At 38.4% G+C, this 67627-nt stretch overlaps 3 protein-coding genes across 6 annotated transcripts; 1 reads left to right on the top strand and 2 right to left on the bottom strand.

The window, feature by feature from the left end:
- Positions 1-7786: 7786 nt before the first annotated feature.
- Positions 7787-26207, bottom strand: LOC115412693 (protein mono-ADP-ribosyltransferase PARP14-like). 2 transcript variants are annotated; one of them, XM_030125311.1, is made up of 18 exons: positions 26008-26041; positions 25805-25905; positions 24313-24349; positions 21498-21528; positions 18564-18845; positions 18167-18388; positions 15587-17829; positions 15133-15363; positions 14176-14397; positions 13944-14007; positions 13434-13580; positions 12305-12367; positions 11974-12150; positions 10966-11193; positions 10178-10792; positions 9889-10019; positions 9529-9706; positions 7787-8793 (listed from the first exon to the last, which is right to left on the bottom strand). In XM_030125311.1, the coding sequence occupies exons 2-18, from the start codon at positions 25819-25821 to the stop codon at positions 8510-8512; spliced, it is 5172 nt and encodes a 1723-aa protein (XP_029981171.1). In that variant the 5' UTR covers positions 25822-25905; positions 26008-26041; the 3' UTR covers positions 7787-8509. The 2 variants fall into 2 exon arrangements, with proteins under 2 accessions (XP_029981171.1, XP_029981170.1); XM_030125310.1 differs by lacking the exon at positions 24313-24349 and having other exon boundaries at positions 26008-26207.
- A 7-nt stretch (positions 26208-26214) lies between these two features.
- Positions 26215-36297, top strand: parp9 (poly(ADP-ribose) polymerase family member 9). 2 transcript variants are annotated; one of them, XM_030125312.1, is made up of 9 exons: positions 26215-26368; positions 30670-31556; positions 31675-31890; positions 33033-33248; positions 33357-33417; positions 33527-33595; positions 34222-34700; positions 35243-35402; positions 35484-36297. In XM_030125312.1, the coding sequence occupies exons 2-9, from the start codon at positions 30675-30677 to the stop codon at positions 35759-35761; spliced, it is 2361 nt and encodes a 786-aa protein (XP_029981172.1). In that variant the 5' UTR covers positions 26215-26368; positions 30670-30674; the 3' UTR covers positions 35762-36297. The 2 variants fall into 2 exon arrangements, with proteins under 2 accessions (XP_029981172.1, XP_029981174.1); XM_030125314.1 differs by having other exon boundaries at positions 26263-26364.
- Positions 36298-41345: 5048 nt separating this feature from the next.
- On the bottom strand, positions 41346-49815 carry LOC115412542 (fas apoptotic inhibitory molecule 1-like). 2 transcript variants are annotated; one of them, XM_030125103.1, is made up of 5 exons: positions 49676-49815; positions 48983-49113; positions 48667-48895; positions 45949-45998; positions 41346-45816 (listed from the first exon to the last, which is right to left on the bottom strand). In XM_030125103.1, exons 2-5 carry the CDS (start codon positions 49097-49099, stop codon positions 45667-45669), a joined length of 546 nt encoding a protein of 181 aa, XP_029980963.1. In that variant the 5' UTR covers positions 49100-49113; positions 49676-49815; the 3' UTR covers positions 41346-45666. The 2 variants fall into 2 exon arrangements, with proteins under 2 accessions (XP_029980963.1, XP_029980964.1); XM_030125104.1 differs by having other exon boundaries at positions 48983-49127; positions 49676-49814.
- Positions 49816-67627: the final 17812 nt, after the last annotated feature.

The following is a 67627-nucleotide window of genomic DNA, read 5'->3' as shown; positions in this document are numbered from 1 at the left end:
CTCCAAGTCAGTGTGGGATTATACTAAAACTCCATTTTTATAACAGGTTACTTGCCTACAATTGTTGATGGGAACAGCTCGGAATCAAGGGCCTACAGGATTATGTCCTTGGTCTTGACCAGTGAAGTGACCACTGGTCTGAACTGGGTTGGAAAGAAACTGAAATAGGAGAAGAAAAAGAAGAGGGCCTTCAAAGATACATGCCTTTGCAAATGCATTTCTGGTAAGTAATTTTTATTTAATAAATAACATGATTTCAGCTACCACTCTGCCTTATATTTCTCTGCAACAAAAGAAGTTATGGCCCCAAAACTTACGGAGATGACCAGAAGACAGCACGTTGGTAGGCCTAGACTGAGGATTCAAGGGGGTGACCTGAAGTGGAAACCTTACAGCAAAACGTCATTCAAAGTTCCACTGACTTTCACTCAAATCAAATATAGGAGTTTCAAACTATACTAACTGCCACTGTCAAACTGTCAAAAGAAGAGGTCTGAAACTGGCCAACATACTTTTGTCATTTGGCCTAGTGAATTTAGATTTTGCTTTATATGAGATACCTATAGCTTTGGTGCTCACCACAAACGACACCATAAGTACTCTGCCTTCAGCCGAGCAAGTGTGACAAACGTGGGGTACACTTCCCTTTTTGTTTACATTGATAAATTTTGAGAAACACATGCATCCCTTGCTCTTGACATTTTATAGGCTGGACAAATGGTTAAAGCTACGTTAAGACAGTATTGATTTACTCTTAATATGAAGGTCTGCTTACCATTTAACGTTTCCAGATGCAGTCACTCAGGCTGCATCGATGATCACTGATGACAGTGAAGTGCAGCAACTTTAGTCCGACTGCAGTTACATGTACAATTCGACTTTCAATCGCATTATCAGTGTCACCTTGCAAAATGATGTGCATGGATGGTTCTAGGGTAATTTGCTTCAATTATGGAAAGTTGAGTTGTTTGAAAAGCTAAGTGGCAGCCCACAAGTCATGTTTATGTTGTGATTTTGTGTTTTGGTCTGATCCTCCACCCATCACCTATCTCCCAATCACAAAGTCAATACCGTTTCAGCATCCAGGTTGCCAGTTCCCACTGAGCTGCAGCTAGGAACATTTCTGATCACAAATGTCTGACGTTACTAAACCTAAAAGGCCTCTTATTATTCCCAAATACATCATGACAAAGTGAGAAACAAAACAAGGAATTGCATAGGAGATGCTTTTGAAACATGGAGACGGCTGAGAGTGGAAAAGAATTTGAAGACCAACGCCAACTCTCCCATGGTCTCTCGCGGCCCGGGCCCACAGTCTCACCACCCGATAAGAGCCACTGAGAGCCAGGGCTGGGCTGTGATCTTTTCACCTGGTCCCGAGCCGCAGTCTCTTCACCCAGGCTGTGATCTCTTCTCCTAGGGCCAGGTTGTGGTTTCTTCACCTGGGGCGGGAGAGGAGACCGTAGGCCCAGGAGAAGAGACCGTGGTCCGGGAGAACAGACCGTGGCCCGGGTGAAAGGACTGCGGCCTGGGACCAGGTGAAGAGACTGGGCCCGGTATAAGTACCGGTGTAAGACTTGTCGCTTGCCATGGTAGCTCCTTGTAGCAGACGCTCACGCTGGATCTGGCAACACCTAGTCTGGGGGGTAGTGATATGATGTTCACGAACGAATCGAATCTTTTGAACAGCTGTTTGAAATGAACGATGGGAACCGAGTCTTTGTAAAGAGCCATTCATTTTTTTTGTTTTTTAACTCTTTAAGTGCCAGACAGTTAAGGGGCTAATAAGCCTTAAAAGTGCCACAGAATTTGGCCGTTTTTCAGTATTTAGCGTCGTTTTCATAATATTTGAAGAATCCTGCAGGAAACCGCTCGGTAACATCCGACCGATTGCTGATTAGATCCAAAACGCACCGGACGCAGCTGATTCATTATTGATCGTAATTTGCATAATTTATAATAATAATAATAATAATAATAATAATAATAATAATAATAATAATAATAATAATAATCTTTATTTATATAGCACTTTTCATACATTAAAAACTGTAGCACAAAGTGCTTTACATATCAGTTTAAAAATCAGTACCGCCCCCCACCCACACCCACCCACTCACCCGCACACACACACACACACATATACATGCAAACCCACAAGCTCACACATACTTAAGAAGACTGACTGAGCACGGGTAGACCAGAACAAAAATGTACAAGTAAAAGTAAAACATCAATTTAGGAGGCGCTGTCTCAGGGAGCCATCCGCACCAGGATGCAGCCGCCGACCCCGGCGACCAGGCACCAGCAACACAGCCCCGCATCCCAACTAGTGGGAGAGGGCCAACTGGGACCCCCACCCACCAGAAAGGAGCGGACCCCAGTGAGAGAAGGCGCCACAGCCCCCGGAGTCCACAGCCGCCCCCCGGCATGGAGGGCTCCCTCTGATGAAACACCGGAGAATAAGAAACATTAAAAAGATATAAAAATATTATTCGGTCGCGTGACCTCAAATTCCCGTCTGCTTGGTCTCAAAAGGGGGACACAGAAAGAACGTCATCGAAATGTGAGAAAGAAATGGGGGTGGATGGTTTGTTTGTACACAAATATGGCGTGTTCTCCAAAGCCGATCTGATCGGCCCGTGGCACTTTACAGGTTGTTTTCGTAAAGCCGATTTAATCAGCCCATGGCACTGAAAGTGTTAAGGAGGGAGTGTCCGATTGCCTGTCAATTTAGCGTCATTGGGGAGGCATTGGGCAGGAGGAGAATGTTTGAGCAGAAAAAAAAGAGTGCTTGAGCACTGCACATGTCTCATGGCAAGAAGTTAGCAAAAAACAACAGTTTGAAGCGTGAGGTGACCATACTGGAAGAGGTGGAGCTGGAGGACTGGTCGAAACCGGAGAAAAGTTTGAGAGTGAGTGACCACCTGTGAGTAATGAGCCAAAGAAAAAGGAGTAATATTTGGATGCACTTTTCAGAAAGAAAAGATGGGCATGCAACTTGCAATATTTGCAAAAAAAAAAAAAACATCTTTCAAGTCTGGGTCAACAAATAATTTGCACCGCCATTTGAAAACTCAGCACCCGACTGTACTGGTGGAACATACTGTTCTTGTTCTGAGAACTGTACTACAGTTCAGGTATTTAAGTAACTGCACTGCACTTAATCACTGTTGTGTTTTGTGCAATTTTTTCTGTATGTTTACACACATTTATTGTTCTTGTTTTGAGGAGAATAAAATGTTATTTCATAAGAAAATGTTTTATTTTCATCATTTTTAGGCTACAGACTAATCCACATAATGTACCGTGATGTTTTTTGGTCAAATTCCAGCATTTGCCTAATATCACCTCTCATGTCATGTATTCAGCCCACACATTTGAAGTAACTATTCTTTTTTACGGTAAGATTATATTTACTGCTGCGCCAATTAAACACCTTTAAAATGTAATGTCAATCATCACATGTAGCCTATTTAGTCATTAAAACATTGGTGTTTCAAAAGAATGCAAAAAACATAAAAGAGCCAGTCTTTTGAACGGCTCTTTTCAGTGAACGGCTACTGATTGAACGGCTCCCTTCAAAGAGCCAAAAGTCCCATCACTACTGGGGGGAGGCAGTGGGGATACCATGCTCTACAGCAGGGGTGTCAAACTCAGATCCTCAAGGGCCGGTATCCTGCATGTTTTAGATGTTTCCCTCTTCCAACACACCTGATTCAAATGATGAGCCTATCATCCAACTCTGCAGAAGCCTGATAACGACTGTCAGGTGTGCTGGAAGAGGGAAACATCTAAAACATGCAGGATACCGGCCCTCGAGGACCGGAGTTTGACACCTGTGCTCTACAGTATTTTGAATGTGGTTGCAGTACCAGTTTTGGCCACTGTCACCAACCAAGCAGTCAAAGCACAAAACACAGGTTTAAAGTTCTGGAAAAAGGGATTTATTTCTCAGAAAAAATATCTTTAAAAAACAGATAACTGAAATCAGAGTTATAGGCCCTTAAAAGAGGTCAACAAACTGTAACGCTACTGGAGAAAAAATGCTGATAAAACTAGACATCAACTCCACTAACAGACCTGCCAGGCTGAGATGCTGGGGCAAGATATATACTAATAGAACAAACCACAGTTAACACACAGGGGAAAAGTAAATAGACATAAACTAAAACTAACACAAAGAAACCCTAATCCCCCCCACCATATGCAAGCTCTTGGTCTGGTCCATGGGAGGGACTTCACCATAAAACTCTGCTCCGCCCTCAGCTCCATCATTTGTCTGCAAGCAGGAAATGACACACAGCAGCTAGGTAACTCAAAGAAAAGAAAAATTAATAGCAAAATGACAAACAATGTAAACTAAATGTGCATGCTCCATCTAGTGACACTGTATTATCAAAGTGCTAATAAAACAATTTTAATCAAAAAAACAATGAGTGTTGTATGTATGTATACCAAGTGACTGCAGTTCAACATAACTCAACATGTGGTGGTGGTGTTTGTGAGTGTGGCTACTGCAACCTTTTATGTGGCTGTAGGCACAGCCATCACAGCCACAATCCTACATACAACTCCTTAAACTGTCTGAATGTTATCCAAAATGCGATCCACCCAACACACAACAGAGGGTACACCTTAGACCTGGTAATAACCCATGGCTTCTGCAAATGTTTCCTCAGTTTTGGATTGCATCTACTATAGTTGTAATCAATATCAGATCCCACTTCTTCGTCTTTCACATTAACTAGACATAAATGTGGCCTGCTGTTAATTATTTTCTTCATGGTGCAGTTTGGAGATTTTGTGGTTGTCATTCACAGGGAACTATCCTCTTTGGATGCACCAATACTATAAAAAACATAAATCTACAAGAATTGTGTAACTTAACGTTTATGTCACAGCTATTAAATTGTATAACATCAACTATATTATGGAAAACTTTCATCAGCAAAACATTTCATGATTTAAAAATATTGTTTGTGCTGTCATTAAGTCTCCAATTACTTGCTTCAGATTCTGACTAAAACATACATGGTTACTTCAAAACAGAAACATTATTTACTACCACTGACATGTTTCCCGCTCAAATTCAAACAGAAATGTACTCCATTTCTCTGAGTACAGTCATGACTGATGTTCTTCAGCAGAAATGAGTTCACCTCTGTACTTCAAGACAAAAGCACTACCTTCAGTGGGCTGGGTAGCAAACAGTCCACGTCCTGTAAGGACATGGGGTGAATTTAATAAACATTAAAACAAAACAAACCTTGAGTTCTCTTGTTAAGTATTACCAAAGGTAAATAAAGTGTAGTGTAAACCTATTAAGATAACTTTTTTTTATTATTATTAAACTTATAGTCAATTTTCCAAATAGATAATGATCTCAATCATCCTGAACACCTCTTAATACTTACTATCATAACCTCTCACAAAAACGTCCAAACTGCTCCACACCGTTGTTACCATTAATAAATCTTTCTATAAATCCAGGTTTGTCCTTAGAAGAAAGAATGTATGATGTTGCCTAATCAATAGGTCAGATCTTGTCTTCCTTTTTATCATCATAGCTCTCTCTTTGTACACTCATCTACACACACACACACACACACACACACACACACACACACACACACACACACACACTCTTTCTCTCTCTCTCTCTCTCTCTCTCTCACACACACACACACACACACACACACACACACACACACACACACACACACACTCTTTCTCTCTCTCTCTCTCACACACACACACACACACACACACACACACACACACACACACACACACTCATGAGAAGCTTTGTTTCAGTTCCATGCAGCTAAACTCTGGAACAGTCTTCCTGATGATGTGAGACAAGCCTCTACTCTGGCGATGTTTAAGTCCAGGCTGAAAATGGCTCTGTTCAACTGTGCATAGAACAACTGAAAGGGTTCTATCTGCTCTCTTCTCTTTTACTTTTTCTTAGTTGGTCATTATTTATGTTTTATTGATTATGTTTTAATTGTAATTGTGTTTTTAACCTGTGTCTTTTTCATTTTTTTTTTTTTAAAGCACTGTGAATTGCCCTGTGTATGAATTGTGCTATACAAATAAATTTCCCTTCCCTTGCCTTGTCATTTGGAGCCTCATTGAACTATTTAATTAACACTGGTGATTCAATTATCATATTATCTCTGAGCTTCAAAGCACTATGTGGGTAGCTCTTATATATAGAGACACTATTTAAGTAAATATTGTTACTGTTATTACAGATTGTTTCAGATGAAGCCCTTAGTTGAAGTCTCTGGTGTATCATGGTCTGGCATGTGGGAAATTACTTAGGGAACTATTACCTAGTGTGTTTTCATGATCTAAAGTGTCATCCTACAGGGCAAACAGCCTGTATACTGTCATGTTCACATCATTTTCACTTCAGACCAGTAGCAGATGGTCTTATTTAAATTATGTGGAGAAGAGGAGCTGTTTACACACAATTATTTTAGCAAAAATGTCTCTGGAAATAAGATAAAATTCTTAACATTCACTTTTTTTCTCTCTGTATTTAGATCTTTCCTGTGGATATCTTCATGCTCTGGTGATGAACAATGGAGTGTAGCTCTTGAAACTTTTGCCCCACTGGTGACATGAGGCTGAGTTCTTACTGAAGAATTTTCCAATCACCCCAGAGCGCACAGCAGCATGACCATACCAGTGGTGTACAATCTATGAATTATATATGTTGTATTTTCTTCCTCTGTATTTTTTTTTTTTTTTTGCATTTTATGTTAAAGTGTAAGGGTTTGTCTCCTTTCTGTACCTACCTGGCCCACGTTCATAGACTTACTCAGAAAAATTTAAATTTTTGATTCCAAGAAGGATCTATCTTATGATGCCATATATTGATATTCTACAACTATTTAAACCTCCAGATGTTGTTACAGAAGCAGCTGAACTAACCCCCATTTGCCATCACCTTGCACCAGCAATATTTCTTAAAAATCACATCAACGCTCTTATGCAATGTTAGTAACTTATAGCCTATATCATTCATGCATATACTGCTTAAATAGTGCCTTTAATACATATCCAGTTCCATATAATGACCAGACATGACCTTTGACCTGAACTCATTTGAATATCATGTTGGAAAATACAGCAAAATTATTAGGTTTGACTGTTAAAGTTGAAAATAACATTGTTGCCCACCTTGTAGATTCTATTGCCTGAAATATGTTAAACACACTATATTTATTCATAAAATTTATCAAGTTTTAGAATCTATGAGGAGGGAAAGATGTTCAATTTTAGAGCAAACTCAGAAGGTTTAAAAAAAAAAAGATACATTACATGCAGAAGTGAATGTAACATCCCAACTAATCACCTAAACATGTCTTAAATGAATCTGAAAATATAATTTTGTTGATTAATATTTTTATTTAATTATTGATTAATACTTTTATACTTTTTATTACCATACATGGTCTTATTTCTTAGTATTATAGACATTATCAGGCTAAAAGGGATCAATTTTGGAGATGCTTGATATTGCTGTTTTGTCTCATGCATCACTGTACATGGTCCAAAATGATTTTCTAGACATAATTATGTATTTTACTGAGCCAGACACACCTATTTTTAAAATAAATCCAAGGTGGGCAAAACAGATAGGATACCAGAACATGTCCTTTGTCCAGAGCACCACTGGCTCCACCACTACAGCATAACATGAAAAAAAAAGCTCAACACAACATAAAATGTATCATCTTTAAATTCCAATAAATCACAACACATCACTACATCAGTGTATTTGTATTTTATTTGTGAATAGAACAGTTTTGTGTTCTTTCTAAAATCAACAGTGTCTGTCAGGCCAATGTCCACACCAATGCACAAAAACTACTTGCACTCCAGTGCTTTTTACTTTCTTCTAGTTTCATTTTTACAGTGTTTTTGTAAAACGCAAACACTACAAAAAAGGAATTTAAAAATTGGAATGAAGCCTTATATCCAGGAAAACAAATGTTTGTAAGAGTAAAAACAATTTTATCAAGCATGTTTTGCATTGAAGAAGCAATTTTATTTAAAGAAAACGTCTTAAGATAATCCAGTTAATATTAAACTGGAATTAACTGAAAAGTAAAAAACAGTGGTTTGCATAAAATCCCAGCAGAGGAAAATTGTACTTAAAAAATGACACCACAATATTGATCTAAAATAAGTGTGAACATTTATTTTTACTACTTTTAAGACCCATTATGGTCTGTCAGTGGCTGGACTTTTATTCTATGCTTTATGCTAAGCAATTTGGTCAAATATAAGAATATTTGGCTTATGTCCAATAGCTCTTTTTGCAATGTATTATGTGTTATTACTGTTAAAAGGGTACACATAGGACTGGAACATCTAAAGTAGATAACAAAAACATTCATTGAATAAAAAAACAGAACATATTAAAATCAGCTCTATAAACAATTATAAGCAAAGGCAGTGTTAGACATTTGTTTCTCAGTACATTGTTGTTTCACTTGAATGTAATGAGATATTCAGGATAAGCATAATTATCATGGAATATGATAAACATTGCAGGTTTGACAATGTTGTCCACAACGCTGTCATACTTATCAATGGAGCCAGGACTCTTGACGGGAGGTTCAATGAGATCTGGTTTCCCAGTGGTGAATTCCCCCACAAGTACACGACATAAGTACATGTGCTTTTCTCCTTGTGGATTCGGCCTGGAGTAAGTGTTGCTCGCAGAGTAGCTAGCATTGACAGCAAAGTATGTGCCTTTGCCATAAGCAGTAGCTGAAAATTAAACAGCAATATAAGTTAGTAGGTCACTCTGTAAGATATTTTTAAGGGATTGAGCAATTAAAATGTGGGCAGCTTAATAGAAACACTTTTAAGAAATAACTGACAACCAGACAATTATAAAATGAAGTTGCATATGTTTCATGCATGTTTGCGTGGCTAAGTCAAATTTACATTGGAGTGTGTGTTGCATTTGTTAGCTGATCATTTGTTGATGTTAGCTAATGGCATTTCTGAACCGTTAGCTAGTTTTGTACAGTTGCTGCAGTAGTAAATGTGAAACTGTAGAACGCAGTGCTTGCAAAAGAATTTTCACAGGAAAACAGACCTTAAACATCTACATCATAGTGTACAGCCTGTGGGTTTATGGATGTAGGCAACCCAGATCATGTGTCAGATGTCTGGACTTAAGTAATGTTAATTAATCACCACTCCTACTAAAAACTCCAACATAAAACCTAAACAGGATTAACTTTCTACTATGGAAAGTTAATTCTGTTTCTAAATCAATTTGTTCTTCAGTTGTTTATTAAAAGTGGTTCTTCTGAACAGTGGTTAGCTTAGAACAGAGACTATTACAAACTTTACATAAGATCATGTGCATACATGTGAGCATGCATGGATGTTATACATTAAATAAACAGACATTTTATCGGAACAGCCAAAGGTTTAAAAACATAATGTGAATGTGTCTGATTAATACTAGCCTATATTTTGAAGTGAACTCACCATTCTTTCCTGCGTAACTCCTGTTGAATCCATGATTAGTGATGATGGCGAGGGTGTCATCAGATGTCCCATGGAAGAGGCGCTTCTCATTGTTTGCTTGTTTACCGTTTTTTTGATCCATATGTTGTTTGTTGATGTGATAGCTCTGCCATAATCGCAGGTTCTGAATCCTTTCAATCTAAGAGAAGGGAAAAGCCATAATTTTCTGATGCTACTACTTTAACTGCTTTCCACATGGAACACACAAGAGATTAATTTCATTTAATTCTGCAGAGTTTTCATGTTCTTGAAGTCTTGGAAGAACAGAGGCTAAGTGACAACTGGAGTGAGGAGACAAATGTGAAGAGGAAAATATAATACCTTAGTAATTGTTTGCTTGCATGTGGCTTGGAACAGATTCTGGATATCAGTGTACTCAGGTGTTCCGACCGCAATGGGGAAGGATTTGGTGGAGGAACTGGGTGGCATGACTTCCCACGTTTCTGGTATGACTTTATACAACAGAATATTGCACACAAAAATTTTTATTTTTGGCATCAATGATTGGTATTATTCCTGAAGCAATGAGTTATTGAATCTGTGATAGAAACAACACCATAGCAACACAGATAATATATATCTCCCACTTGTCATGGGATATGTGGAATACCTTTTAGTTTGTCAATTCTCTTTATCTGTAGGGTCTGGCCTTTCTTGTCAGTAGCAGGTCCACTTGGCATGGTGACTGTGTAATCGTGACCTTGGACTGTGACTTTTACAGAAGGTTGATTCTTTTCCAGTGCTTGCTCAAGTTCATAATTAGTCTTCAAATCAAAACTCTGAAATTGGAGACCCTGCTGTTGGTACTGCCACTCTGCCACTGTGCTTGCTATCTCCATTTTTTTATTCATGTCTTCTTCATCTCTCACACTCCTCAACATCTCATGGATCTTGTTGCTGGCTTCAACCACATCTTTGCTGAGACCCTCTATAATGAGTGAGACTTGGCCATTCTTGCTTTCAATTCGTACGCTCACCCCCATTTTCTTCTGGATGTCTTCTATGAGTTTTTGGTTTGCATCAGAAAACCTGAGAATGGCGTCGTCTTTAATGACTGTGCTGCTGAGCTCCTTGGATATCCAGTCACTGATGCGTTGTTTAGTCAAGTCTACCTTATTCTGAGAGCCACCACAGATATGGAAGCAAGCAGGGTCCACTTTCACACCCTCAATGACAAAATCTCCTTGTTTCTGTGGCTTTACAGAGCTTCCACTACTAAACCAAGCTGAAACAACCAATTTAAAATGTCACAAGATGACAACATGTCACATTAAAAATGAGGGACAAGACAATGTTACCATGAAGCAAACCATCAATATCATTAGAACATCTTCACATTCAAAAATATGGTTGAATCTATAAATATAAATATATATGCAACATCTTCACTGTACTTACATTTAAACACGGAGCCAATGGTATGCAGGATGCTTCCTTTGTCCTTTGTCTCATTGGCCTGAGTGCTCTGTCTTTCATGCATGCTGTTGTAAAAGTCTTTAAGCATTGGTGGTTGAAAAATAACAATCCTGATAGTCTTCAGGATACTGGAAGGGTTTTGACTCAATACATCAATCACTCCATCCAACATGGCATCTGCCACAAGCTTTGCCCTTGTATTGCCTTGACCTAAAATAGCATGAATTTCATCAGTTTGGTCAAAGTGAATCACACCAAAGCTGTCGACTGTAAAGAGTGTAAAATTTACAATACCCGCCCACCACCACCAAGAATCTCAAAAAATGTAACTAGTATTATTTATTATTATTTAAGTTATTACTTATATTTTAGCCAGCTAGCACTAATTATATGTTTGTACATTTTGTGAAGTTGACATTACTGGTACCTAACACAACTACATGGGTTAACATTCATCAAATAGTGGAAATCACTTTGCCTGTATGTCTTCTGTATCATCAGTAAGTTAACAGTAGCACTAGTTTGACCACTTCCATTCTTTACTCTTCACTAGCTCCGCCCTACTGTCCAAACTGGCCATGCTTTCAAAAAAACAAAATGACAATAACCTATTCCCAGATTAAAGACTTAAAACTGGCAATCAACAAACCAATGGGTGACATCACAGTAACTACATCCACCTTCTGTACACAGTGTACAGAAGCCATTATTTCTATGATCATCGCACATTCACTGGAGTTCATGGGGGATCATTTATTTTAAAATTATATTTGAAATGATTTGACTTCTGATATGTATATTTATAATGTATCAAAAACAAGTATAAACACATATCTATGAATACACATGTTCAGCTGTGGCTACGATAAATGCCAATCTTAACTTACTACAATTTACTACAAGTGTTGCTTTAAAAAAAAATGCTGTGGCGACCCCGGAGGAGAAAAGCTGAAAGGAAAAGAAGACTACAAGTGTTGCTTTTAAGCTCACCTGTGCCAATGGCAGGAAATGAGACAGATGTGTGTGAGTTCTGCATACACATCTGCAGAACCTCTTTCACAGCATTGGTGATTTTGGCTGGCTCTGTCTGTCCAACCAGGTGGAGGATCTTCTTACACTTGAGGTTGCCTGACTGGGTCATTATCATGCCGGAGTTGGGCTGAGCACCTAAAGGTTTAGACGAATAGGTGTACTTTAGAATCATGTGTGTCCTTATGTTACACACTTCTCTAAAAAAGGTTGTGCTATAAGTTGGACTGATTTGATTATTAACTTTGTATCCACATTAATTATTAAAAACTGTTTTTTTTTTTTTTTTTACCAAGATCTTTGCACTCTAGTTCAACAGCCTGACCAGCTCCTTCCAGAATAGCCTTGGATACTCCTTAAAAAGGGAAAGAATGAAGAAATATCAGCATTAAAATCACTTCAAAATTTATATTAAAGCTATACCGTATGATGTGGCACTTTTACACTTTCCTTTTGTCATCTTAAAATGCTCCTGATAAGTGTGTGTCAAACTAAAATGTAAAAGAAATCCACCAGGTATTGAAACTCAAAAATGTTTAATTCTCATATATTTCTAATAACAGTCTGACCAATCATTTTAGTCGGTCCGAATAAAATAATTGGCCGAACCTGACTGAGCCTCCTGTCAATCATCCATTACGGCCGTCCAGCATCCGATCCATTATCTCCGTCTCACATCCGATATGTGTCCCTCTGAATCTGACACTTCACTGGCGCTGCTTCTCCTGTCACTGACCACAGTCTACTGTCTAGGATGTGTTTGGATAGAACTGACATGCACATGTGGAAGGGCAAAACGGATTTATGAACAGAAACAACAACTGAGGGGCACAAACGGGAGTCTGATGAATGAAGGATGGAGATAAAAGTCCGGAAGTCAGCTGTACTGGACTGAACAGGTCTGCATAAAGCTCAGCTTTTTTGACGGTGGGACTCATACAGGTACATGTACATGGTGTCACACAATGTAAGATGATGTAGGATGATAATTGTATGGACTATGAAACCTCAAATGTCCACGGAAAATTCGCGGAGGCCGCGCGTTCACAGTGCGCACCCATCCCCTGGGCATTGCAGTGAAGACACTGACCCAGTACTGCACAGACCAGGTCTACTGATGGAACAGGGGCCGGGGGCCCGCGGCAGGTGGATGATGCATCTGATTACTGAGGGAGGGGTCCGCGGACACGCCAAACGAACCGGACCTCCACCTCTGCTTCCTCCTCCATTTGCATCGCGCATCAGGTGAGAGAAGGAGAGAGGAGGAGGAGCCTCAGAGCTCAGGCAGAGGGAAGGGGGCGGGGCTTTGGAGGGAGGCGGGTTGTTCAAGTTCAAACTTTTACTAAGTTCTGTGAGAAATGCCACATCAGTAGGTATAGCTTTAAGATGATTATAATTACTTTGTTTTGGGTGTTCCTTACCCGACTTCAGAGTGAAGTCATTATTGGAGGAGTTGATGATAACATCAGTGGTCTCTTTGGTTATGTCTCCAGTAGTGATTTGTACAGCAACGTTTCCCATTTTGGTCTCATGCATTCCTGAACTTGATACTATTTTAGAAAAGGGACCTTGAACCAAAAACAATGAAAAACAATGTTTAAATAAATACATATAAAGAAATGACATATAAAGAAAGTCTACAATGCATAGCAATACAAAAACAAAGTAGAGGACTATTTTAACTGCTGCCTACTGATATTTGTCATGCCAGTTGTTAGACCTAATCACATTGGGAATGTATTCCAAACAGGACTGTCAAAGTCATGTTTCATGTTCATGTTTTAAATGATGATTGTTCTACAAATAATTATGGTTATTTTTAATTGTTTATTATAACGATTTGTCTTTTTCTGTTCATTTGATTCCACTAGTATAGTATATAAGCCTATTAAAAGCATTGTAATTGCACATTAAATTTCCTGTTAACTTACCTGCTGTGGGACCTGCTGGTTGACCTGCATTTGGAAACTTCTTATTAAATTCATCAGTAAAAGCCTGGGGACAATATTCAGAGTATTGCAGAGTATTACAAAATGTATATTGTAAATGAATTGTTGATCTTAACTGTTTGTACTAATTTTGTAATAAATTGATTGTTCGAAAATTGTTGTTTCACTTTGCACTTTGAGAATGAAAATACTAGAGCTTGGTTTGCATCCTTACCTGAATTGTGTGTGTGTCTCCTGAGTAAAGAATGATAACAACCTCTTTCAGGTGCTTTGGTTGTTTCTTACTGCTAAATGTTAACATTTCATCCAGCATCATAGATGCTACAAGGTCTTTTGGGAAACCTAGGTTTCCAGTGCCAATGGCAGGGAAGGAAATGGACCTCTGACCAGACTCCTCCGCCTTGCTCAGGCAATCTTTGAAAATACCACTCAGCACCTGTGGAATGTAACATGAATGTATTTAATATCTAGTTTTAACTTACCAAAAGTAGGCATTCAGCTCAGGTAACTAAGAACTATTACATCTATAATTTCAAACAGCACAGACTATACACTACCTGAGAACAATACTATTTACTATTTATTTATTTTAGTCTATTCTAGGTCTGCTCCCATCCTACCTTCTGACCTACATCAGTCGGAGAACCACAGACACTTATATTCTTTGTTCTCAGGATCTTTTCTTTTTCTCTGTTCCTAAAGTTAGAACTGAATAGGGGAAAAAGGCTTTCAGATTTGCGGCTCCATTCACCTGGAACAAACTACAAAAGACCTGAAACTTAAAGATCTGGATACTGTCGAGAGGATGTTGTATGACTTGGAGAGGGAGACATCTGGCTGCAGATGTTTTGTCTGACGCACTTTATCTTCATCTCGTGGGCACTTTTAGCAAAGTTGACTTTGGAAGGTTTGACTTGATTTTGTGTTTTTTTATGTATTGAAAACTTGTTTTCATTTTTATTTACGAAAGTTTGTGTCCGTAACTATTTAATGTACAGCTGCCTGTCTTGGCCAGGACAATCTTGGAAAAGAGATTTTTAATCTCAATGAGGTTTTCCTGGTTTAATAAAGGTAAATAATAAATAGATAAATGTTACTAGTGTTTTATTTCTTTGGATCTGACAGGTTCAGATAAATAGAATTGGTGTAAAATTCATGATTAAACACATACCTTTTCAGATGTGCCTTGTCCATTATTCCAATGAGGGGTGATTACATGGAAAACATGTTTGCTTTTCAGTTTGCAGCCCTCAGTATCAATGATGTCACCAATGCTTCCACTGGCTTTCACTGCCTTTACCAGCTGCTGCAGTTTGGGTCCAGCAGCAGCCAAGATGGCCTGTGAAACTGCTCCTTTGTTCAGTGCAAGATCTTCAAACACAGTATTTACGATCACGTCCGTCTAAGAATGTGCAACAGTATGTTATCAGCCACATGTGCTTCAAGTTACAAGAGACTGTTCACGTAAAGGAATACCCAAGAATTACTCAGAATAGAATTTTACAAATTCAACAACATGCTCTAATGACCAGCGTCAGTATTTGATACAACCTATTCTATTCCTTCTTTAGGTTAATTCTCTCATTGCTAAAAAAATAAAATAAAATATCACTTTTAGAAATTACCATAGCGCTTTCGATATTTCCTTTCACCACAGTGATGTCCAGGCCTTCTTTAGTCCGTACTTGACCCAAGCAGTTTCTGTCGGTTGTAGCCTGTTTGACTAGTGGGGACTTGGCTGCAACATGGGTAGGAAGTTGAGGATGACTGACACCATGATTTCCGAACACACTTCTAACAGCATTCTCCATAGCCTGTACAACACTATCTTCATTGTTCACGAAATGGATCCTCTTCAGGCAGCTGTCGTCGTAAGTGTCTTCACAATGGTCTTTTACTGCTTTCACCATGGTGGAAGCACACAAAGCGAGGGGGAACCCCAGGTTTTTTCTGATCACAGGCAGAGCCACTGAGATGCAGCCGTGTTCTTCAGCAAGAGATAAGCTTGACTTAACGACCCTTCTCAACTGTGTCTGTGCCTTTAAGGACTTGTCTGAGTAAAGCTCAGGTCTTGCTGCAAGGATAATTTTTTTGCAACAAAGTCGTCCTCCTGCACAAGTCATGGCACAGTCCCCAGGCTTGAACTTTCCTTTTGCATGAATAAGTTTGTCAAATTCTTCCTGTAGCTGTGGCCCACCTGCATTCAGAAGTGCTGCTGAAAGATGTCCATTGTGTTTCAAGTCCTCATTGGCTGGACAGACAACTGCTTCCACTGGATAACGGCAAAGATCTGCCTTGCAAACAACTATTTCCACACCATCAGGTGTCTGAAGCTGGTACACAGGTTTTGGAAACTGTATGGGGGTGGAGGCATCCTGTCCATCACTGATCTCATCAACTAACTGGACTAAGCAACCAGTTTCACTGGCAATTGCAGGAAGATACACTGCTTCTTTGTCTTGGAACAACCTCTTGGCTCCAGGTTTGGAGAGTTTTAATGTGTCAAAAAAAACAGAGGAGACAAAGCCTTGTACCAAAGTCTTACAATCTTCAACATCACATCTAGGGCCACTGAGACAGATGGCATCCTTGCTGAAAGAAACCACCACATTTTCTTTCACTTGGTTCTGCAAAGATGTATTGTGTTTTTTGACATATTCAAGTATGGCACTGGGTTTAACAGCAACAGCTTCTTCAACTTGAGCATTCTGTTTTAAGAAGTCATCAACTTTACAGCTAACTACACTAATGTCATCTTTGTGGCCAGACACTACAACTTGATCATCTTGGGTCTGGATTCGAATTTTTCTGCATGATTCAATGTTGTTTTTCTCTATTTGACTGACCAGATCCTTCCACTCAGGCTTCTTCATGACATTGTTATCTTCGACATTAATGTACTGAGATATGAGGAGATGTTTCAAATGACTTTCAGCCTCACACAGAGCTCTGTCAGAAACAGCAAGAAGCTGCACTCTGTGCGCATTAATGTCAAATGCTGCATTTATTCCATTTGGTGTGAGGAAAGCATTTGTGAGCTCCTCTGGTTCTTCATCCTTTAACATGTCAAGCACAAAGTGATCTACTTCTAAATTCTGTCGTTTTAATGCAAACATCTGATCAAGGATAACTTTGTTTGCTGCCAATATCTCATCCCTTAAGCCAGTTATTTTTGGATGTGGGCTATCATTTTTGAATTTGAGTTCTGGATACACACTCAGCAGCTTATTTTTAATACCATCTTGACACAGGATGTTGAAAACAGACGGCGATACTTTGATTTCTTCAGTTACTACCAGTTTCTCCCTTTGTGCTCTTTTAGCAATCTGGTTTACAACTTCACAAAGTGTTTCCTCTAGCCTGCTGACTACAGCAGCAGGGCCAGTCACAGATAGGACACCACTGGCCTCATCAGACACTATGACAACATCTTCATTCAGTATCACCTCTCTGACCTTTCTCTCTGACTCTTTCCACACATCTGGCTCAGGCTTCAATGGGAGGGATTTGTATTTTGACAAAGCTTGTGAAAAGGCTGACTTCACATTATCTGCCCACTCTTTGGTCATGGATCTGGCATCCTTTTGTTGTAGAAGTGAAGGTACGGGACTCAAGTGTGCAGTAGAGCATTCAAGTTTGACTTTGCAGAAGTATTGTGCAAGGTTGCGTTGAATTGCCTCTGCTGCTGACGCACTTAAATCTAAGAATCTCCAAATGGCACTGTCAATGGGCTGAGAGATGGCAGTGGGGAGTTTCAGAGATGGCTTATCTTTGCCATAAAGGGCTGTTCCCAAAGACTTATAAAAAGGATAAACTTTGATTTCTTCCTTTTTGATGTGGTGTTTCTTCTTTGTGATTTTTTGAACAGCTGTGGGAAAAATATTAGACAATATTCAGTGGCATATTAGGACCTTTGTAGAGGAAAGGGGGGGAAATTAAATGTGGTCAAGGGAAGGGAAACATAATTTTTGATTCTGTATGAAATGTGTCATCATTTACATACATAATGCTTGTCAGGTTAAAAGATAACATTACAAAATTGGAGAGTCAGAAATTGTGGTAAAGATAGTGAAATATTTTGTTGTGTGTGAAAACAGCTCAGTGGACTGCATCTCTCATCACACGAGATACATGTCACTAACAATAAAGCAGCCATTAAATTGGCACATATGACCTATGTATACTTTTGAACATAAATTTCCTACCTGCATATTCTGCAAAGGTGATGACAGCAGACTGGTCTTCATTGAGTTCAACAGCGTCCACATCCCCACCTTCATTCTCAAAATACAGTTGGAGCATGTCTCCACTAAAATTTCGAACATCTTGAACTAAGAACTGCTTTGTGATTTCAAGAGGCCGGACTGCTAAACCTTTCTCCTTGAACTTCTTGTTTTGAGGGGATCTTTTCAGGAAATCGTTGTTTTCTATGAGGAAAGGATGAATTTTAGGCAGGTTTTCTTAGAGGAACAGCAAAATGGCTTCTTATCATTTTTATTCATGATTCAAGTTCAACAGAGGAACAGTCATTTTACTGCTACTACTGTCAGTCCTTTGGCAACAAATAATCATGAAGCAATTACTGGTAATGTGTTCTGGTACCTTCAGCACTTTGGAAAGTGATCACAGCAGAGGATGTGTCAGGAATGACTTGAACTGTTATGTGGTCTGGGTTGGATGAACCGGAAGGATTCCTCATAATGTTCTCCACCCACATCTCCCAGTACTCCTGGCTCAACCCCTCTGGAATATTTTCTAAAACAGATGAGGTGCTGCAGAGCTCTTCTTCTTCTGTCATACCATGTCTGCCCTTGACATCAGTCTGAAGTTCAGATGCAGAAGGCTGTTCATCTGTATTTTGGTGGGTCTTTACAGAAACATCCACTGTAAAGAAGACATACTGGTTAGGTCAGCGAACATAGGAGCAAAATCTGGTTTAATATTCATTTTGGTTGATTGATTTGATTATTGCCAGTTCATACCAGAATTCCAAGACACTAAATTACAATTAATACCAAGCAAGAAACACTCTGAATGATTTTCAAAGCCTTATAAACAAAGGCAGCTAATTTTCCAAGCTTTCATTCTGTCAAGCATGTGATTAAATATACTGTAGATATTATGGTACTAATTATAGTAAATCTAGTTTGTATGAATGTTGCATAAATGGCTGAGCCTACATTATAGACTAAATATATATATTTAGTAGATGGAAGTACCTTGACATCACACAATGGTTTGTGGACTACGGTTCTGAAGCAAGTAGTTTGCATTTTTGGACCCAGAAGTGACAATATTTTTGATAAAATTAGCAGAACTATAGGGGTTTGGAGGGTGGTGTTAACTCTTGGGTCCTCCTATGGCATTTTTGTACATTTTTCTCACTATTTTTCTTTTCATTTGGTGATCATTTTGTGTGCTGCAGCTTTTGGTATGAATTTTGGGAAGACTTTTCCTTTTAATCATATTTTTGAAATCCGGTGTCTTTTACCTGTGCTCCGTTGATGCATTTTACAACCTCTGGTTACTTTTGTGGCAAAATCTCATAAATTCAATTTCATATTCATAAATCTCTTAAACAACTTCAGCCCTGCTCAAAACTACCAAACATTCAACAATTTTAACTCTTTAAACACCAGTTTAATTATTTGAATTCTGAATGACTTATTACAAAAAAAAAAAAAAACACGAAAAAACAACACAAAAATGTAATATTTTCCATATAATAAAGAGTAGGGAGATGGGACACTGGTGGTGATTAGAATCCTGGATATGTCAAAGATTAGCAATAAAAATTGATTTGATTGTGTTTTTTCTGTAGTGTCAGACTTACAATCTCTATTTCATTTTGAAGAAAACTAACTAGCTATATTTGACATTTTTACTGTATTCCACCAGTTGCAACCATTTCCCCATTGCAGGCTGATGCATGAAACACTTTAATTTTTTTTAGTCATGTTATGGAGTCATATGACCACCAGGGGGGGCAAAATGTGATTTTGTGTGTGTGTGTGTGTGTGTGTGTGTGCATCACCATCTTGCAATTCTTGGAGGCAGAAGTCACTTGTATAGTCACATTTTTGGACAAGTTGGCAGAGCAGGGAAAGTGTGAGAAATGATAGGTGAACCAAAGCTAAACACTTGCTACTGACATATCAAACACTTGCATCATATCATCACTTGATGGTCGTTTTAGCATATTCTATTAACCATAGCTACAAGTGAGATATCAGGAAAAATGTTTTTTACAATAAATATAAAGGATGAAATAAATACTAAAGTCAAAATCAGCAGGTGAGAGAGCTGTCAAACAAACCTCTCCATAACAGCCTAAGCAGACATCCACGCCTTTTAGTCACCTGAAAGTCTTATTACTGAGGTCAGACTCAGCATCTTGTGGCCGTCAGTTTTATTACATAAAGATACTAAAGCACTGGCTTCACTTTCTAGCCATGGTTGTTGCCCCTTTGCACTGATAAGAAATAATGTACTTTTTATCTTTGGAAGTTTTAAGCAATAAAACTTCTGGGGCAATGTTTATCGTACAGCCCTGTTCAGTTCAATGTTGGATACGTTTCAATCATGATGACAGATTCATCATAGGAATTTGTAAACCAACATGTCAAACTGGTTTTCAGTGTTTACAGCAGGATTCCTGAAACCGGAAATTCAGCTGGTCTCATGTAATGTCATTATGTAGTTCAACAGAAACCTAGCATTAATTAGAGAAAACAAACAAAAGGTCAACATGCATCTGTGAATAGTCCATTATGTAAATACAGTAGTGGGAAGGAATTGTAAACCAATCAATGAAAATTCTACTGGACTCCACCCTGGCCTGCTTTTGAGGTTGTGTGTGATATACTCTTTGGTGTACAGTTAGGCTGACATGATGCAATTTCTTCATTGTTTGTTTCTATTACATTCTTTAAAAGATAAACTGATGAGTATGTGGTGATTGAAGAAAGAGTCAGTTCCTTGCAAACCAAAGCACATTTTTAAATGAATTTGACATTAATTACCTTTCTGTTGCATTACTTTGGCTCATCAAGCAGTTAATGTCAGATTTAAGATGGTTTAAAGATCAAAGGTCAGAGTATTTTGTGTCAGACAAAAACAAAGGATCTATGACCTCTTGAGATGTAAGAAAGATTTATATATGAGGGAAGCTCATTTGTTTGAGGCTTGTAAAACTCTGCATTTTTGTTCCTATGACACTTAGAGTTACATTTCAGTGGAGATAAATCTTTTTTATGAACTTTATTTTGCATACTATGGACTTTCATAATACATTACTACTTCGAGGAAAAAAGACAAGATCCGGTGTGGAACTAGAACAGATTACAGATATGCTGTATGTCAAGCACCCAAAAGTGAAATATTCACTACCCCAAAAATGTTAAACTATGCCTTAAATGGTTAATTTTCATGTGTATAAACTTACTCTAACACTAGTGCAGCCCAATATCTGATAAAAAGTACAACATAAAACATAGTGAGATAAAATTGTTTTAGGTTGATCAGTTCACTACTTACAGTTTTTGTTGGGGTTATCACATGGAGTCTCCTGTATAACAAAAAAGCAACATTATTTTTAGTCACAGCTGATTACAGACTTCTTAATGACTTTGTCATCATATGTAACATGCATTAATGACCAAAAGCATTGTGCCAGTCATGTACCTATGACTGTACTCTTATCATCTCTTATCTTTAATTATGCTACTCTCTTTTGCTATAATTTCATGTATTTCATACTTTCTTTTATCATTGTTGTCCTTTTTTATTGTTATTATCCTATAGATCTTCATCCACTCCTCCATAGGAGCATCCTTGAAAATTCCCAAAAGGTGTCTATTAGATCCTAATCTTGTACATGGAACAGTCCTTCAGCAAAATCTGATAATGTCATGGAAGTGTTGAAAAATCCTTCCCAGACTTTGAGAAAAAACCCTTTCATCTGTTATGTCTGGAGGGAAGGTTGACCCTGTTGTGAAGTAAGACACACTCCTCTGAGGGCTGAAGATGAGCCCTCTAGTGGTGATAATGGGCAGTGAAATGAACCTAATCACTGGACACATTTTATCTAACACATCGTACATTATACACTATATTGCCCAAAATACTGGGACATCTGCCTTTATACACACATGAACTTTAAACTGTCATGTGTGTACTAGGACAAAGACACTGGGACACAACCAGCATTTCTAGGGAAGGATGATATTATAGCAGCATCAACATCAGGTTAGATCCACCCTGCACCGAGTCAACATGACAAATCCACCTGGTCCAAATGGTGTCAATGGAAGGTTAAAGACTGTGCAGACCAGCTAGTGAGATTGTTCACCACTGTCTTTAACCTCTCCTTACAAAAGTCAGTAGTGCCCACTTGTCTCAAGTCTGCCACAGTAATCCCCATACCAAAGAAAAGCTCAGTGAGCTAAATATTATTGGCCAGTTGTTCTAACCCCTATTATCACCAAATGCTTGTGAGACTTACAGTATACCCTCTCACATCAAATGCTGATGCTCTCACATCCTTGCTGATTCAGACCAACAGGTCAACCGAGGATGTAGTCATCACAGCTATCCACACAGCACTTACATACCTGGACTAGGAATGTGTTACCTATGTAAAAATGTTGTTTGTGGACTACAGTTCTACCTTTAGTACTGTAATCTCCCATAAACTGGCTACAAATCTGTGCAACCGGCAGAAGGGCAGTACACTCTGCTCTTGGATTATGGACTTTCTGAGCAACAGACCCTATCTGTCAGAATGGGAGACATCCCTTCATCCACGCTCATCCTGAATACAGTCAAACTGCATTATTGTGTTCTCGTGCTACACTAAACTCTCTCTTCACCTACAACAGCTCCCCCATCCACACCACCAACACCATAGACAAGATTGCAGATGATGCCACCTGAGTAGGACTTGTTACAAATGATGAAACAGCCTACAGGGAGGACATCCAGCATCTGACAGAGAGGTGTGGCAGGAACAATCTGGAGCTCAACATTTCAAAGACCAACGAAATCATTGAGGACTTTAGGAAAGCTAGGCACACTGAGCACTCTCTACATACTCAGAGAGAAGGTGGAGAGAGCAGAGAGCATCGAGTTCTACAGTGTTTATGTCTATGGTTATCACAGGAGATTTTAACAATGCCTCACTGAACAAAACTTTAAATTTCTTCCAATAATATGTTGAGGGTCCCACCAGAGAAAATAAAACACTGGACCTCTTACATACTAATGCCAGTGATGCATACACAGCCACAGCCCCCCCACCCCCCAGGACATTAGACTACAACCTGGTCCTGTTTACCCCCAAGTATGTCCCTCTCGTGAGAAAGCAGCCTGTTCACACCAGGATGGTGAGGAAGTGGATACAGGAGTCTGCTGATGTACTTCAGGACTGCTTTGAGACAATGGACTGGGATGTGCTCTGTGATCCACTTAAGGGAGATATTGACCATGTTACCTACTGTACCACAGAATACCTCAAATTCTGTGAAAACACATCCATGCCAGTCCAGACTGTATGCTGTTACCCAAACAATAAGCCATAAATCACCAGTGACCTAAAAGCATTTATAAAGAAGAAGAAGAAGAAGAAGAAGAAGAAGAAGAAGAAGAAGAAGAAGAAGAAGAAGAAGAAGAGGGCTTTCAGGCCTGGAGCCAGAGATAACCTGAGGAGAGTGCAGCATGAACTCCGAGAGATGGGGAGGACAAGTTAGGACAGCAAAACTCCAGCAGAACAGTGTGAGGGATGTGTGGACAAGAATGAAGCACATCACAGGGATGAAGTGGAAGCACAGACAGACATCAGGGGGCCTGGACAAACAAAACAGCTAAAGCGGTTTTTCAACAGGTTTAGCTCACCTACTGTCACCCCCCAATACCCCCTGACGCCTACACACCCACAATGCCCCACATGTTTCAACCCCTGACGGCATCTCCCCCAGGATACTGAGGACCTGTGCCAGCCAGCTGTTTTCTGTACTGCAACACCTCTACAACCTGAGCCTTAGTCTGCAGAGAGTACCGGTGCTGTGGAAGACATCCTGCCTGATTCCTGTCCCCAAGAAGTCAGCTCCATCTGACCTGGTGGACTACAGACCAATTGCTCTCCTGGATTAGTGACTACCTCACAGGCAGGCAACAGTTTGTCCATCTGGGCAGTGTCCTGTCTGGTGTGGTGGTCAGTGGTACAGGAGCTCCACAGGGGACTGTGCCTTCCTCTTTCCTCTTCACCTCATACACCACAGACTTTCTGCACAACTCTAAGCCATGTCATCTGTAGAAATGCCTTGATGACTCAGCTGTGGAGGACTATAAATACCTGGGTGTGGTGATCAGTAACGGGCTGGAATGGAAATCTGAGTAAACAAAAAGGAGAGGAGCAGATTTCTGAGGAAGCTGAGATCCTTCAATGTATGCAACCAGATGTCAGAGATCTCCCAGTCTGTTGTGGCCAGTGCCAACTTTTTTGCTGCTGTGTGTTTGGAGCAGCAGGATCAGAGCAAGCAACACGAAGAGACTCGATAAAATCATCAATAGGTCTCAGGCTGGACAATTTTGAGACCATGGTGGTGACAATGATGCTACAGAAATTGAATACAGATGATGAGCACCTTCTCAGACAGACTGTAACAGCTCTGCTGTCGAATGGACAGATGCAGGAAATCTATACACCTTACAGTTTAAATGTGCGCCTTAAAGTTTAATAATCCAGTTTATTTAATCCAGGTCTGTTTTTATACTTGTAATGTATTGTGTATTTGCTCCTTTGTTCTATTTTTTACTGTGCGTCATGCTGCTGCACTGTAATTTCCCAGTTTGGGGTCACTAAAGTCTGTCTGTCTGTCTGTCTGTCTGTCTGTCTATCTATCTACAAGCAACATAAACTTCAACAACTTATATTTACTGTGCATTTCATTCAGTTATTTGTTTATTTCAAACATTTACAGAAAACAAAGTTCAAAATTCCAAAAATATTCATTTATACTCAAAAAGGAGTGGGAGGAAGAAAAACTTATTTAATCCCTCCCCCATTCTCATCATCAAATAGCTGAACATAATAACGTTTTAAATACTCACTCCTGTTCTTAGACTTAAAGTCAGAACAATGAACAAAATACGCCTTTACCAAATTAGAATAAACTCATTCGACAGTATTTACATTTTGTAATCAAAATGTAAATACTGTCGAATGTGAAAAATAGAAACAAAGTACATTCATGTCTTCATTCAGTCATTCTAAGAAAATCTGATTCCAGTCTATATGCTCCATATCAAACTGATGGTAGTTTCAGAAAAAAGAAGCTCCTCACTACATCATTTAGGATTAATGTTATTATTGTTGCAGATTATACATACCAGTACTATTCACTGCAGTAATTATCCAATGGAAGGACTTGAGGTATTTACTGTGTTAAATTCAGGTTGTGCCTTTTTTGGCCATGCTGTGTGCAATAGCTGTCTGCTGAAGTAAGCAACTTTGCATACAGCGACCAACTGAACATAGAGAAGGAAATCACTGTGTTGTGTACTATGGCTTGTGCCTTAATCACATGACTAACACTGAGATACGACCTCAGCAAAACCAGGAAATGCCTGTTTTCTCCTATCTATCTATCTATCTATCTATCTATCTATCTATCTATCTATCTATCTGTCTGTCTGTCTGTCTGTCTGTCTGTCTGTCTGTCTGTCTGTGACCAACAATAATTCATTTAAAAATGACTGCTGCAAATGCCGTTTTATTTTTTCATAAGGAAAATAAATGTGTTAACTCCATTGTGTCTTTATGTAAACATCTATAATCTTCTCACCTGCTCAGTCTTGTCATCTTCAGGCAACCTCACCGTTATCTTCAACACTCTATTGTCCGAATTTATCTGATGCGACTCTTTCTCCAGGACATTTCGACGGTCTGAAATTAAGAAGAAACTGATTTAACTAGGATGAAAAGGTTTGTTTTCTATGTATTTCTGTAAGTGGCAGATCCAGCCCAGAGTTCATGTGGACATGTTACCGTCCTCTCTGTGGAACCGCACCACCGCCGTCCTGCTGCCGGTGTCATAGTCAACTTCACAGTCTCCGCCGTTAGATTTCCTACTTTGAAAGTATTTGACTAGTTTGGTTTTTAGTCTTGGTATATTGTTTTCTTCAAGTTCGACGAGCAGAGCATGAGGATACGCGTCTGCCATCGCTGCTGACCTGCCTTACTTTCAGTTTTGTTTCTTCAGAAATGACTCGCTTATGTGAATTTGGACAGGGGAGTTGACGAACATAAGAGCCAATGCTGAACAAACACATCGTTATCATTTAACTGGGCTAACGAGTCTACTTCTTTCACTTTCGCCACTTCTTCGGTACTTTCCAGCTCAAAGTGGGTGAGTAGAAACCTTTTTATATCTCTGCAAAATGGCTTGTACGCATACCTATTCTTTAACATCCAAATTGTAACTGTGTTTGCTAACTGTAAATGAGCCTACTTAGTGCCGAAACACAGTGGCTAATACTATGTTTCTCCACCTTAAGGTTAATTGTTTAGTATAAAGTGCGTCATTTTAGGCTCTGATGTCCGTAAGCTAACTTCCGCTGGATAAATAGCATCGAACTACTCTTAACAACTCTGTAAATGAACTGCACACACATTTAACTGTGTATTGTACTGTATAAAGATAGAGGCAAAGTCTTCGACAAGTGTTTCTCTCACTTCTTCAAGCTACCAGGAAATAAAACAACGATATTTGCAGTACCTTTATTATCACTAATGCCAAAGCAGCAGGCTACATTAAGCACTGCACATGGTGGACGAAAGCAAATATTCAGTAATGCCACAGCAATATATTCATTTAACTTCCTCTATTAAATTAAACGGCAGGCTTATGTTTGTTTGTTTTTTTCTTTTTTTGATTACTGTGTCTTTGTCTCCCCCAACTGTGGGAAATGGAAAACAACAGATACCCGTGACGTGAATGTATCTTACACACGGGTCATTCTGCACAAAAAAGGTTAATTTATGACAGGAAATGTCCTACAATGTCTATATTATATTATGATGTAACTCATAATGTAACAACATTGGCAGCATAAATACATATTTAGAGTGACAGCTTAATTTTGTAATTTTTATAATATATTTTTTTTTACATTTTTTTTTAACCATGAGGATGGTAACACTAATGGGTCAAGTCAAGGAAACATGCACATCTATAGAAAAAATCAAAGTTTATCTTGTCCTATTATTTATGCACACCTTTGTTAGCTTATTACTGTGATGTATAATTAATGCTTGTATTGAGAATATTTGACTTGTTTCCTAGACACATTTGTCCTTACATCATAATAGGAATAGAAACCATGTCACTTTAAATCTGTGTCAATAAATCCGAAAGTTTCCAATACCATACCATACCATACCATACCATATCATACCAACTTTATTTATAAAGCACTTTAAGAACTTTACAGTTGGCCAAAGTGCCGTACACGAATCATATAAACAAGGGAATAAAATAGTAATAGGCTATATTTTCCTAAATTTTGTCATCAGTGCAGCTTAATATGTTAGTTAACATATCGTAGGGAAATTTAAGTGAATTTCATGTGGGTACTGCATGTTAAATACTTTGGCGTAAACCAAAAATATTTTTCGGTCAAAATTTTTTTTATTTTGTGAAATCATGATCCTTACTATGTTCAAGTACTTACAAATACCTACGGAAATATGTAACACACATTGATATAGGTTATATATGTACAAAGTTAGAGCCCATTGGACACGAAACATGTAACTGTGTCACCGCGTGACCTGACCCTAATGGCAAAATCAGTATTAACTAGAAGCACTCGGAGAGCGCAGACCTCCGCCAAGGCTGATCAGTGCCCCCCCCCCCCCCCGTGGGCCCCCCCCCCCCCCGATCACCACCAAAATGTAATCATTTCTTCCTTATCCCATTTCCAACAAACCCTGAAAATTTCATCCAAATCTGTCCATAACTTTTTGAGTTATGTTGCACACTAACGATCAGTGCCCCCCCCCCCCGTGGGCCCCCCCATCCCCGATCACCACCAAAATTTAATCATTTCTTCCTCATCCCATTTCCAACAAACCCTGAAAATTTCATCCAAATCTGTCCATAACTTTTTGAGTTATGTTGCACACTAACGATCAGTGGCCCCCCCCCGTGGGCCCCCCCCACCCCCGATCACCACCAAAATGTAATCATTTCTTCCTTATCCCATTTCCAACAAACCCTGAAAATTTCATCCAAATCTGTCCGTAACTTTTTGAGTTATCTTGCACACTAACGGACAGACAAACAAACAGACAGACAAACAAACAAACAAACCCTGGCAAAAACATAACCTCCTTGGCGGAGGTAACAAGTTTTTTTTAACAGTGATGTTAAGTGAAACTTTACAATGGCCAAAATACAAAACCTCCTATCTGAAAAAATCACTTTTTTCAGGAAACAAAAAAAAAAAAAAACGTGGATCCTGGAGGATTCTGTTGGGTTTCTGTAAATTGGCTTAGAGTCTGGTTTTGACCAACTCGATATGTAAAGTGTCATGAGATAACTTTTGTTTGATTTGGCGCTATATAAATAAAATTTGATTATTTGATTGATTGATGGTTTAGTTTTATTATAGTATGGTCTTCGTTGTTGTTGTCAGGTGATCTTCATGTCATAAGAAAGGGCGGGATTATCTTGCAGATAGACTGAAAATATGGAGTTATCCTTGTTCTCACCATTTGATGTGAAAACTCAAAATCTAAAAATTTGCAGATAGGAGGTTTTGTTTTTTGGCCAATAGATCACAGAGTAATTGAGAACATTTCAAGGAAGTGGGTACTGTGTTTGAGGTTCTATCAATTTAACAAAAACATTTTCATAGAATTACCCATGTATTAAATTTGCATACATGCCTATGTACACATTAAGTGAAAACATATTCATGTAAGTGCAAATTACAAAAACAGCTGATTAGAAATGTGAACAGTTTTTTAGTTGAGGTAACCCGGGTGAGGTGTCTTCATTCAGTTCTTTGACTCATTGTGTATTGTGTGTGACTGATAAAGACGTCTGAGTTTTCTTGAGCCAAATGTGAGGCAAGAATCTGGAAAAACACATGAAATATTGTATTTAAAAGTATTATAAATAAAGAAATAAGATCTTTTTAGTAACAAAAACCACATTATCTAAATAACGAATTGCACAAATTTTGAATATTTGATACAGAAATCTAGAAATTATGACAAGTACATAATGTCAAAAGATTATATTTGTTATTGAAAATCACACGCTGTCTAGCCTAATTATTGATTCCAAAGTTCTAAGCTTGTTTTAATGCAAGTAATATCTGTGCTTAAATTAATACATTTTAAGGGTCATTAAAAGTTTGCAAAGATGTTGAAGAATCCCCCCTCAGAGGGAAGAAATGGGAAAAATTGAGATTATTCATCAGCAAAAATTCAATATGTAAAAGAAAATGGTTCTTTTTGTAACAGTCAAAATAAAGTCCCACACACAATATTTTATTGTGAGGGCATTGTTTATAACATGCATGTATGTAATGTAAATGTCACAGCATTTATTCATCTCAAAGACTTTGTAAATGATGATGGAAAGTCAGAGCACTGTGTATTTGTTGTTTAAGCAAGAGTATGACCATTTCTCAGTCTTTGTAGTAATATATGCACAACTGGAATATACAGCAATCTTGTAAACAGTATTAAAAAACAAAAATGTATTTCAGAAAAAAAAAAAACAAAACTAATACTGTAGGAGCTACATGGCATCATTTGAACAGAGAAAAGGATAAAAGACCAGGAAAGGCTCTGGAACATTCAGAAGGCGTGTAATTTAACACAAGATTGTTTAAGAAATCATCCAGTCATCTCAACTCTTGTCTTCAGATTTTTATACAGTGTCAGTGAGGGTATATAAAGTAGATATACCAGGCATTCTATGCGTCTGTTTGAGATTTTTGTCCAACCAATTTCTCGACAGCTATTCACCCTATTCCTTTCAAATTTGACACACATGTTCTTTACCACTAACAGAGGTGCAATGCACAGTTTGATGGCTGATTTTTTAAAATTTTATTTATTTATTTATTTATTTTTACAAATTTGTGAAAATTTTTGGAAAAGATTAAAAGTTGGGCAGAAAAATGTCTGTCTTGGTTTTACTGAACTACCCAAAAAGGACAGTTTTTTAGTTTAATCTAGTTTTCAATTATCTTTCATTGAAAATTCAAAATTAATCCCTAACTAGGCAGGGTATCAGTGAGCAGGAGGGGCAGAGCATTGTGTGACAAGTTTTACTAGACCCTGCTTACTTTTTCACAAGGCAGAACAAGACTTTTGCACAGTACTGCATGTAGTATCAATCATATATTACAATGCAAGAGGGAAATAAACAGTGGATGACTACTTTTAGTAGTCCCCCCCTATTCCTTTTAGAATCTGAAAATGTTAAATTCATTTCATTTTGAATAATGGTACCCTAATGTTCCACAGAATGTAGGCCACATGACTTACATGTGGAAATATATTTTAAAGCCTCTGTGAAATGACTTTGTTCTGTTGCTGATCATACAAGAGTGATCAGATAAGATATATTCACCATAGAGGTGTCACTATCATTACTAACATTGAAAATTATTCCTGTTCTTTTTTTAGGAACCATGGCCAGTAAATTGATTATACCTCTTAATGGGGCTTCACTTAACATTGTGAGACAATGTGAACTTGAGCTGAGAGACATCCTTCAGAACAAATTTGGCTGCAGCATTGCTGGCCGGTGTTTAGAGGAAGGTCCGAGCATTGCACAGCAGAGAAGACTTACAGTCATCCCAGAGAAAAGGTTTGAAATTGTACTTCGTTCAGGTGTGAAGGTGTCTGTGTGGAAAGCTGACCTCACCAATTTCTCTGTGGCGGCTGTTGTGAATGCTGCCAATGACCATCTTCAACATGGTGGGGGTCTTGCTGGTGCCCTGTCTGACGCTGGTGGTCCCGAAATCCAAAAAGACAGCAGTGATTACATTAAAACACACGGTCCCTTGAAAACAGGAAACGCAATCATATGCGATGCAGGGTTGTTGAGATGCCAGAAGATAATCCATGCTGTGGGCCCACAACTATCAAGATTTGGCAGTAAATCTGAGGTGTCAAAGGCAAAACCACTGTTAGAGAAGACCATTAGGAGCATCCTTGACATAGTAAAGGAAAACCACCTGGACACAGTTGCTATTCCTGCTATAAGCTCTGGACTGTTCCACTACCCCCTACCGGCATGTGCAGACACCATAGTGACAGCTGTCAAACACTACTTTGAGAAGTCATCACAGCAAGAATATTTTCCCAAAGAGGTTCTCTTTGTCAACAATGATGAGCCTACAGTCAACGAAATGCATAGAGCCTGCTGTAACATCTTAGGAAACACCACCATGTCATATAGCCAGGCAGCTGCAAAGCATAGCAAGGGGGCAGCCAAAACCACTGCAACTACTGTTGAGATAGGAAATCTGTGTGTGATCCTAAGGAAGGGCAAAATTGAGGAACAGGAGGTAAGAGTATTAAATGTTTCTTGGTTGTTTTTGTTTTGTTTTTTTTAGTAAATTTATTCGTTGAGGAAAAATTCATTGTCATTTGCCTTTTTAATTGTAATACTTTATACCCTTCCAGACTGATGTCATTGTAAACAGCACCTCAACAGACCGAAACTTGGGAGTGGGTCTTATCTCCAAGGCTTTATTACAGAGAGCAGGTCATGAAATGCAACAAGAAATGTACTATGCACCTGTAGTCGGAAACATCATCATCACACGTGGCTATAAACTGCAATGCAAAGAAGTGTTTCACACGTATTGTTCTGACACCTGGGAGAAAGGAGTTGGGCAGGTACAGAAAGAGAGAGAAAAATGTTCTTTTTGTAACTGCCATTATTATTATTATTATTATTATTATTATTGTTATTATTATTTGGTAATTTACAGGTGTCGCATCAAGAGTTAATAATCAATCACAGTTTTGGTCACCTGTTTAAGTGAGTGTAAAGCAATAATAAATGAGTTTCCACAGAAAAACATATTAGCCAGCCAGCCAAATTTGTATGAAAAAAATCAACAACTTAATTAATAAAACTTGGCTTTAAAATCATGGTAAGACGTAAAATGTTAGTGATGTGTCAAGACAGTGCTATCAATACATACCCTGAGCAATATAGCCTACTAAATGCATTTTTGCTGCCTCTAAAAGACAACCTGAAAAAAAAAGTACATTAGTCTAAGGGTATAGTGAGAGTGTTTTCAGTGCTTTGGCTTACTATCCAAAAGCCTTTTACTGATGAAACAAAAATATTGCTGTCTTCAAAGTTAGCAGGCTCCTTTAATTAAAACATTTACCTTATAGAATGTGTGAGTTTCTAGTTAGTCTGGATGCAGACTAACCAGAAACCAATATGTTAAATGTGTTAACTAACACATGTACCAAAACTAATGAACTGTAACATGAAGTAACAAATTAAGTTAGTGTTAGACCAGAGACGTCTGTGTTCTGTGAGGCAAAATTACCCCTTTTTGTCAAAAAAAGTCTGGTTGTCTGCTGGCTTTGAAGAGAGATTGAATGGCTTTAGTTTTGTCAGAGATGTCTGACTTAAACTGATGTTTGTGGTTTTAGAGGGCTCTTTTAGGTGGCTACAGTACCTTTTTTATTTGTTTATAGCAGTAGATCACACTGCTTTGCTTCTGTCATAGTACATCAGTGTTTCACCAAACTAGAGGCATGTCTACATGTGTGAAATATGTCACATACAGCTGCAGTAATCGTCACATTTAACATTTGTGCAAGATAGCAGTATGCATTACTGATTAGTGTAGCTTAGCCACAGTCCTGTGGAAGTTTACCCAGTATATGTAATGATGGTTGAAGAGCAGATCATAGGAATTATCGTTCAGTGAATCAAGTCAGTATTTTTGAGATTTCTATTTCTGATATTCTATAGATTAATTTTAATAAAAGACTTGCTGTCTCGTTTATTTCAGAACCTTTCTAAATCAGTACGAGAATGCTTATGGATGGCGACCACACAAAACCATCGTTCGATTGCCTTTCCTGCCATCGCCACTGGTAACCTAGGGCTCAGTAAAAATGAAGCTGCCCACATCATGTTGAGTGAAATGGCTTACTTTGCCCAGAGCCTCCAAAGGCCCATGGAGGTTCACTTTGTCATTTTTCCCTCTGACAAGGAGACATTTAAGGTTGTGTCACAACAATTCAGTCCCTATACAAAATCATAGTAGTACTGCTGTAATGCACATTATCTGACAACAGAAGATTTGTCTCAATAACTGAAAATGTTTTTTTAGGCTTTTGAAAGTGAGATGAAAGTACTCCAAAACAAAGGATCTCATTTCAGATTCTCACAAGGTAACAAAACATAATCTTATGTCAGGTTTGCAAGGTCTGTTAAAGCACGTGTTTATGGTTGATAATGTAATGGTTAATCTTTATCCTTGTTTTTCTTATGTCATTACAGTGTGGCATGGAGAAGGAAGCCGTGAGACTTCTGAGTATATGCTGCAGCATTCACCTACTAAACAACAAGGTTGTGATTCAGCCAAAACATTTACATTTTTCTGATGTTATGCAGTGCCCATCAGTAATTTTCATAGTTATAACTACACAGCTCATGACTGTGAGGCTGAATTCAATCACTTGGACTGGTCTTAAACACTCTGCATATATGTTCTGCAGCTAGGTATCACTCAGACAACAACAGCAAAAAATATCAGTTATCATACAAAGCAGATTCACCACTTAATATTAATAATAAAAATCCTAAACATATGGACTGTATGATTAACCATATATTTTTGAGGTCAGGGGTAATCAATAAAATAGCTTGCAGTTTTATTCACGTCATGTCATGTTCATTCATAGTGTAATAATTTACAAGTAGTGTTAGAAGTTCGTGAAAGGAGAGAGATATGAAAGTGACAAAAATGTAAAATGACAAGAATGGTTACAGTGAATAAATTAACAGAATTATCTAAATTTGAACAACATTGAAAAGATTTGATATAATGTATTGTATGTGAATAAGTTAAAAAAATATTTAGAACACATACCTAGCAGTTTTTAGGTATTCCGGTGCAGAAGTGCTACATACTTTCCATTTGTGTACACTATTAATTAAGGGATATAATTTACAATTTATTTATTTTTTCACAGTGTGGGGGAATAAAGATGACTTCGATGGCAGCAGAACTTCTACATCACAGATCAGCCTGAGTGGCCCCTCAAGTGAAATCACACAGGAAGCTAAGCTGTGGCTCTGTGGCATTCTCAAAAACTCCTCCGGTGTTGCTTCTATCTGCAACAATTTTATACAGTACTTTGGCGAGCAGGACTTTGGGCTGCTCTCCCGCCAAATTAGACAGGGCGTGCAGATGGAGGAGTTTTTGGAGAAAGGCCGTGCAGGCATAATTATAAATGGAAGTTCAGCAGATGATCTGGCAGTTTCCACAATTAAGGTTGAAGCCATTCTCTGCAGGGTCCAGAGTGACTTTGTCACAGAGGAAGTGGGCGCCATCAGAGACTTGCTGCCAAACACAGAAGTGGTCTTTGAAAGAAAAACACTTGACAAATATAGCAGCGAATTCAGCCACATATTGTCTACCTTCCAACATCAGCATCTGCAAGTACAGAAGGTACAGTATGAATGTCAACTGATTTTTACGTCCTTTATTGTTCAGGAGACTTTTTGGTGAAGTATGAATTTGTCAAATTTTTCACAATTTTTCTATTGGTTTAATGTGGATCATAATTTTTGTGAACAATTTGTGTATCGTTTCTGATTTGATACGTAGTTCCATGTTTCTAGATTGCTCCAGCTCACAGAAAGCAGAACATGCTCACTGTTACCAATCACAGATCATGTGCACCAAAACTAATGAAATTCAGTCCTGTGTTTAGAAGTACACAGTTGCAGCATTTATGCCCCTATTTGTTGAACTTTAACTGCTTTGGTAGATATGTTTCAAGTTTCAGGTTTCTGGCTCGTTTTAGCTAAATATGAGCCAAAGCACAAGACACAAATAAATAAATGGCACAAATTCTGTATGGTTCCAAAGTTTTGTGGTTTGAACAGTATGTAAATATAAAGGGGTTTTTGGAATTATACAACACATGACAGATGAGACGTTTCAAATCAGTGACAACAAGATACCAGTTGTGCTTTTATTTTATCTAGGTGGAAAAAGTGGAGAACACTGCACTCAAGTTGCTCTTTGAGATGAAGAAAAAACAGTTATCCTGCTCCACGACGCGAACCATGTTTCAACGCCTGCCAGCACAGTTCTGTGAAATGGTCAGCCGTATTGGATTCCATGCAGAGTGTGCACCACCTGATGGTAGGATAGTGCTGTTAGAAGAACCATGTTAGTGAAGATGTGGCAGTTTATGGACTCTCATCTGTATTTCTATATACACAGATCCAGCGTGTGGCGAGGGCATCTACTTTGCTGACAGTGTGAAGAAGGCCATGGACATGTGGACGGGCCAGAAGGAGGAATATATGTATTTTGTAGAGGCTGAGGTGATCACTGGAAAGTCTACCCCTGGGAAACGGGGTCTGATTCTACCTCCACCTCTGGGCTCAGATCCACATGCTCGGTATGACAGCGTTAGTGGAGGAGCGGATATCTTTGTCATATTTAGTAGTTATCAAGCTCTGCCCAAGTACATCATCACGTTAGACCGCCTGATTTAATGCAACAATGCTAGAGAAGATTGTGGAAAGGCATTTTTCCTAATACTTGTTATAATTAAACTGTAATAAATATTTTTATTTATGAGAGTTTTTCAATCGGGCATCATGTTACAGGAGAATCAAAGGTGTCATTTTCCCTCGTGTATAAGTGGGAGGGGGGGCTTAATATCACATACCATATTAGCCCTGATTTTCTGATGCAACAAGATGTTCTAAGCACTCCTGTGTAATTTTTTTGAAATTTTCATCCAAAAACCCTCCCCTACCTTGAAAATTACTTTTTTAACTCTGAAAATCACAACTTTCACAGCTTCTCCACTCCTTTGTCCAGTGCAATGTATAAATATGTTCATGATGGGCCATTTAAGGATCTTGTAAGTGCCATACTGTATAGTAAGAGTACTTTGTATTATGAAAAGTCTAATGTCAAGGTCATGTTGTATGTTAAAGGTCACCAAAATTCCTAGTTTTTTCAAAAATTTATACCATTCCGACATTTTATCAAATATGTCCTAAGTTCTCTTCCCTCTGGTTTCCTGGTGGGATCCCCCAAGGCCTTTGGCCCTTTCAAAGCCACAATAAAGACAAAATATTGCAACATTGGGGTTCACCCTGGATGTTTCACCAGTTCATCACAGGGCTGACATATAGATGCAATCACTCTCACATTCACACCTGTGGGTAATTTAGATTAACCAATTAACCTACCAGTGCATGTCTTTGGATGGTGGGAGGAGCCAGAGTACCTGGAGAGAACACAGGACCTTCTTGCTGTGAGGCATGAGTGCTAACCACTTCACCACCGTGTCGCCCATCACCAACATTACATTACAATCCATTGTCATGGAGCTACAAGTATTGCAATGGGACATTCATTCATTCATTTTCTGAACCTGCTTTATCCTCACTAGGGTCAGGGGGGTTGCTTGGAGCCTATCCCAGCTACTTACGGGTAAAGGCAGGGTACCCATGGTACACCACGCCAGTTCATTGCAGGCCTGACATATAGAGACAAACAATCACATTCACACCTGTTGATTTTAACCAATTAACCTAACAGTGCATGTGTTTGTGGGTGGGAGGAGCCAGAGTACCGGGAGAGAACCCTCGCAGACACAGGGAGAACATGCAAACTCCACACAGAAAGGTCCCATCTCCCACCCCTATCAACTGGTGTTGGAATTGAACCCAGGACCTTCTTGCTGTGAGGCACGAGTACTATCCATTGCACCACCGTGTCACCCGCAACAGGACATATTCATGTAAACTGCTAAGTCATGTGAAACTACCGTTTGTTATTTTTGATATGTCTATATGAGTAATACATTGAGTAAATAGTTCTGTTTAATGTGTCTTATTGAATGGAAGTTTTTGTGGTCAATAGATGTGTTATGAGGAGAGAACCTGAGCTGAACATTTTGAAGAACCCACATTAACAGCTCTCACAAAAAAACATTTAAGGGCCCAGCATGAGCATATTGCTGCATTGTACTTTATCAAAAGTGAAGAGGGTTTGAAAGTTGCCAAAAAAACAATTTTTTCAGGGTTGAAAATTTAATTTTTGGGGTGGGGGTGGGGTTTTGGGCTTGATTTGAAATTTTTTCACATTTTTGTATTCACAAGACATGGGAGCATTAGAAAATCTGGGATGAAGTTGAATCTGAAAATTTTCCTGAAGTAACACCCCCCCCCCCAGTATAAGACATGTTGCTTAGCTTCAGTTTGAGATACACTTTGATTGTTTCATATTTTTCCCTCTGACATATGTTGAATGATATTGTATATTGTAGCACTATAGCTACAGATTACTTTTGAGATTAATCATTTTAGAGTGTACAAAGTTGAATTACAGCTTCAGCGTTCCATAACAAAATACATATATTAAAAATATCACCAAAAAAGCCACATCAGGAAAAAAATCCACTCAGCTGAGATTATTGCAAACTGTCAAATACTTCAGGTATTATTTTACTGAGTTTATAGAAACTTCATGAGTATTCCAGTGAAATGGTCCACTCCACAGAACAGCACTAAAACCTAAATGACTTTATCTGCTCTCAGAAAATGAACAGACATGTTTTATCATGATTTTTATTTTTTGTACAAAATATTAAACATTTAACCTGTTTAACCCAAAAAGATCCAGACATCCACCACAGACCAAAAACCATCTACTAATCTTAAAATGTTTAATATCTGTTGATCCACTAATCCTGTTAATACATGTCGGTAAAAAATGCAGTGTCATCTTTTCATGGTCATCAGATATGACCTATTTGGACATTCAGAGGCTTGTTTAGTGAATGTTGTTTTGTGAACATGGAAACACCATCACCTTCTACAGCACTGATTCGTTAGTAAAACCCATGGAGATTTTCGCTGAAAAACGCAGAGGATAATTTCATAATACATGGTGATAAATCATTTGGGAAAGACAAAAAAAAGCCATTTAGAAGTAACAAAAAATAGTTGTGGGTATTTAAGGGTTAATCAAATAAAACTGCTTCGTAAATGTAGGTCAAAATCATCAAGAAAAAGAGCAGAAAGGAGCAAACTGACCATGATGCCCATGATACAGATTTATGATATGGATAGGATACTAATACAATAAGGATACAAAAAAATTAAATGATCTCTTTAAAAATGTGCTTGTTGTCTTGCTCTTAATTTTGGTATATGTGTTAACAAGAGATGGACACTGAACAAAAATATGTATGCACAAACAAAAATTAGAAAGTTAAATTGACCTATAATGGCCATAAATAGGATTTAAAGGTCATGTTTCTGTTGGTTGAATATTAAGGGAAGACTAAAATAATAACTGTTTGGTTGAAATATTTCCTGATTGATTAAAAAAAAAAAAAATTACTTTGTGTTTGTTCACTGTACAATTTAAACATCTTAAAGAGCCATTAAAAATTATGACCAGTTCAAACACTGCTCTAAACAGTGGACTGATCTTTCTGCTGTCAGTGACATTTCATCGTATTATGACACGCGTAATCTGTCAAAGTTCTGATCTTTTACAGTGGGGAAAAGCTGCTTGAATGTGTGAAATATTTGTGAAAGAGATTATATGTGCTTTCAACGTTCAGTTAGAATAGAGCAGCAATGGTTAGACAAAAATATTACTTTTATTGGCCAAAACTTGTCATTTGAGTCTAGTTAAAGCACTATGAAAATAAAATGTTAAGTTTAAAGCTTTAGTAGATCAGGATGTAGACATCCTCTATAAGAGCAAAACTACTATGAGTATGTTATTGGAACATTAATGTTGTCAGATTAATCACAAAATGACAGCTGAGGTGAATATAGCAAGCAATTGCATAATGTTGATATAATTAAAAATGTAAAAAGCTGAATTGTGTGTGTGTGAATTTTTAACTCAACAATGGAGATATTTTTGCAGAGTAATTTCTCATTATTTACTTACATATCAATGAAATCAGGGGTGCTAAACATTTGGGCCAAAACTGGCCTGCCAAAGGGTCCAATCTGGCCCATTGGATGAATTTGTGAAATGCAAAAATTACACTGAAGATATTAACAGTCAAGGGCAAGCCCGGATTAACCATATGGGCAACTGGGCAATTGCTCAGGGGCCCGCGACCTCTGAAGGGCCCTGGGTAGCTCGGGCATAACGAAAATATCTGGTTATCTTTTGCTTATAAATGAAACTGTCTGCAAAAAGTGTTCTTAAATAAATACTGGATACTTTGGAAATGGTTTCTCATTTATTTTTTGTGAAAATGGAGGATACGTCCCTCTCTTTCTAATGTAGTGGATCAATTTTAGATTATACTGATGCTAATGTGTTTTGTTTTCATATCATCATATGCAAGTGAGTGGCCTTGACAAGAGGCTATAGTGGTGCACTTGTAGTTCTACGAGCATTTACACATTTGTACATCAAAATGCATTTGATGATAGTTAGATATTGAAGTATGGGGTATATTTACATATATTCCTGGAATTTATTCTGTATTTTTGCCAGATTATAGGGATCCTGGGGTTGTGATGATGGGGCCCTTGAATATTGTTGCCCAGGGTACAATGAAGTGTTAATCTGGCCCTGGTCAAGGATGTTCAAATCATTTTAGTTCAGGTTCAGAACAATTTGATCTCATGTGTCTCAGACCAGTAAAATACTATCATAATAACCTATACATAATGACAACACCAAATTTTTCAAATTTGACTAGTGTAAAAAAGTTAAATTACATAAAAATGTTTATATTTACAAACTATCCTTTCACAAAAAATGTGAATAAACTGAATAAATACGAACAATATTCTGTCTGTTACTAAATGCCTTGTGTATTGGTAGATCCACTGTGATCTGTAAGTTGTAATGGACATGTGTAAATGATAAACTGAGACATAATATTGTTAAAACTAAATATATTTTCTCAAGAAAGTTTAGGTTCATGTTATTCATTTTTATGGATGGTTTGTAGATATAACCATTTTCGTGTAATTCTCTTTTTCAATCTAAAATGAAGAGAAAAGTTTGGAGTTGTCATTTATAGGTTATTTTGTTTTTATTTTACTGGTTCAGCCCACTTGAGATCATATTGGGCTGAATGTGGAACCTGAACTAAAATAAGTTTAACACCCTGAATTAAAAATGATCAAAGATAAAGGACTGTTTATGTGCTGGTCATGACATAGGAGTTGTACACCCCTGTAAGCCAATGCTTTGTACTGTGTGTGAAAGCGACACCCCTGTATGTTGTTCACAGTGAAATAACATACATTTTAAATGTGGTACAGTCCAGAATTGATGTTATACTTCAAGTATAGAAAGTACAGCAAAACTAGACAGACTTTTCCATAACTTTTTTAATTGTAGAAAACATTTGAATGTAAACAGTCTTTCCTGATCGTAAATCTGTAACATTTAAAATATTTATTCTGAAATTTATTCTGAAAAACAATGTACCACCATAGACAAATGGACAAACCCTGTCTTCTCAGAGAATTTTTCTCTCCACATTTATAAGATGGAGAGTTTTTCAAATGGCTTTCTTTCTGAATTTTGTGCTAATGTGAAATTACAGTGGTTTACAATTGCTGTCAAGGACCAATCCTTTCAAGTTCAGGACATCTCTACCTACATAAATTGTATAAAACAGGTGTTCATATGTGGTGTAATAGTCCTGTTGTTCCTTCACAAATCTGCTTTTCTAAAAGAAGATGCTATAAGAAAACTGTCTTATAAGGAATGACAGACAACAGTTTATGACAACTTTGACTAGATAAATATTTCATATATTAAGTGAACATCACATGAACATCTAAACATCAAATAGCCTTCTATGTTGTCCTGATCCACCCACTTGTATCCTGTTCTTTATGTATTTTGGTTCAGTGTGAAACATTTGTGTGTGCTCTTACGATGTGCTTACACGAAAGTTAAAATGAAAACGTGCAGGAGCTTGTAATGGCAACTAAACCCACTCCTAAGTTCTCAGTTACAGTTTTAAGCTCTACATCCACGGTAACGGCCTTTTCAGTGATTTCTTTGTAGAGAACTGGCGCTGATTGTTCTTTAAACAACCCGATTCTCACTCCTTTTTCGTCATTCTCTGTTTTCTGCTCCTCTACAGCAATATCAGTGTGTTGATCTAGCTACTGTTTAAGTAAGTTGCCTTCATGTGCTGTCGGAAAAATGAATCTCTCCACTAGTGAATTTGAAATTACAACACTGTTACGTTCAAGTGCTTTTGTTGTAGCGGAATGAAAAATGGCTGACACAATTTGTCGTGATCTGCTACTTTGGCAAAACAGTGTTGGACATGTTAATTCATCTGCTACAGCATTTTTTTTTTTTTTTTTTTTTGCAAATTGTATATGCTATAAATGTGCCAAATCATCAGCTAACAGCAGCAGAACATTAATTAAAGCATTGTTTATGATTTGTGATGAATCCCTCATTTCTCTCTGCCATATTGAAAAGTTCGAAGGTTATTTTCATCTCAGCAGCACGTGGATCAAATTTATTTTCCCAGTTCTCCAGTGGAAAATAGGACGTGAGGAGGCATTCATGTGCAATTTTTGACTTTGTAACTAGTATTTACCATAATTCCCATAGCACATGAAGGTGGCATTAGAAACTGAGTTGGTCATCAGCAACAAAACTTGCTCCCAGCACTACATAGACAAAAAATACAAACACACACAAATGTTACTTATTAATGTGTAAAGCATAACCACATGTGCCTCAACATTTTATGATGTATAAATAATGGAATTCATATATTTAAAGAAAAACAGTTCAGTGATGGAACTGCTAATAAATTAGTTAAAATATGAGTGTGTAGATTATACTCAGATATCATCAGGAAATTCACTAGAGTAATGTATTATTTATTAATGGCAACAACTTAACATCTGAATGATTGTCAAAGTGAAATTACAGCCACTTCTACAGAATTGTAGACAACAGGATGTCGTAACACATCTACAGCAGTCTGCAGTGAGCTAGCTAAATTCACATAATATCAACTGGCTGAACCAATCAAAAGAAGACAATTTTACACATTGACATAGATTGCAAGACAAGATTGCTCCTGAGTGGTTCAACACTGGGATGATGCTACATTCAAGGAAAAATGTTGTACCCTGGTATTTAGTCATTCTAATACACAATGAAAGCTGCAGAAATTGATCTCAGATTTAGAACTGAGTTGGAATTTTGGACTTTGAAAGTCAGTTGGTTTTTTGGTGCGAAGTGGACTGCATTTAGAGGGTGGCCATGGTGGGATGTTCTAATGTTGGTAACAAAAGATAATGTCTGAGTGCCGTTTGAGTTTTATAAACATAGGAAATCAGACCAATTGTCATCACTGAACCAGTTCCCAGCTGATCAACAACTGGAAAGACAATAGACACTGAAAGTAAATCTCTGCTAGCCTTTTTGGACCTTCTGGCAAGTTGGTAAAATAATGTCAGTGGACTCCAATAGGAACTGCACACCTAATGATGATCTCAGGTGAAAATGTGGGCTGTTTTGTAGTCAATCTACTCTGTGGAGACAAGTTTATCTCTTCTACCTGTTTTACTCCCATCAGTGCCTCCTCTGTGCATAACTGTCAGTCTTGCTAAGTGCAAATGTGTGAAGACAAGATTTTTTTTCCTGTGTAAAATAATCAGCAGTTATGTGACAGGCACAAACCTCAGTAAATTGCATTGCATGTCACATTTAAATACCTCCCTCCGCAGGTTTTGCACTGGCGCAAAACTTGAATAAATCTGGCCTTAAGTGAGTTGCACAACAGCTAACATTAGCTTTCACCTACATTTTAGCTAGAATTACACTTTGATAGTGTTGCATAATGCAATAGGAAGTTACACTAATTCTGAAATATCACAGCACCTCTTGTTCAGCCTGAATGTAAACCGCACTGGATGTAATTATGATGGCAAGAAACATCCTGGCCAGCTGTTTCAAGGTCTTCGTAAGATGAAGACAGAAAAAAATGGTACAAAACAAATTCACACCTCTCCCTTTTGTGTTATACAACATAACACTATCAGATATTAGCTAATAGGTGTTGGATGCTAACATTAGCAGCTGTCTAACAAGGTTCTCCATTATGTTGCTTTACAATGAAATATGGCCTGATGTCCTCTAGATTTTCACTGTCCATTGTCCTTTCAGTTGGTGGTCTATCAGAAAGCACTGAAATGACAGCACTTTGTCAGATTTCCCTGTATCATCATGGTCATACCACAGTAGGCTTTAGTAATAACAGAATTTAAACTTTATGTCAAAGGAAATGGCCACAATTTGAAAATGACCCATGAGGTCTGAGGTTAATGCATGCTTCATGGTTCCTTCTATGACATGTAATATACAATTACTCATTACTTTTTCTAACTCTTACTTTTCTTTTAAAAGGCAATTGCTAACATGGCTAAATGAGACTCAAAAGGATATCAGAGGTTAATCCATTACCACACTGAAAATGAAAACTCATCTTGTCAGTTTTAGTCCATCTTTACAGCATCAATGTTTAGCACTCTTGCAAACTAGCTAGTACAAACTAGATCAGGCCATGGCAAGAGAGAATGATTTTTTTGAAGAGGTAAGCGCCCGTTAGTCCAGGGCTGAAAAACAAAGCCATTGGGTAAGTACCAAATCCTGCAGTTTAAAAGTGAGTCAAATCCCAAAGACCCTCTTGATAAAATGCCCAACATTAGAGTAGAAATAAAAGTACATAGAGGCTGGTATAGAAAACTATTTCGGTCTCTGGGTAATCAAATCTTTCCTCATATTTCTAATATTGCTAATGTGTGTGTTTATACATTATATCAAGTTGACATTACGGTTACCAAAGACATATATTAACATTTACCAAGCAGCAAAACTACTTCATGGCGTTTCACATAAGTTTGACCAGCGTGGTCATATTCTCAATAAAGTTAGCAGTACTGTTAGCTTGGCAAGTTTCAGCCCTAAATCTTCCCCACCTCATCCTCCAAATATGGTCACTTCTGGCTCAAAAATGAAGAGCCAATGGAAAGGTTCCATTGCCATTTTGGTTGAGGGAAAGGGGGCAATGCAGGGGTTGTCCTACAAGAGTATGCCATCCCTACAGCACTCCTATGAAAAATACAACAAAATGAACATGAACAGGGAGAGGAGTAGGGCGTCTAAGGCCTGCTGGACATGGTTCTTTATTACTAGTTATAAAAAATACAGGTTCTATACAAAATGAAAATAGGTACAGAACATCACCAGCTGCTTATGCTAATTACTGAAGACAAAGTAAGCCAGGCTGAGCAACACATACATGACACATCTGGCCTCAAATGAACTGAAATTGATAGACAGCACTTTCATCAATATGCACTTCAAAAAGTATTCAGACCCCTTCTTTTTTTTTTTCATTTATTCTGTTGCAGCCTGATACTGCAATCCTTAAATCCTTTTTTCCCCACAATAATGTACACTCAGTATCCCATAATAACAAAATGAAGAATTTTATAATTTTTTGCAAATATATTTAAAAAAGAAAAACTGAAATGTCACATTGGCATAAGTGTTCCAGCCAATGTGTAACTACACTTGAAATGGTCGAGGTTGAGGGAAACCTGAATAGAGCAAAGTACAGAGAGATTCTCAAGAAAATCTGTTTGTTCCACAGCATTCAGGACCTCTGACTGGGCAGAAAGTTCACCCTAAACACACAGCCAAGAAAACACGGGAGTGGGTTAGGAATAACTCTGTGAATCCTGGAGTGGCCCAGCCAGAGCCCAAATTAAACCCTATGGAACATCATGGGAGAGACCTGAAAATGACTGTCCACTGATAGTCCCCATCCAACCTGACTGACCTTGAGAGGATTTATAAAAAGAATGGCAGAAAATCCCCCAATACTCCAAAAGGTTTGAGTCTTTAATTGCAGCCATGGGTGCTTCAACTAAGTATTGAGAAAAAGGTCTGAATATATATGACAATTTAATATTTCACTTCCTCCTTTTTAATAAATTGTTAAAAATTTCTAAAATTCTCTTTTCACCTTGCCCTTATGGGGTACTGAGTGTAGATGAATGTGAAAAAAAAAAAAAAAAAACACGGTAGCATCCAGCTGCAACAACAGAGTGACAAAAATGAAGGAGGTCTGAATACTTTCTGATTCAACCATATAAATAAGAGTTGTTAGTCATGAATGTTCTTCAGTGATGACAATAAGTCTCTTTTTGGTAGCTGCTGCTTCCATCTAAAACCTTACAGGCTGCTGTGTTTAAAACACCCATCAAACCTGTTTAAATAGCTATTCCTTGACTTTGAAGAGTGATGTGCCTCTGCTCTACAGCCTTGCTCCCTTTAACTTCAGATACCTAGAGTCACACATACAAACCAGATCTTTGATTTCACAAACACTAACCACCCACAGTCACTCTGTGCATTCTGTGATTTCTGTGCCATCTACGAGCAGTGTATGAATGATCCCGTCTCTTCTCTTGCCACTGCTCACAGCCTTCACACAGCAATTGTGGTCACCGAGTGTAAAATGTGTTTCTGTGCCGTCATCCACAAACTCCCCCTGCATGAAAAAGAGACAAAGATAAATAACTTAATTTCACATTTTCGGGGCTTTACTATGTCCCTGAAAACAATGACAAATACTCACTAAATCAGTATAACATGATTAAAAAAGGTCTAGTGTAATACTCACAGCAGTTTCAATCTTTTGTCCATTACACCAAACATCCATGGTGTCTTTCTCTGCAAGTCAATGATCAGGTACTGAATTAATAAACAACATCACACTATCCACAGTAAGTGACAGTCAGTGCACTATTTGTGAATAATGTGTAATCAGTGGCGGCTGGTGATATTTTTTGGTGGGGAGCTGTACGGAAGTCAATTTTAAGCTGCACTACCACATATCACCACTAGGATACACCAAAGCACATGTACCACTATTTAAAATATTAAGTTAAATTAAAATTAAAAAAAATACACAGTACGTGTTTTCATTAATTTTTTTTAATGTAATTTTCACCCGTCTATCCTTCAAACATGCAAATTTTTCCACGACTATCGTTAAAGTCAAGCATTTCTCTGACAAGTGTCTTTTCCACTGATAATATGACCAATGTATTTGAACCAGGGACGAAGATAGTGCTGGTAGATTGTATAGCATTAATAAAAATACAAGTTATGCCGATGCCTTTCTGTCACCGCTCCTGCCAGGATTCGAACCCCGGACTCCTGGATCAAAATCAATAGTATTACCTACTGACCTAGCTGCTGACGTATATATTATGATATAGTGGATGTACTTATTTTGTCTTGATCACTTTAAAAGTAGCTCACAAGCCGAAAAACTGTGGGCACCCCAGGTTTAGACAATCTTGTGTGACATTGCATTTCTGAGGAAGGCCTTGATTCTTTTCAGGATGTAACATTTACTCCTGTGGGTGGTACTTAAGGTTCTCCTATTTCTTGTATTGGAGGGGGGGTCTACTGCACACACGCCATTTATAACAAGAGTATATAGTAAAGGGAGCGCCTCTCGGGCACAGATTTTTGCACCACAAAAGAGGAAACATGTCACTTGACTGCTCACTAAATGACCAAAAACATTTTTAAACTACACTTGAATGCAGATTATATATGGTACTCACGGGCTGTATCATGTAAACCTCATTTATTGAAATATTCATGATTTTGTAAAATTATTTTATGGGATTCCCTTTGTTGTCTCCTTCATGCTAAACAGGTAGGGTGGCGCCATAGCGCCCTCTATTGACGAGCCGCAACAGTGTGTAATGCTGTCAGGTGTTGGTGTGAACATGTTTGAACTGATCTCATCATTCTGTGGTTTGTCAGTAAAACAGACAAGCTCCTCCAATCACTGTCTGCATATTGCTATGATTCCCCGAGGCTCCATTCACACTGCCAGCCTTCCTCGTCAAGTTAGATTTATTGATTGTTTCATATTGTACTGGTCCATTGTGGTCCACAATTACAGTGGAGTTACAAGTGTCTAGACCATTTCCTTCACTAAAAATACTAGTGCACACTTTGAGCAGTACAAGTAGAAGGAAAATTTGCCAATTTCAAACCTTACTTTTAACTAAAAGTCTTCAGTTATTATCAAGTAGTTATTACAGAGTAATATTCTTAATTTCTGTAATTGTTTTTTTCTATATTGCACCACCTTGCATAACAGTCCACTTGTATACAGTGCTCCCTGTGTGTTGTACATGTTGTTGCTCTAAAGGTACACTGCCTGATCAGCTGTGAGCAGTGTAATAAGATGGATTAGCTCGCCCAGATGCCTGAGGTGGCTGAAGATGGACTAAAGCAGTTTAAGAGATTAGCCTCAGCTCTGACATTATATGAGCCGGTAGTTCAAAAGCAGCACTTCATCAGTTAAATATCAGCTCTGATCAATTATGTGAACAAAAACATTGCTCCATAACATTTTAAGATTTTCATAGTATTTGGAGAAGGTTCGGACTGTCCAAATACATTTCACCGTGGCTCAGTAAAAAACAAAAAAACAAAAAAAAACAAACAAACAAACAAACAAACAAAAAAATATATATATAGATAGATAGATAGATAGATAGATAGATAGATAGATAGATAGATAGATAGATAGATAGATAGATAGATAGATAGATAGATACGTCACATACTATGGACTTTTTCTGGGGGACTGACTTGTGAAAGGATATTTTTTCTTCTAAGAAATGAAACAGAAAGAGCATAAATGAGCCACCAGATATAATTACTACTTTCATAATAAACTTAAAAAAAAAAAAAAATGTCCTTAAACATCTTGTTTACACTGATCACAGATATTTTGGATTCAGTTAGACTGACCAGAGGCAGGTTAAAATCGAATCCAAATGAAGAGTCAACATGCTTTAAAAAATTTTTTTCCAGCTTTTTTAATTTAGGTTTGTCTTCTTGATTCAAAATGAGTATATGCCTTTGCTTGTTAGCCTAAAGTAGATTCAAAGAATAATTGCAGTATTACACCAAAATAACCACAATATGAGTTTTTCATTCAATCACATAACCTAGTACTCGCCTGCCTTTCAAAATATTTGTTAATTAATTTAACAAAACCCCTATATCCTATGGCTATATAATTTGCTCTCAAATTAACTTAGTTTAGAGCACAGCATTCATTCTGCATCACACTGAAGTGTGTTGTGTTGAATCAAATATCACAGTGTAACAGAGGAGAGTCATTTTGATACACAATTGTAGTTGCTTTGTATGTATCTTTAATATACTGAGATGCATCAGCTTCATTGATGGGGAAGATCTCCACAAGCCTGCCATTCATGACTGCCCTCCATACATTGAACTGAGCTGGCATTACCGGATCTGTGAGAAATGGACCTTGAATAAACACCAAACAGAGGCTCACCCAGGACCACCCTGCAGTCCATGCCGTCCAAGTTGAGAAGCCAGGTGCTGGTAACCTTTGACCTGTTCTCCATGTACTGCTTCAAGCTTTTCCCGTTGATCTCCAAGGTGTACTCATAGGCAAAACCACTCACTGCATCTATGTTAATGGTTGCTTTCATGTCTGATTTGCCCACAGTGAATGTCTCTTTCCCCACTAGTTTAAACATCCAGTCTCGCCTCAGTATCTCCTGTGGAGAAGTGGAACAGTAACCAAGATAAATAGCTGCAAACAAAAATGATTTGTAATATCATTAGGTGAGGTCACAGAGGTGTACCTTTCCATCAACGTAGATGACCCTCTTTCCAGTGGTGGTGCCGTGCTCAAACTCTATTCTGTGGACCCCATCACTCAGCGCCACCTCCCACACGCCAGCGAGATCATTCGACATCATAACTTCTCCAGAACCTGTTGCAGACGAACTATAAAACAGCTAACCCACGCTATGAACACTAGATGTCGAGATAGCTACATACTTGACCCTGCTGACGATGCTAGTAAACGGGGCTAACGTTAGCTAATGAGGCATAAGTAAGTGATACTAAATAACTAATAATGACAACAATTTCCTGAATATGTTTACGTGTGTCGGTAGACATCACTACATAGAGAAAGATAATAAGCTGCAAGGATATATTGTTCCTTAACGTTATTTGTTAAAACATCAAAAGGGTAATGTGGCAAGTTACTGTTGTGGTTGCAATCACACTTCCGGTTTTGTGCTTTCCCTTTCAAAATACAGCAGGTTTCGTGTGTTAGCATTGTAGACTTTCAAGGGGTACAAGGCAGAACAGTTGCTCCAATGTAGCACATGGCGTGGCAATGACCGCTGCGATTTTATTTTGAATACAAAACGGAAATAATAGTGAATCCGTTGTCAAACTTTGCGGTAGCCCCATGCTCTGACTATTAACATGAAGCTATAAAATTTAAACGTGAACTCATTCCTCGGTATAAATGACATAATTACCTCGACGGTCCTTAAGTAGCCTAAATGATGTCCCTCAGCGGTTAAAAGCTGAGCACCAGGCTACTTTGTCCCACTTTATCCACAGCTTATTAGCTCCTTCTGAGCGAACCGACGAGCAATGACTCTGTTACTATGGTAACACGAGCTACGCGCACGCCACAGTGTGTGCGTCAGTTTAGCCACGCCCGCTCGCGTAAACGGTACTCCCCCTATGTCATGCGTCACTCATCTGCAGGCTAGAGTGTTGCGTTATAAGAAATATAGCATGTAACTCTCGTTAATAAAAAGGTGGTTATTGTTAGATTGTGAATTTCTGTTCTCACATTTCACTAGAATGATCTGCCTGATATTCCTGTATTCAGTTCCTCAACACTTAAACATAAATAACACATTAAAATACTTAGTGTCTCCTTTTACAAAAAAGTCGTTCTATCGGGATTTTTTTCCTGTCAAAAACTTATGAAAATACCTTGAACAAAATATAAAAATATACAACATTTAAGTTTCTCTCTCGTAAATGTCAGTCACTCAGAGATCTATGGGTAACTCAACTCATTAGTCATTTTTCCATTGGACAAATTTGAAAAGTGTGAAGTAGTTTTCCCCTTAACAATTATGAATGATGAAATTCATTTTCATGAGTAATGGAATCAGAAGACTTGGACCACACATGCTTTGAGGGCTAAGGGTTTGTTTCTGCTGAAAATTCCCACTTTCTTGAAACCAAAAGTGTAAATGCAATCATATTGTCCAAGCAGCAGAGTTCACTGCTAAACAACAATGCACATTTTACAGTTAATACTATTTTCTAAATCAAAGCACCGGGTAAGATGTGAGTAATAGTGCCAAATTAACTAGGTTCTTTTGTAATAAAAGGATATTTTGTAGCAAATATGAATGCAATTTTGTTTTGTAATCACAGCTGCATGTCCTCTGACACCCTGTTCTACCTGTGCTTGTCAGTACACCTTTATATAGACATACAGTATATACAACGAGCGAAAGAACAATATGTCATGTCGATGCCCGAGCCCCTAATTAGTCTTTTCCTGACGTGAAAAAATAAGAAAAAAATACAAAATTTTGCAATTAGGAAAATGGGGAAAATGCTCCAGTCTCTGCACTTTACATTGCATTTAAGTGTCCTATTGCAGAATGATGTTGCTTTTAATGTTACTTTTCATTACGTTCAGTTCTTTTAACAGTCTCTGCGTTTCTAATATGGCATTGTTTTATATTAGAAAATAAGTTGACTCCTACTAAAAATGTCACTTCAGAAGAGAATTTAGTGATGGACAAATGATACAGAGGCCTCGGAGCTTGTTCACTCTTTCTGAAGTCGAGTGATGTGAAACACTGTTGGAACTTGTATCAAAACACTGCTGTCACGTGACTGATGACGTTTGAAGCTTCGGACATCATCGCTTCTTCGCTTTGTGCTTCATCGCTTCAAAATGTTTCAAAGCATTTCATAGGCTTATAGTGTTTCAGTGTGTTTCATTGGCTCAGAACTATTCAGAGAATTTTGAGCCAATGACAGCTTAACAAGTTTGACATCTTTAAGAAGTTTGGTGTTATAGAAACTATATAAGCTGCATCGTTGTTCTTCAAAGATATTGGATTGTGAGGAGACAGAGATTTGTAGGTTGATTTTGATGTATTTTGGTGATTTTCATGCCGAGTACTAGTAGCAAACGGCGTTCAAGGGTTTGGGATCATTTTGATCTTGTTCCACCATATAAGGTAGAATGCTCATGGAATTGTATTTTTCATTTTTAAATGGGTCTCAGAATTACCATTATTTGTAGGTGAGGCATTTGATATGCACACAAGAGTTGTCTTACAGCAATAACACATCAGGGTCCAACCTGGTCAAGCGGTAACAGATGAAAAAATTTTCTGTTCATATGGGTATACTGTTTCAACTAAATAACTTAAAGTAACTTATAAAACATCTTTTGGTATGTATTTATAAGTACTTTGATATGGCAAGAATGATGATTTACTTAAATGATATTTTTGTGGTAAAAAATGGCAAAATAAGCTTGGTAGCAGATCAAAAAAAAACATCAGTTTTTTTTATACTTACACAAATGGCTAAAATGTCCTGTTCCTGACAAAACTTCACATAAAATACAATTAAATATGTTAACTAATATGTGTTTCTATAATATCAGTTAGTGTTGTGGCAAAAATGTGCCATAATTAAAATTTCCTTAGGGGCAAAAGAAAGTAATGGATCAAATTGCCCACTGAGTAACGGATCAAAACAGACTATAGTCTCTCAACCATAGACTATTTGATTGAAGAAAACAGATAAGTTTCCAATCACAACTTTATTATATTCAGCATAGCTAATATAAGGGGCAAGTAACTGTACGTAATTAAATTGAGTACCTTGATGTTATTCTTTTATCATACATTTTTAACAGAGGATTACAGTTTGTGCACTCTGCTGGAACTTAAAACTCACTTATCTCAACTCAAACACTCAATCGATTAGATAAAGTCATACATAGAAGCCTCAGCCCAATTCTCTACCACATTTGGTAGGAGTGTGAGGATGCCGCCACTCTGCATGGCAGGCTAATGAAACCACTACTTCCTGTAGGTACCTAAAAGGCCATGAAATCATATCATGGATTAAATCAAATAGGTATTCTTTTGAGGACATTTTCAAGAAAACTGGATAAAAAAAATTCTAGATAATTCATCTGAACCAAAATATGTATGTATGTATGTATGTATATGTATGTGTATCAACATACTGTTTAGATAGGAACTTATCAACATATACACTAGGGTTACCCAACGGGGGCAGTACCAGCGTTTGGACAACGTCAGGGAGTGTTCTGAATGACAAAGCTGAGAGTGGGGTGCTCAGACACACATGGGGGGCATTAATCACTGTTATTCATCACAGTGTATAAGTATCTACAGTACATCAGAACAAACTTTGCTCATTTGAACATGAAATAAGATAAAACTATGTATTTTCTACTACCAGTATGTTATCTCCCTAGCAACGGCCCTAAACACATTCCTATGCAGTGCTGACTGAGCGCTGAGCACTATAGATTCTTTGGACAGACAGGAGTTATGGTTCCTGTTGGCAGACAGCAGCCAAACCCAGCTTCACGAGTTAAAATTCCACATCCAGTCACAATTAATAATAACTGAAATAACACAACAATAAAAAGTTTAGTATTGAAACTTAAACAACTGGAGGAAAGCAACAAGAAGTGCAGGCAGTATAGTGTCGATTACATTAACTTTGGCTTTATTCCGCCACCTACAAATGTATTGCTTATTGTACTGCTTATTTCCATGCCCTCAAGGAGCTGCAGTCAAAACGGAGCATTTCCAATCTGTTTGCTCTGAAGGCAAACCAGACTGAGAGCGGGTTAGTGGCTACGTACAACATCTCTATTAATAGTAAAGTCCTTCTCATCTTTTACAGTGGGGGAGAGGCTGGTTCCTCCTAAAATCAAAGAGGCCATGTCCACTGTCAATGAGCAAGACCCAGCTCCAGTGTTGAAGGCCATCCAGTTTAGTTATGACAGTGCGGCACAAAGGATTAAAGAGATGGTGCTGGGCACTGAGCAGCAGTTGTGTGCCACACTTCGTGAAAATCCCTTCACACTAACTTGATTCCCTTTTTCTACTTAGGTTAGTTTCCATGGCTAAATGTCCAGTTTTTATCAGTAAAGGTTCTTCTTTGTTTGAAGTTCTTAATTAGTTGTTGCCGTCTTGTTCCTCTGCCTTCAGATATTTAGTGGTTAATTTAAAAAAACATGGATTATACATAGGCCCAGGTCTGCTTGAGAGTGCGACGAAACGCACGTTGTTATTGGCCAATTGAGGCAGGCTGTTCATGTGATTGGTTGATGTTAAAAATGTGCGTCTTAATTTATTTCAATGTGCAAATACACCAGTTTCAAACCATCTCCAAGTGTTGTAACAATATATTTGTTTTCTCATTGCTTTTAATTTTAGCTCAACTGAAATGGGTAGGCTACACATAAAAAAATAATTACCTCCGCCAAGGAGGTTATGTTTTTGCCAGGGTTTGTTTGTTTGTCTGTCTGTCTGTTTGTTTGTCTGTCCGTTAGTGTGCAGCATAGCTCAAAAAGTTATGGACAGATTTTGATGAAATTTTCAGGGTTTGTTGGAAATGGGATAAGGAAGAAATGATTAAATTTTGGTGGTGATCGGGGGTGGGGGGGCCCACGGGGGGGGGCACTGATCAGCCTTGGCAGAGGTCTGCGCTCTCCGAGTGCTTCTAGTTTACAATGAATTTGATTATGGCCAATGTTCCATAGACGTGGCATTTCAGTATAACAGACAAAGGATACCCACCGGCGGTCTTTCCTCAAATGTAGCCTACATTTGGCTACTCATAAACATTTCTTACTTAGACAACTGTTCTTCTTCTTCTTCTTCTTCTTCTTCTTCTTTTTCTTCTTCTTCTTCTTCTTCTTCTTCTTCTTCTTCTTCTTCTTATTATTATTATTAATATTAAGTTTACCATCTTCATTATTAGGAATGTTAATAATCCCCTTTGTTTGTTGTGTGTGTGTGTGTGTGTGTGTGTGGGGGGGGGGGGGACTGTAAAGGCAATGGTGGAGGCAAGGTACACTTTGACCAAAGAGAAGACCATGGCAGAAATCAAGCAGGTTTCAGCCGTTAGTTTGACCGCTGACATCAGCCAACATGGATGCATGCCTTGGTGTAACCTGTCATTTTGTGTCAGGCAGCCTCGATCTGGCCACTGTGCTTTTAGCTGTACAGTATTTTCCTCTCGCCCACTCAACAACTCATATTGCAGAAGTCACTGCAAATTTAATAGCTGAGTGGGGAACACCTGAAAAGGTGGGGTGCGAGATGTTTTCCTGGAGCATTTTTTACAATATTGCTTAAAATCCCCTTCACACCCCGATTACAACCAATTAATTAAATGCTCTAACACAAAAATTAAAAAAAAAATGTAGTCACTTGTGGAATGGACAGGGCTGAAAAAACACCATCCAATCATTTTGAGCGCCCAATCGAAATGACTTAACAGTGTTATGTCTATCAAACTCAACTGCCATTTGTCCCTCCCCCCTCTGCATGTACCCCTCTTCGTGCATGAATCATGCGTTCTGAGATTTGGAGCACTTGTTCAGGAAATGAAGCCAGAGCATGGTTATATATAGGAAATTCACCGGCAAACAGTTTTGTCACTAACATAAATCACTAGGAAATGTGCTGTCATCCAGATAGGTATGAAGAGGGGCTGTTCTGTAAGATAGAGGGTGTTAGAGGAGACTGAATGAAGTATGCATGGATCGGAACCGGGGCAGCCGGAGCCAGATCCGGGGCGTTGCCGGGGCAGCTGTACCCATGCAAACTGTTGCTGTGCAGCGCTCATGAACCCTCGAGCACAAGCATTGCGCGTGCCCGTACTCTAGAGGCGTGGCTTCGGGGGATGTCTGAAGAAAGGGGTTTGGACTTTTGAACTGAGTATTTTCAAAATGTATCTTGCGCCAACCATTTTTCTAAGATCTCATACCCCACCTTTAAACACTCATTTATTGCTTTGCCCACATGCTTAATCTTTTTGTCAAAAAATCATTCAGATAACTGACTTGGAAAACATGCGCAGCAGGGCACCAAAAAGAGTAGGGCTGTCACCAGGTTTTGCTACTCGTTCACCCTCCCACCAGCTTACCAACCTGTAATTCGTCTCACATCCGCAACCCATCTGTCATTAAAGCTATACCTACCGATCTGGCATGTCTCACAGCAATTAGTAAAAATTTGAACATGAACAACCCGCCTCCCTCCAAAGCCCCGCCCGCTTCGCCCTGCCTGAGCTCCCACGCTCCCTCCTCTCACCTGATGCGTGCGGTGGAAGCAGAGGTGGAGGTTCGGTCCTCTTCAGTGTGGCCGTGGATCCCTCCCTCCCCAATCAGACACATCATCCACCTGCTGCACAGCAGCGGCTCCTGTTTCATAGGAGACTCTGTATTTAAGGGTCTGGTCTGTGCAGCGCTGGATCATTGTCTTCACTACACCTCATCACCTGGGCCGAGTGGGCCGTACCATGAGCGTGCAGACTCCGCCACTGTCCACGGACATTTGAGGTTTCATAGTCCATACATTTATAATCTTACACTGAGTGACACCAGTTACATGTATGAGGAGTCCCTTTGGGTAGATGCGTCTGCAGAGTCCAGTACACCTGGCTACCAGACTTTTATCTCCATCCTTCTTTCAACAGACTCTTACTGCTGCAATCAGGATGTTCTGTTTGTTCCCCTGGGTTGTTGTTTCTGTGAATAAATCAGTTTTTCCCTTCCACACCGTGCATTTGAGTTCTATCCATTCACAGCCCTAGACAGGAGACTGTGGTCAGTGACAGGAGGAGCAGTGCGAGTGAAAGGTCAGATTCAGAGGATGTTGGACGGCGGTAATGGATGACTGACAGGAGGCTCAGCCAGGCTCGGTCTGTTATTTTATTTGGACCGAATAAAATGATTGGTCAGACTTTTATCAGACATATATGAGAATTAAACATTGTTGAGTTTCAAAACCTGGTGGATTTCTTTGACATTTTAGTTTGACACACACCTATTAGGAGCATTTTAAGATGACAAAAGAAAAGTGTAAAAATGCCACATCATACAGTATAGCTTTAAATAACCCACATAAGCAGCGTCCCATCACAAACCCTCAGGTGGTTGTGCACTCTCAGGAGGAATCCTTTGCAGCCTGTGAGTACTACTCTACTCCTTCATTCCTCTGCACCCCCTGTTGAGTAGTTTTTCTCATCTGCCACATCCCCTCCCAAATCTGCCCAGCCACAGCCTCCCCATGGCCTTGTACCAGTTCCAGGACCAGTCCACGTCAAAGATTCTTGAGTTTATTTCCTTTGCTGTAGTTCAAGTTAATTAAGATTTTTATGGATAACAATCTTTGAATGAATGAATCTTAAAACTGAAAGAATCCAGAACAGCACCGAGCACTTGGGACCTTTCCTGCACCATTACAGGAATCTTCAAGTCCAGCTCAAAAGCCAAAGAGAAGTTGTGTGCTATTCAAGCTAACATGGGCATGCCATCAAAAAAACTGGTTCAAGAGGTGGATACCAGATGGCTCTGAGTTCATCCAAACACCATGATCAGCTGCAAAGCAGGAAGGATCTCGTCTCCTGTTGGACTATTTCAAGGTTTTTAAATCTAATAATAATAATAATAATAATAATAATAATAATAATAATAATAATAATAATAAAGTTCTAACCTGAACCAAAATGTAACCCTTCATTTAGATTCATTCTTTGGTTTATTTTAAAATAAGTTTTAGTGTGTGTGTGTGTGTGTGTGTGTGTGTGTGTGTGTGTGTGTGTGTGTGTGTGTGTGTGCATGCGTGCGTGCGTGTGAAATGTTTTACTTCACTTTTTAACAAAGAACTTAGTTGTACTGTCTAAGAAGCAGAATTTTTTTTAATGTGTAGTGTTGACTTAATCATTATTTAACATAAATGAACAACACACATCAATTATGACCAATCTTTTCTTTGGAGGGTGCTATGACTTCAGTTTTCCACCAGATGTCACTATCACCAAAGTCTTGACGCTTACAATCTTTTTCGGTACAGTTGTAAGAAAAGTCTGAGGCTTCACCTGCTCATCATTACAACTTATTAAACAACGTATTTTCTTAAACACAGGAACTAATGTCAGCCTCTGCAGCCAATGTGCCTGTCTGAGAGCAGTCTCTAAATTTTGGATTTATTTGTTTGTCACCAAATGCAGTGTTGTGCTGGTTCCAATAAATAAACTGGTTCCAATAATTAAAATGAGAAATAAAGTGAATATGTGTAAACTGTCAGATGCTTTTGTCACTGATGGAGAATAAACTCTGGATGGTGCCAGAATATCATCCTTTATTTGAACACTGACTGTGTTGCTGCTGGTACTGCTTGGTAGAGCCATGTTATGATGACACAGAAAAACTGAAAGATAAATACAGCAATGTAATAAGGAAAGAAAACAATAAAAGAGATGATTATGTTAAGAAAAGCAACAAACTGAACATTTACTCACAGGCATACAGTAAATGTTACCTGCATTACCCCAATGTTCACTTGCTTTTTTGTACCATTTTCATTAAAGGAGCTGTTTGCTTTATTCCAGGATGCAATTAAATTTGTTTGCAAAGCTTTAATACTTTAACCAAACCAGCATACTGGTGTCACACTTAATAAATTTCCCACTAAAAAACTTATAAAGCACACTGCTTATTTTTTATATAGCCTTTTTGTACATATTTTTCAACTGATGTGCAGTAGGTAGTTTCACTGACGCAGTGTGAATGGAAGTGCCTTCCACAGTAGGTGCATATGCTAAAGCACTGTAATTAAAGCTCTGTTAATGTTAGCTAACTCTATTTTCAGCCATATGACTGTCTCACCTGTCTTAAACTGCCTCAAATCTGATATCTATGTAGAGGACCCAGGTGTTTTGGGGCGATTTCACTTAAGTACACAACCACACATATATTAAACCCTCAGAAGTGTGAAACTACACTGTTTTACAGGCTTTTAATAGCGAAAGCATAGGTTATAGCATTGCTCAACAGAGTGAAATTTAAGTCTTGCTATACTAACAAGAACTGTATTTCTTGTAATAGGTAGGCTTATCATGTTGTCACAGATTATATATTTGGACTTCAGTTGCCTATGTGGTGAATCATGAGTGGACATTCATGTTAGAAAGTTATAGAACATCTGCACATCCATACCCAAGTCTGAATTTGAGGTACTTGTACTTTACTTGACTCTTTCCATTTATGTAGCTTTCTACTTTGACTAAAAATCATGTTCTTTTAGCTCCACTGCTTTAGTTATAGTTTTTCAGCCCCTTCCTGTCTGGTAAAATTATATATCTCCTATTGTGTTGGTTTGGAATGTTTGCAATAAACTGAAGGATGATGTGTTCCCATTATGGTTTGAGTTCTAAATTCTCATCCACCTTAAGTTTCATCAATTCAGATGTTGATGTGTCAATGGCTCAAATGGTTAGTGTGTTTGACTGTCAACTGAAAGGTTGGTGGTTCATGTCCACCTATGGATCAGTGATCCATGCTTTTACTTCCCCCATGGAGACTGATAAAGTAGTTTGAGTTGAATTGTATAATAACATGCCCTGAATAAACTATGAAATAATTATGAGCTCAATATTAAACATATAAAGTAATTAAATGTAACGTACATATGAGTAAAAAAAAAAGTCATATAACAATACAGGGATCATTTTACTATTTAGGATGTTTGGTTGATTGTACATACGTACAATGACTGAACTAAGATTGGAATCTTTTACTTGTGATAGTTTGTTCCACATGAACGTTGGGCTTTTTCTTAAAGTATCCCAGTACTTCTTACTGGTCTTGCATGAGGTATCTTGACAGGAGTTCTCAGGCCTATCATCCATCCTTGGGGCAGGTTTTTCTTGGTGCTGGTTCATTAAATGACATCTGACTAACAAACTATCACATCCTGGCAGATCAAGCCAAACACACCCCTGCATGTCTTTCCCACTCAATAACATGATCCTCACAAACAGTTCCTCTTTGACAAGAGCCTCGCTGGGCAAATAAGCATCTTCTCTGCACTCCTGCTAGGATACCTGCGTCTGGTCTCCAAGGCGACCCGCCTTCCCAACAGGATGTAAGCATTAATGCACAGTGGGTGTCTGGTCTGCATGCTCCTCCCTGCCTCTCCTCACAGGTCTGATCAACAAGGGGTCTGCTCAATATCCAAAACCCCACAGTCTATCAGGATGGGGTATGAGTCAGACTGGAGGAAAACACATGCGCTCATAGTTTCAGCAAATGTTTTCAGGTCAAGTTGATTAAGTTATGTAAATATTGTATGTCTCACATATGTATGTGGGCTTGCTGATTGGGGGTTACACAAACTAGTACTGCTGAGACTCAGGAACTATATGCATGCATTGAGTATGTGTATTAAATAAAACATGACAGGAACACCTATCAGTCATAAAAACACAAAAACAATGTAAACCAGCAGAGGAAATCTCATCCTTTAAATGGCAAGTCAAACAATCTAAAAGAACACTCCACCATTATGTGCAAATAACTTACCTGAGAAAACAAAACACACTGACACATAGTGTTGTTCCATTTGAACAGTATTTCATGTCAGTATACAGAAGGCATGCACTTGACAATCTGAGGGGGCTTCAAAAAATGTGTGGAAAAAGGACAGTTGGAACGGTTTAAGTTATAATGTTTATTTTTCAACATATGCTCCATCTAGGTCAATTCACTTCTGCAAGTGTTGATACCAGCCTTTAAGTCTATCTGTGTAAAACTGAGGGCCATGCGATTTAAACCATGTCAAAGCTATGTTCTTTTTCCACAAACTTTTCCAAGCCCTGTCATAAATATCTCAAGTGACTAATATATTTTACATACCTTGGATTACTTCATCATTGTCTGTTTATTACCATTACATGTAACAGTGTGAATGAATGTGCCATTCATAGAATACTGCTGAGTGTAAAGATGCTTGAAGCAGTGTGGTGGATGAAGAGGCAATGTTTCCTTGAACTGTCATTTTCCATAGCATGAAGTTAGAGTGAAATCCATTGAAAAAAGATTAAACTCAAGGTCTGTATTTATTTTTCCATGGGAAGATGGTTTTTTTTTTTGTTTTTTTGTTTTTTATGTTTTTACTCAGGCACCATCCACACTGATGCAATCTCTGCAAAAATCCATGCTTAACAGCTGTTTGTTAAGTGCAATGTTTTGTTTTCTTCTGGAAGTATCATGTGAAGAGGACATGACAAATCACGGGAGGATGACCAATTAGGGAGCGAGCGTCTGCGTCATCATTTCAAAATGTTCTTCTATAGTATAACGGCCCTGGAGCATATTCAGTCCCCATATGCAACACTAACCCCTATGACAGTGAATGATAATGCGTCAAATATTTAGGCATCACCCTTTAATGACATCTTGAAAGCCAAATGTATTTTACAATTTGTATCTTTGTTTCAAGCATATGTATATAAATGAACATAAAATCCCGTGTGAGACCAAAGAGCTTAAATTAAGTGGCGGTACAAGCTCTTCCTTGTCACATCAGCCACCAGACGTTAGTCTGGTTTTGTCTGTCTTGTCTGTCATTTCCTGTTTTATTTTGTTAAGTCCTCCTCGTGTGTCATGTCTGGTGTCTTTGCTTCCTGTTCCCCATTACTCCCACCTGTGTGATTACCTTTCCCCACCTTGATTTGCTACACCTGTGTCTCGTTTTCGTCCCTCCCTCTTGTGTATTTAAGCCCTGTGTTTCCCTTTGTCCTGTGCCAGTTTGTATTCTCCTCTGTGTGATACTTACCAGCATTTTTAGATCCTGTTTGTCTGTTTCTGACCCGGATTGCCTTTTTGACTCTGGCCTTTTTGCCCGACCCTTGTCTGTGCCTCTGCCTCCAACTGATTCCACGTGTGTTTGACCTTTCACCTGTGTTTCTGGTACGTGAGCCTGCCTGTTCCTAATGTCTTGTTGCCTTTCCGTTTGCTTCCCCGTGTATGACCCAGTTTGAATACTGACTATTCTCTGCTTTCCCGTAGTCGGGTTAACCGGTCTGGGCTGTGAAGTCCAATCTCCGGTCCTGTCTCTGGATCCTGTGAAGAGTCCGGGACTCATTGCCTTCAAGGATCTGCTTATTTATATTGTCAGTGATTTGTCAGTTATTATTGTTTAATAAACACTGAACTTTTACGTCTGTCTTGCAATTGGGTTCAGTTTCTGTACTCAGACCATTACATTCCTTACTAGTCTTTAAAGTTCAACTGGACTGGTTTTGCTCTTGAAAACATTTCATCTCTCATCCAAGAGGCTTCATCTGTTCTATTTGCTGTAAGGGTGTAGTCTGTGTAGGTTGTTTTTCCCATATGTTAATGACCCTAGGTGTAATTAATGATTTTAAGAATGTCATTGTATTACTATTATTGCCTTTTTAACTTGTACTTTCCATTCATGTTCACAACAATGTCTGTCTGAATAATAATTTGCCAAAAGAAGAACAGTCTCTTAAAACTGTTTTCCATTACTCTTGTCCTAAATAAAGCAACTGTAAAAACATTATAAACATCATGCCTGTGATTGAAAAGTCACACAGATCAGTCACATTTGGAATATCACACTGAACCTCTTTGTAATCATCCACCCATGAACAGCCATAAAACGCACATCTGCTGTTCTGCACAGCGGCAAATCCTTTTTGAGGATTTAGTGCAACGTTATTGGAACAAACTTGTGACTGAATGTTGCACTGATGCTTTAATCAACTGCTTGCTGGGTGGAAGTCTCCCCTTTGTGTCATGGAGGCAGAGTGATGGTGATTGCAAACGGCTGCATGCCATCTCCGCTCCCTAGTAGGCCCTCTGTCTTTATGAGCTCCAAATGTGAACAGATACTCTCCACAAGACTTCTTCTGAGGGGGAAACTCAAGAGTTAGCACTTTGCCCTCATGTTTTGGTTTGAACTCCTCATTCTGATATTTTGACTTTGAACATTTGTCTGATGTTTTAATCTATGCAGTACATTCAATAGTAGGACATGCTTGAACTTCAAGCAAAGTGATCTGAGTTTATCTGCTAAGTGGGAGTGTTTTCCTCTCACTCTTTTTCCTGGAAAAGGCTGGGATCGTTCTTGTTGAAATACAAGATCAAGAAAACATTATTGTTAAAGAATTGTGTGGGATGAGACACTGGAATTGGAGCTTACCAAAATTGAGAGAGAATATTTTCATTCCAGTAATAGCAATGTGATACATTAAGAATATTTCCAGCTGAACTGATGCTGCTGGATCCAGCACTCACAACAGAACAGATCCTTTAGAAAAACCAGGTGTCATTCCGTAAAATGTGTAGAAATTTGAGATAATCAGAATCACACAAGAGCTCTGTTTCCGATAATTTTTTGAATACTGTAAATAACACAAGTTTCCAAGCAAAGTGCTTCATGACTGCACCCCAGTAAAATTAACAGACGTTTTCCTTCTACTCTGTACATTAACACAAATATAACCTTCTACTTCACTGAAATTTTCAAAACTGACCTGCAACAAGATGCAACAGGACACAACAAGATACACACTGGAAATAAGAAGACAAAAAATAAACAAAAAAAAAAGTACAACTTCAAATAAGAAATTGAACAGCATGAACATAGCACTGTTTTTTTGTCTGGGCAACTTAATTTAATTTATAAATATCCATCCATTCCTCACATTCAAGCTGCAACACACTCAAGAAAAAGGTCTAGTTAGGCCTAGTTGGTTTAAAGGAACCACCTATTTTAAATGTAAATATGTAAATGTATGAGTAAAGCAATAGAAATTTATATGCTACTCAAAGAAACAAAAGAAAGTGTGTGGATATTTCAGCCTCTACTAGAAAGAATAGATTCAAGAATCTGAATGAATTTCCGTGTGTAGGGGCATGGCCTGGTTTAGAGTCTAAGACACTGTGATCTGTGATCCCTAAGACCACACTACAGCCAGAACCACCATTCATTTACATTCATTTGTAGTTGAGAACAACGCTAAAGATGCAGGTGGTCACCATGGCAACATAGCATAAACTATTGTGATGCTGTCTTCAGTGTGAGTGCAGCTACAACTGAGTGAAATTAAATTTAGCTATTGCCTTATTTAGACTTCACCTTGGATTAGGACATGGATTCATTGTGGCATTGTTTCAATGAGCTTATGTTTCCATCATATTTTGGACACCCAGACCTGACCAACTGAGTCAACCCTACAGGCTTGTACTGTAGGCACTAGGCATGATGGGTAATCACTTCATCCAGTGATCAGACCACATGACCTTTTATCCATTAAACACAGTCCAATCTTTATGCCTCTATCAAACTGATGGTTGTTAAAGAAATGAGAAGCTGCTCATGGAGTAGAAACACCAGAAAAGCTGTGCCGAGGCGACTCACACTCATACTAGCAGTAGAAAATGGCAGGAGTATGCAAAGATATTTGAACCTTGGTGTAATTTTTACATAATTTGAATACTGTTAGGTTATTTTCATCTTGTTTCATCTTTTATGTCCTGTTCATTTTATGTCTGTTGTATGCCATATGCAAAGGGATAATCTATTCTCCATCCAACCAGGTTGATATCTGTCTTTATGTTGTCCAGGTGTGCCATGATGCAAAATACATAGAAAAATAATTCCTCCACAGTTACACAGTGAATTTATTGTCAAAACTCTATTCCTTTACACTCAACATTAATTAGTGAATGTCAATCTTTTCACCAGCAGCAGCAGTGTTCTAGGTTATATTGCATTAAATGTGCAACCAGTTTTCCCTCCAGGACCATGAGGATTGTCCGACTGGGCACACACATACATGAATCTGCAGAGTGAACGAGACTGGCATGTTCAGAGGAAATAGCAGTAGGCACAGCAGTCTCCACAACACAACAGGACCCCTCTTTTCAATTTCCTGCTCCAGTTTCCATTCCTGCTTTATTTCATGCGGGGACCTGTTAAAGAGGGAGTCACAGAAGGAAGAATGCAACATTTAGCCGATATGGCACCACAGAGCACAAAACAAGGAAATGGAGTCTGTCAAAGACAATATTTGTGATAATGATCTCAATAAAAACATAGAGTGATTTCAAACAGGGCTTTGTAGGACTCCCACAGGAGATTTAAGTCCTAACACAGCAGCGGTCGCTAACAGGGTTTAAAACAAGTGCTTTGCATTTCAAGTTTAATACCAGCCTATTACCTGATGGGTACATTTTTTTTCTTTTAAAAAGTCAAACCCATCTTCAGTTGATTTCCTCCAGTTGAGAGTTGTTTACTACAGGCATTTCAGTGGCAGACAGTTGACGTCTGGGTGGCAGATGTCTTTACCTCCCAAACCAGTGGATGTAATGAAGTGAGGAACTCCAGTCAAACTCAATCTATCAGAAACACAAAAATCACAGTTTTATTGTACAGAAATGCTTTTGATCTCACAGTAAATTGAGATTGTCTGCATTTGACAGATGGAGAAGGAAAGCATGTGTTCCTCTGCATAGAGTCATAAAAAACCTACAAAACCTGGATTTCCACATCTGAGGTTGCCACTGGAAACAGACACAACATCACCCAACAGCCGTTTATTAGTTTAATTATTTACAGGTGTTGTTTGTGAATACTTTATTGACTTTAAGGTTACTGCCCAACTTTTCCAATCATGCAACAACTGTGGTTACATCATATTACATTTTAGGATAAGTGAAAGGTTGGCTACATTTATGGTCTACAGAACCCTAGAACCCCAAAGAAGAAAAAGAAATCTGTCTGGAACCACAATGTCTTGTTCTGCTACTGTAGTTGTAAAAGGTGCAACAAGACCAAACAAGACAGGACCTTAGACAAAACAACGCAATAGAAGTTACAAGACAAAACAAGGTACAACCTCAAATAAGAAATAGTGAACAGTGGTGAAATAGTTGAAAACTACATCCTTCGTGTTTTGTCTGCTCAACTTTATTTGTAAATTTTCATCCATTCACACATTCAGGTGCAACACATTCAAGAAAAATATGAAACTAGAAAAATCTTTTAGTTATAATGAGTAAATATGGTCGTAATAATGACTAAAATAAAAAAAAAAAAGGTGATGAAAACAGGTGACAATTTGGTCATAATTTGGTCCAAAAGACATATCCAGGAAAGGCTGGGTGCTTTAGGGTAAAGTTGGGATGACGATTCTCAGTTTGGCAACTACAAAATATTAGGAATAATTATTATTAGGAATAATTAGTTGCTATTGTATAACTATATTGTATAATTGTGGGAAAATTGATTACATTTTCCTATAATTATACAACAAAAATTTCCTCAAAGAAAAAGGAAATTATTTGGATATTTTCACCTCTATAGTGCAGAATACTATTAGAAGATTCAAAGAATATGAATGCAATATATTTGAGCTCATAAAGGACAAGGATTCAAGCTGAACACTGTCATCTTTGCTCCTTCTGAAAACACGTTCATAACCATCATTTATCCAGAACTGATGGAACCATATGGGTCAGGAGTACTGTGGAGAATGTTTGCATCTACGTATTTATGCAAATAAAATGATCAGACCAAAGAGGTAGTATGTTTCTCTTGATAGACGAAATCAGTATAGCACACATAAGAAAATAAAATAAAAGATAGGGATGATGAGTTTTCACTGTGGTAAAAGTGAAGACGTCCAGGCTCTGAAAAGAGTAAAATGTAAAAGTCAAAAGTAGACCTCTGAGGGGCATATCTACCAACTGCTACGCTGGTTAGAACCAAGTTACAACCTGGTTAAGGACTCCAGGGGTTTGCATTTTGGTCATCTTCAGAACTGGAAGTGACCATTTCGGTTAAAATACCAAATAGTGGTAAATAATGTGTAGTAACTCATGTGTCATTGTTTGTTGTTTTATGTCTTATTTAAAACTGGAAAAGAAGTCCACCATTAAAATTCAAGCCCTGAATGCACATAGTATGAAAATGTGTCTGTACAATTCTAACAAGTTCACTGCAAAGTCATTGTGTGCCTCTGCTTTGCACAGCCTCGTCTGGCAGGTTGGTTTGTTGAACACTCTAATTAGTTGTGGCTGTCTGCTTTGTGGCACTGGTCTCCGGAAAACCATTAGCAAGAGCCCCACCATGACAGGATGTAGTCAGCCATCCTCCTGCCACGCTCCCTCGCCCTGCTGAGCAGAACCTGCCCTACTGTTTCTTCATTTGAAGAAAACTAATAATGGGATAATCCGGGGTGATGTAATTAGCTCTGTGAAAGCCTTGCTGCACATTAGGCAGAACAAACACCACAAATTCAAGTGTTCGTTTGATTTTCTTGGATTGTTCAAGATGATTGATTGGATGAATTTCTTGACATGCTGATCTTCCTGCTGGGATCTCGGTGCCAAACTCTCTTCTTTTTTCTACTGATATTTTAATATGAATACATTTACAGTTAGCTTCCTCATATTCTCTTCATTCCAACTGAAGTTGCTCCTGATTAAAACTGTTAGAAGCTAAACTTATAAACTTTTTCAGTCTGCTGATAATGTGGGTGTAGACATATCAAAAGCCTTCAATTTTAATGTTTAAACCCCACCCACATTTAAGTGTTTTTGTGGAAAAAAAAAATAGATGTAGAAGAAAAATGAACAATGAAAAGTTCATCTGATTCTGATGACCCAAACCTGATCTCCTAGGTGGTAAACAACAACTGAGACACTCAACCTCAGACCAGCCTCTGTCAGGGTGGCCTACAATATCTATGTAGCCCAAGAGCCAAATGGGGTCGGGCCTTAATGTAGTAGTTAAACTTCTGTCCCAGTGTAAAACATAGAAGTGGAGCAGATTAAACAGAGGTATAATGGGCTGACCAGGGCTAAACTTCGTTACTTGTGACATTTAGAGCAGGTTAATCACTTGTTTATTCTGGAGTCCTGAGAGCATCTGGATCTGGGGAAATCTCAGTGTGTCAAACTGAAGGATGTCTCATTTCCCTAAAATGCAAATCAAGGACCATGGAGAGTGGACAGAGGGTGTCATTGCTTTGCAGACGTCTTGAATGGACCAGTGATGTGTAAAAAAGAAGTGAAGCAGGATTTAAAAATATAAAGTTTACATCAAGTTAATTTTCTGTAACTGCTAAATCCTTTGGAGGGTTGGGGGCCTATCCCACATACTGTCAGGCAAAGGTGGGGTACACCTTGACATAGAGAGATGCCTAATCGTTCACTTTTATATTCACATCTATGGGTGAGTGAATAATTACCCTGTAGAGGTGCATGTCTTTGGATGGTGTACCTGGGATCGAATGCAAGACCTTGTTGCTGTGAGGCAACAGTGATAACCATTGACCACCGTGCT

This window comes from Sphaeramia orbicularis, chromosome 21, assembly GCF_902148855.1.
Source record: "Sphaeramia orbicularis chromosome 21, fSphaOr1.1, whole genome shotgun sequence".
Classification (NCBI taxonomy): Eukaryota; Metazoa; Chordata; class Actinopteri; order Kurtiformes; family Apogonidae; genus Sphaeramia; species Sphaeramia orbicularis.
This window is presented reverse-complemented; position numbering and strand designations above follow the sequence as displayed.

Excerpts from the sequence above, each read along its gene's own strand:
- LOC115412693 (XM_030125310.1), bottom strand. The coding sequence starts at position 26,182 with ATGGCAGACGCGTATCCTCATGCTCTGCTCGTCGAACTTGAAGAAAAC. Across the intron at positions 10,793-10,965 it reads CATTGGCTCCGTGTTTAAAT|CTTGGTTTAGTAGTGGAAGC; the intron begins GTAAGTACAGTG and ends TGGTTGTTTCAG. Across the intron at positions 8,794-9,528 it reads GAGTTACGCAGGAAAGAATG|CTACTGCTTATGGCAAAGGC; the intron begins GTGAGTTCACTT and ends TTTAATTTTCAG.
- parp9 (XM_030125312.1), top strand. The coding sequence starts at position 30,675 with ATGGCCAGTAAATTGATTATACCTCTTAATGGGGCTTCACTTAACATT. Across the intron at positions 33,418-33,526 it reads TCATTTCAGATTCTCACAAG|TGTGGCATGGAGAAGGAAGC; the intron begins GTAACAAAACAT and ends ATGTCATTACAG. Across the intron at positions 35,403-35,483 it reads AGAGTGTGCACCACCTGATG|ATCCAGCGTGTGGCGAGGGC; the intron begins GTAGGATAGTGC and ends CTATATACACAG.
- LOC115412542 (XM_030125103.1), bottom strand. The coding sequence starts at position 49,099 with ATGATGTCGAATGATCTCGCTGGCGTGTGGGAGGTGGCGCTGAGTGAT. Across the intron at positions 48,896-48,982 it reads TCATCTACGTTGATGGAAAG|GAGATACTGAGGCGAGACTG; the intron begins GTACACCTCTGT and ends ACTTCTCCACAG. Across the intron at positions 45,817-45,948 it reads GACAAAAGATTGAAACTGCT|GGGGAGTTTGTGGATGACGG; the intron begins GTGAGTATTACA and ends TTTTTCATGCAG.